Source organism: Trichosurus vulpecula, chromosome 1 (assembly GCF_011100635.1).
Source record: "Trichosurus vulpecula isolate mTriVul1 chromosome 1, mTriVul1.pri, whole genome shotgun sequence".
In the NCBI taxonomy this organism is placed as follows: Eukaryota; Metazoa; Chordata; class Mammalia; order Diprotodontia; family Phalangeridae; genus Trichosurus; species Trichosurus vulpecula.
In genome coordinates this window covers 253243430-253310805 of record NC_050573.1, presented here as the reverse complement: position 1 = coordinate 253310805, position 67376 = coordinate 253243430, and the positions used below count along the sequence as shown (strand labels likewise).

Genomic DNA, 67376 nt, shown 5'->3' with positions numbered 1-67376 from the left:
AAAAAACCAGGTCAAACAAAAGATCATGAATTTGGAGATTGAAAGAAACTTTAAGGTCTTTAGGTCCAACTCCCTTCTTTTATAGATAAGGAAGTTTTAACTTACTTGATGTAACATACTAAGTAGCAGATATAGGATTTGAACACATATTCTCCGACTCCAACTCTAGAACTCTTTCTGTCCCACTATTGTACCTCTTAATACATAGAGAATCAATGTTAGTCTGGAATTTAGCATTTGTAATTCCTCCTTATATGACCATCCTTAACCTTACCATCCTCTTTCTGTTCTCAGTGGAAATGGAAAGCAGTTGGTCACTATCTGCATAACAATAACTAGGTACAATTTGTCTAGGCAAAATCACATAGTGTGGCAAAAACTACCTATGGAGTCAGGGGAACTGGGTTTCCCACCATGCTATTTAGCTCTGTGACCCTGTGCATGTTTTGTAACCTACTGGGCCTTTGCTTACTCATCTTTAAAAATGAAAAGATAGAACTAGAGCAGGGATTCTTAACCAGGGGTTCATAGATATGAAAGGTATCTGTGGACAGATTTCAAGGAATCTATGAACTTAGATGGGGAAAATAGACATTATTTCAATACAATTGCTTTCCTTTTTAATCCTATATATTTTGTCTTATGTATTTAAAACCATTATTCTGAAAAATGGTTCAAAGCTTTCACTGGACTCCTAAAGGGGTCCACGACACCAAAAAGGTTACGAATCTTTGGACTAGAGAGTCTCCGAGGTTCCTTCCAGCTCTAAATTCTATGATCCATTCATTATCAGAAGAGTGTGATTCTGAATAAAACAATCTGTTCTGAGTTCCTATCCAATGCTGCCATCATGTGGTCACCATGGAGAGGAGCACAATTATAAACAACATTTAATGAAATAAATAGTTACTTTTTATTTCAAAGCGGTGGTAAATGTTTGTGTCTCAGGGTCACCTTGTTGTTACTTTTTCCTCCAAGGAAGGTCAGTGTTTGTTTTCCAGGTCTTTTTGGTTTTGCTTTCTTCTTTGTTTCTCAACTTTCAATAGTACAGGGCTGTTTGTGTTACACATTATAGAAGAAAAAAAATCTACTGAGAGCCCTGAAACTGTTTCAAAAGAGATCATGGGCTATATCAACCTTTAATATTTCTATGGAGAAGTCATTTCACATTGCCTTAGATTTTTTAAAGTTTTCATTGTGAACTTAATCATCAACAAACACAAACCTTTTAATAAACAAAAAATGACTTTAATAAGAAACTGTAAATTTCTATCATGCTCACTTTGTTTTTAAAGAAGAATATCTATTCCAGCAAGAAGAGATACAAAGAGAAATTCCACTTAAAATAACTGCAAAATGTATAAAAATACTTTGGAGTCTACACAGGAACTATATGAATATCACTACAAAACATCTTTTAAAAATAGCTCTAATGAAGTATTTTTCTCTCTCCTTTCTGGTCACGTAGTCAACTAGCATATTTATTATGATTTGTGGTCGTCATCATCATCATTATCATCATATCTATCTATCTATCTATCTATCTATCTATCCATCCATCCATCTATCTTTCTATCTGTCCTATCTGCCTATCTATTCGTCCACCCATTTATCCATCTATCCACCCATCTATCAGCCCATCTCTTATTTAACAAGGTAGTAACAAAATTGTACTTTTCTTAGTCATTCCTCCTTAAGCGTAACCAATGAGGAAATTCTAAAAAAAGAGTTCTGAAAAATGTTTACATTGTCCACGTTACTAGCAAAGCATATTTGGAAAAACATGTGTCTTCTCACTGATTCTAGAAAGTAATGCTCTGGCCTTTCTCTTTCTGCTATCGCTTAGCTAATGTTTCTTTATTTACAGTTTCAAATTTATTAATAAGCACGCATATCTGCTCAGGGCAGTTCAGTGAGGAAACAGATATTCCTATATTGCAGATGAGTTGTACAGCAAAAGATCATGGTAAGCTTATGATCACCTGTTTCCTATTAAGAAAGCAACTGCATATTGTTTCATTGGCATGGCAAAGCGCAAGCATCATCATAATAAAATATTTCTATAATGATAAATACCCATATGATTAAAATTTAGAATTCATATGTTGGGAAAAAATCAAACTGTGATACCTGAGCAGCCAGCTATTGCTAAAAAAACCCTGCCCCCAGCCCCTAACTAAAAAAACCCCAGTTTGCATAAGAAAAATAGACTTAGTTCCTGCCATTTGGCATTCAGCAGGTGTCCTTGGCCTCGGTGACCGTTCTGGGAAGTGTGGACCGGTTGGCCAGGGAAGGGGCCTGATGCTCTAACAACCTCTTTATGTTTCCTGAGTGGGCTGAGAGATGTCTCTGCCTTGTGTCAACAAACCCAGCTGGAGCATCCCTTGGTCTGCCCACGGCCTTGAAGGATGAAGGCCTCAGCCCCAGACATTCTCTTGAATTCCTTATTCTTATCTTATGTTGTGGGATGTAAATGGCAAATTGGACAGAGAGATCCTGGGTTGTAATTCAGTTGACACTTTGTCAGCTGTCTGATATGCTGCACTTGCAATCTATTCAGGAGGTTCCTCTTCATGTATCATGATCATAAAAGTGAAATAACAGAGGCTTGCCAAGCCTGCTAAAAATAACATATGTAAGTTTCAAGAGATAATTAACCATTGCTCCTTGATCTATTGTATAAATTTGACTTCTCCACTCCAACTTTTAAACAAGTAGTGAACATGACATTAAAATTTGAGACCTATTATTGGGCCCTTCCATTAGAATCTGTATTCCTATATGTTATACAAAGTATGGATGAATATATTGCTTATTCTTATATCTATTATTAGGTGATTGACTACATATATATTACTAGGTGAATATATTAAAATAATTACTAATAATCATTACCCCTTATAAAATCATAATGAACTAATACTGATCAGATTCAGTGGTTCCCAAAGTGGCCAATACTGCCTCATGGGGAGGGGTGCTGGAATGATCCAGAGGGCTGTAATAGCACCAGGTACAATGGAGAGGGAGAGGGGAGAGGTGAGAGTGAATGAGTGAACCTTAGTCTCATCAGATTCGGCTTAAGGAGGGAATAACATAAACAGTCAATTGGGTATGGAAATCTATCTTACCATACTGGAAAGTAGGTGGGAAGGGCATAAGAAAGGGGGGGAGGATGATGAAAAGGAGGGAAAATGGAGGGAAGGGGTAATCAGAAGCAAGCACTTTTGAGGAGGGACAGGGTCAAAGGAGAGAACAGAATAAATGGGGATGGGATAGGAGGGAGGGAAATATAGTTAATCGTTCACAACATGCCTATTATGGAAGTGTTTTGCATAACTACACATGTATAACCTGTATCAAACTGCTTGCCTTCTCAATGAAGGTGGGTGAGGAGGGAGGAAGACTGAGAATTTGGAACTCAAACTTTTAAAAGCATGTTAAATATTGTTTTTACATGCAACTGGGAAATGTGATATACAGGTAAAGGGGTATAGAAATCTCTCTTGCCCTACAGAAAAACAGAATGGAAGGGTATAAGAGAAGGGTTGGTGATAGAAGGGAGGACAGATTTGGGAAAGGGGTATTCAGAATGCATGCTGTATTGGGATGGGGGTTGGGGAAAGAGGGGCAGAAAATTAGGAACTCAAAATCTTGTGGAAGTGAATGTTGAAAATTAAAAATTAGTAAATTAATAAAAGTAAAAAAAAATGGGGACAATTGACTTTGGGAGGGTGATGTTTGATTTGCATGTGAACTGGATTTTAGTGAGGCAAGGCTGTGAGAAGTCATCAGCTTCACTCTCCCCTCCAGAGTCTCAGAGTCCAGTGGCAAGACATAGATCAGGATGATGGGCAACAGACCCCATCTCCTCCCGAAGTTTAGCCACAAAAGAAAAGAAGAGATAGCCAGGATGGATGAGACAAGTGAGTGGTTTTTGAGGAAGAGTGTTTCTAGGAAGTAAGGAAGGAGCCAGTATACAGAGTTTGAAGATAAATGAGAGAGAGCAATGTGCTGAACTAGAATGGGATCACTTGTGCACGTGGAGAATTTTGCCTTTGTAAGTAAAAGCATTTAGATGAAACAGAAGGCATCTGAGTGGTGTGAGATGAGGAGCAGTAGTGAAAAGGGAGCTATCCATGAAAGACGTCAATTGTTTTCAGTAAAATGTGAGTCAAAGTTCTTAGCTAGAAGGGTGGGGGAGGGGGAGCCAAGGGGGGTTTGAAGAGGGGTTAAAAGTTTTGGAAGAGCCACTGTGGAGAGGGGGATAGTGAGTTGATATGGGAGTTATAAAAGGATTGCCTTGCTTAAGCCTCAGTTGAGCTTATATACCATAAATTTGTAGGGAACCTAATCAGCACAGTTTCATCATTTTCTCCAGCTTCATTCAGTAGCAGCACGTAGCATACAAGAAAGAGAAGAGTGGGAATGATCCAAGGCTGAAGTATGGAAGGGCAAGAGTTACAACAGGATGAGGAGGTAAGGGACTCAGGAGAAGAAGTTTATAGTGTAGACTCGAAGCAGTTCACCAAGAGGTCAAGGTAGGGAAAAGGCAGAGTACAGCTAGTAGAGGGGTGATTGTTTGGGAAAGAACTGAGGGGCTGAGAGCCTGGGGGTCATGACGTGGATGAAGAACAGGGTTTGTGGTTGCAGGGCAGAAGGACACATGAAATGATAGTAGATTATGATCAGATAAGGGAATTTCAGAGCTCATCAACATAGAAGTGGTACATCTCTGGATGTGGCAAGATTAAGGATATGGTCATTTTTTTTTGGTTGCCTTAAATGGGGTAGAAGAGTAACTAATTGGTCATGGGGAATGAATAAGTTGAAGAACTAGGAGTTTAGGGTGTAGGAACTATCAACAGATATGTTGAAGACCCCTAGTATGAAGGTAGGAGTTGAGGAGAGACTGAGAGGCAAGCACTGAACTCATGAAGTAAAGAAGGGCAGTGACCTGGAGGTCTGCAGACAATACCTGCCAGAAATGATTAGGTGGTAGATATGGACTGAGTGAACCTTAAAGGAGGAGAGATGCCCACTCCAGCAATGCCACTCTAGCGATATTGGAAGCAGCTAGACTACAGGTTCTGCGCATAGGTATGGGGCTGTACTTAGGCTCTCTGTCCCCTTCTGCACCTTTTCTTCTTTCTGCTGGTAGAATCAGCAAAGGATTAGGAGATTATAACCTGACTATTGTGATCATGTGAAGATTAGGATGCAATCTAGACTCCTGCTCCAAATGTGACTCTCTTTCCATTATAATGTGGTGCTTTCTAAATTTAGAGCAAACTTTACAAAAGAATAAGATAGATAATCCATGTATCAAGTGAAAACTCTTTCCTTTATTTTGGTCTGGAGCTATGATTTTATCTGTTGAGGGAATGACTGACATGGAAACTTTGCTAATGCAATTACCTTCGAGAGTGGCTTGGGGCAATGAGAGGTTAAAGGACTTGTCCAGGGTCACAGAGCTGGTGTGCATGTCCAAGACAGGACTTTGTGAGCCCAAGGCTGGACTCCTGGCCACTATATCTTGCTGCCTCTTAGATATTTTATTGTTGCATAGTAATCTCTTATCTTAGAGGCACAGCTCTAGCAGAAGGGTACTAACCCTCTCAGTTTCAGGTTCACTGTTGGGACAAAATGGGGCACTTGTGAGTCACTGATTAAAAACATTTGCCCTAACACAGCAAGGATATGTAAAAAGGACACAGTGGCACTGGGCTCCTCTGGAAATTTATCTGGTCAATGAGTTGCCAGGATATGGTGACTCATGTGAGCTCAGGCACCCACCAGGTCTGAGAGGTGCTGACTACACATGACTGGGACCTTTTGTGTCCCAAGACCAGTGAAGCTGGGCCAATCAGAATTTGTGGAAGAGAGGAGGCTTGATCTGGAAGTTGGGAAAGTTGCCTTAAGAAACTGCTGGTCCTATCACATTTACAAAGGAAAGACAGAGACCTGAAATGAAACGTGAATAGGCCAGACCACGGGCAAGCAGATGCATCAAGAGATGGATTAGACCAGAGCTGTCACTGTAAGATAAGGTGTTCTGGTCTTAGGGTCACCACAGAAGGAAGGAAAGTGGGAGAGGTCATCAATGATTCCTAGGAGAGGCATACCCAGCTCGACTAATTTCACCTCCCTCTCTCTAAGTCAGTGGATCATAGGCATATTCACAAGAGGGTAGCTTCCTGAGCAGCCAAAGGTCATGATGTTTGTGGGACTATTTTCTCCCAGGTAACTGTGGAGAGTTTCCTTTCTCTGATATTATAGGTAGAAAGATTCTACGTATAATCTAGAAGTACTAACCACAGAATGCCGGGGCACCAATCCTTAGTACTGTCCTGTACTAAGCATGTGGTTGACTTGGGCTCTGTCCTGTGCAGCCTGGCCTCTGTGCCTTTTGGTTCACATGCATTGGCTGGCTAACAAATCCCTACTCTGAAGGCCAAAGAAAATGAGATTATTTCTTACGAGTCTCAGTTTACTCCAGAAAAGAAAAGCAACAAAGGTATTTAAGGTACAATATAAATCAGGAGTGGGGCAAGTAGTTTATTCCTATTCACAAAAAGGAATGCTAAGTATAGACAAATCATAATATTCTTTAACAATGTGATTAGAACAGGCTACAGTAAATTATCCTGACATGCGCAACAGGCTGGGAGGGTAATATTTGAATTATATCAAAGCATTAGGCAGTTTTTGTCTTTGTTGTTCAGTCATTTCAGTTGTGTCCAACTCTTTGTAAACCCACTTGGGGTTTTCTTGGCAGAGATACTGGAGTATTTCCTTCTCCAGCTCATTTTATGGATGAGAAACTCAGGCAAACAGGGTTAAGTTACTTGTTTAGGGTCACACAGCTAGTAAGTGAGACCAGATTTGAACTCAAAAAGATGAGTCTTTCTAACTTCAGAGTCAGCACTCTATCAACTGTGTCACCTAGCTGTCTTGTAAGGCAGTTTGCAATTCATTAAGCAGACACTTTACACTTCACCTTGGACATTGTCAGATCAAATGCCAGGCTTGGGTCAGACATCCTTCTGCATCTTCTCTGATGCAGAAATAGTCTCTTTGGACACCCAATTGCTGACTGGAACTCAGGAATTTCAGACCTTTCCAATCACCAGGTCCCAGCCAGTGCTTGACATATCCAGCTGGGGCAAAGAAGCAAAGTCAGGACAGAACAAATACACAAGAGTCAGAAGTGACCATGTGATCATAGATACATGGCAGCTGGATGGAAAAGAGGATGATCATCCCTTTCCCAACTTGATTCTCCCAATGCAACATTAAAGAGCCCTCAAGCTTCAAGGCTAGAATGGAAAAGAGAGTCAAGAAGGTTATTAGCTTGCTTTTTGTATATTTGATGAGGCATCATCTGTGCTGGCTCAGCAGGCATCTATCATTGCAAATTCCTCAGTGATTAATCATCCATGGCTGGATGCAATGCTTCCTCCAAGCTTCCATGTAGTCCCTAGAAACAAGAATACTTACTAAGCATGATACCTGGTGGAGGGTGGGGAAGACAAAGGGCTCCTGTTCTATGGAATTGATTAATGCTGGGGAGGTGACTAAAATAAATAGGAAGCAGAAGCATGGGGTATAAAAGTTGTCAGGAGTAGGAAAGAAGGAGTGCTAGGGAGGAAGAAAGAACATGACAGTTGTTCAGAGTGAAGTATCGTCCTCAATTCCTTAGTCTCTTTCACCACACATAGCCTATCTGTTGGTGACTGGTGATTGTGACATCTGTAGATTTTAGCTAGGACTTGATAGAAGCCAGGGAAAGCAGGATGGTAAGGTGAGGAGAGAGAATTCCAGGCATGGGAGAGACAGTAGAAATGCCCAGTGTGAGGAGATGGAGTGAAGAGTGCAAGGAACAGACAGGAACACACAGGATTGCAGAGGACATGGAGTGGGGTAAGGTATAAGAAGACTGGAAAGGCAGGAAGGGGTCAAGTTTGGAAGGTCTTTCAAAGCCAAACAGAGAATCGTATGTTTGATATTGAAGGTAATAGGGAGTCACTAGAATTTATTGAATTTGGTGACTTATATGTTCTAAAGCAGTGTTGTAAGAGACCTGAAGCAGGGAAATCCACCAGCAGGCATTTGCAAGAGACCATGTATGAGGTGATAAGAGTGTTACTCAGGTGCTAGCAGTGTCAGAGAGAAGAGGACATATATGAGAGATGTTAAAAAGGTAAAATTGAAAGGCCTTAGCAAGATATTGGATATAGGGGATTGGTCAGAAAGAATGAGGAGTTAAGAATGACCCCTAGGTTGCTAACTTGGATGGCTGGGAAGATAGTGATAACCTCAAATAGAAGAGGGAAATTAGGAAAAAGGAGGATTTGAGGGAGGAAATTAGGTCAGGTACCAGCATGTTGACCTTAAGATGTCTATGAGTCATTGGTTTTGAGATTTCTAATAGGTTGTTGGATATACAAGACTGGAAGTCAGGAGAGAGGTTAGGACTGGACAAATAGATAAGAGAATTATCAGCATAGAGGTGATCATTGAATCCATGTGAAATGATTAGATCACTGAGTAAAACAGAATAAATGGAGAAGAGAAAGCCGAGGACAGAACCCTGTGGGACACTCATGGTTAGTAGACATAGCCTGGATCAAGATCCAGTGAAGGTTACTGACAGGTCATATGTGAAGGTGCAGAACCAGGAATAGAAGTATCACAAAATCTAGAGAAAAGAGTGTATTAAACAAAAGAAGGTGGCAGCCAGAAGCTACACTGGAACAAGCACATCTTCCAGAGTTCAAATCTGGCCTCAGATATTTACTAGCTATGTGACCCTGGGAAAGTCACTTAATCGTGTTTGCCTCACTTTCTTCATCTGTAAACATGAGCTGGAGAAGAAAATGGCAAACCACTCCAGTATCTCTGCCAAGAAAAATTCAAAATGGGGTCACAAAAAGTTGGAAACAATTGACCAATAACAATAGGCAAAAGAAAAGACAGTAATTGTACCACAGGCTGCACAGAGACCAAGAAGGATGAAATTTGATAAAAGGCCTTTAGATTTGACAACAGAAGATTGCTAGTACTTTTGAAGAGACGAGTTTCATTTAAACAATGAGTTAACAAGTGAGTGTAGAGCATTAAGAAGGGTGAGAGGAAAGGAAAGAGGTACCTATTGTGAATGCTGTTCAAGTTTAGCCACAAAAGTGAGGAGAGATACGACAATAGTAGCAGACATAGATGGATCAATTTGTGTTTTTTTTTTCTTTTTTTAGAATGGAGGAAACATGTTTATGTTCATAGGCCAAAAGGAATCAGCAAGCAGATATTGAGAGACTGAAGATAGGTGAAAGAGTGGGGATGATAAAGGGAGAAATCTGCTGAAGGAGGCAGAATGAAAGAGGCCCACTGGTACATGTAGAGGGGTTTGCCTTGGCATGAAGAGCCACTTCTTTGTGTGAGAGAGGGGTGAGGGAGGAGATAGTGGCAGGAGGCATCTGAGTGATATTAGATGAAGAAGGGGGTCGAAGAGAGTTCTCTTAGCAATTTGAAAAAAGAGATGTCTCTCAAATTTTTAGTTAAATATGAGGCTAGGTTCTCAGCTGAGAGGGTTGGAGTGGGGTAACAATGGGAAGCTTGTGAATGGATGGAAAGGTTTGGAAGAGTCACTGTGGTGAGTGGGATAGTGAAATAATTAGTGAAGCTTTAAAGGACTGCTTTGCAGCAGTGAGAGTTCAATTTGAGACAATGTGACATAAACTTATAGTGGACCCAGTCAGCATGGCTTTGTGATTTTCTCCAGCTTCTGTCAGCTGCAAGTGTGTAGGAGCAAAGGCACAAGATAGTGGGAGTGATCCAAAGCTGAGGCTTTGCAAAGGCAAGTTATGTAGTAAGGTAAGGGAACAAGGGACTAAAGAGAAGAGGAAAGTGGAGAGCTGAACTGGGTTTCCAAGGGAAATAGGGAATAGAATAGGGAAGGGAAGAGTGCAGCTAGTGTAGGGATGATTACTCGGGAAAGAACTGAGAGGCTGATGGATGGAGGTAATGGTGAGAGTGTCATTCAACATCCTTTATAACCTGCCACTCCCTTTCTGATCTTTTTATGATTTATATCTTCCATCCCATGTATTCTGTGACCAGTGATACTGACTTCACTGTTCCTTGAACAAGACACTCTATATTACAACTCCAGGGATTTTCACTGCTGTCCTTCATGTCTGGAATTCTCTCTCTTTTCATGTTACCTTCCCAACTTTCCTAACTTCAAGTGTCAGCTAAAATCAAACCTCTTACGAAAACCTGTTCCTGCTCCCCCTTAATTCTAGTGACTTTCCTGTGCTGATTATCTCCAATTTGTCCCATATATCACTTGTTTGTATATAATGGTTATTATGCTGCCTCCCTCCTTAGACTGAGAGCAAGGATTGTCTTTTGCAATTCTTTGTATCCCTAGGGCTTAGCAGAGTGCCTGGCACATAGTAGGTGCTTAAAAAATATTTACTGATCGACTGATCACCATGAGCCATAAAACTTGACCCAAAGGGAGGGAATGCAGATAGTGAGTAATTGAGAGGTTTGGAGCTGACTGTCTATGAGTTTAAGCAAATCAAGGCCTGGGGAGCCTGGTGGGGGAACGTGGTCCTGAAGCCATTAGCCTGGAAATAGAAGACAAAGAAGTTTCGCCTCCCATACAACCCCACCACCAACTCCCACTACAACTTAGCAACCTGGACATGGCATCTGCCTCCCTGACCTCACTCAGGAACAATGGAGTGAAAGAATCTTGTGTACTAGATCAGGTTGACTCAGCTTAGTGATTAGGCACATGGTTGAGAAGAGGATACATAGAGAAAAGGAGAGAGGGATGAGGAAAGAGAAAGGGAAACAGAGAAGTATATAGAGCGAAAATAGAAAAGCGAGATACCAGAAGGAAGCAGAGAAGGAGAGAAGAGGGAGATGGCAGGGAGGAGAGGGGAAAAAAGGCTTAAGGAAAATGGCAGGAAAGGAGAGTGTGAAGAAGAGAGTGAAAGGTACCTCTCTTTGACTTCCCTCTACTGTCCTTTTCCCATCCCAGTCTGAGGCAAGTCCACAGTCTTCCTCACCTATCCCATGCCACCAAGCCTCCCACTGACCTTCTTGTGGTGATTCTTTCCATCCCTTTCACCCTTTTCCAGTTCCACATCAATTCTACCCCCACACCAAACTGAGAACCTGTCCCCTAGGCTCAACTTGGTCTTTCATCAGCTGCTTGTGACAATATTTACCTGTAATTAAGTCAAATGCAGTCCCCACCTGAAATTACTTTATTGTCTGCTCAGAAGACTCATGCGGTGCGATGACAAACATTCTAATGTAATTACTGACACAATCCTTAATGTTAGCAACAAAAATAGTATCCAGGAACTCTTGCCAAACGAAAGTGATTCCTTCTGATGAACATACCCTGTAAGGCAAAAGGGAATTATGAGCTGATGTTTAGGAGAAACAGTGCTGGGGCCATTTGTTTCTGGCCTTTTACAGTCCCTGGGCCCTGGGAACCCTATCCAACCCCTTTCCCTGGGCTCCAGTTATGTCTTATGCACTACATTCTATTTGAATTCATCCATACTTAGAAGGGTCCCAGTCCTCCATACTTTAGGCAAGTACATAGAAGGAAGTATGAGCGTTTGTGAGAGGACGGTGAGCTCAGGGCTCCACATGGACTAGGTTACACTTGAGGGTCAAGATTATATGAAGACCAGGAGATTTTGATCAGTTTTGCAAAGAGAGTAGGGAAAAATTCAGGGTCAGGGAACACTTACAAGGATACCTACACATGGACTGGGGGACTCAAGGAAGCAAAAACTATGCAGAGACTGGAACCCAATCTGAGTTTGGGGTAGTACATAGGCTGAGGGGTATACAGGTCTGAAATGTTCAGAGGTGGGGGTGGAGAGGCATATACAGACCAGGGCTACTCTGAGCTAGAAGGGGTCAGGACTGCACAACTACTTGTGGACCCTCAGGATCTGGGCTGCTTACGGACTGCCTAGCTAGAGCTTTATTATCATCCCATAACTCCATCACATTGCTATCGTACTTACCCCCTTCTTACCTATGCATCTATCAAGTACCCACAGGTAACAAAGGATCACTTCAACTTCAAATGCCAAAGTCACAGTCAGGATCCCATTGACCTCACACGGCCTGGAAAGTGACCTGATACAAGACACTGAAAGAAGTCCCTAGATGAAACAGTCTGCGAAGATGGCAGAGTACATCAGAAATTTCCAGGCTCACCGACAGAGAGACAGAACATCACCACAAAACGAAAGCAGAGCAACAAAAATAAAAGGGTAAAGCAGTTGCCTTCCTAAGACAACTTGAGAGGCCCTCAGGAAAGACAGGACCTCCAGAAGCTGAGATTTGGCCTGAGTGAAGTATAGACACCTCCAGGCCAACTCTGCTGAATCAACAAACAGAAGGTTCTTCCTTCAGGAAGCAGACTAGGCCTCAAGAAATTTCACCTCACTAAACTTTTATGTCACAAACTTTTATCTAACAAAAAGCTTGGGGATCAGATGGCTGGATGGGGAAAACTGAAAGATCCCTGCTATATATGGACATTGCCTAACACTGCAGAACAGACATGATCCTGGGCCAAGACTGTGGGCAAGGAGAAGCAAGCACATGCCAGTGAGTGAGGTATTGCAGATAGCAACAACATTTTGGGGATGTGACTGTGGCTTAGGGGAGGAGAGGAGTGCCTGAGGTTGAACCCCTGAACAGAATTCAGAAAATAACAGTAAGGAAGACCTTTGGTTGAGGGCATCATTACCCGGAAGTCAGGATTAAAACCTGATTACAATAATAAGCACTAAAAATGAACTAAAACAAAATAAAAATGAGTAAACAAAGGAAAAAGAGTCCCACTATAGATAGCTACTATGGTATAAAAGAAGATCTGGGTTCATATTCAGAGCAAGATAGTGAGGTTAAAAAAAAGCCACTCTACCCCAAAGAATTACATCAAATGGTCACAAGCCCCCAAAGAGTATGTGGACAAACTTAAAAAGACTTCAAAAATGAAATGAGAGGATGAGAAAAATTAGAAAAAAAAATACAAAAGCAATCCAAGAAAATTATAAAAAAAAAGAAAGTTAATCAATTGGAAAAAAAGGTCCAAAATCTTAAGGAAGAAAATAACTCCTTGAAAACTAGAATTGGACAAAGGGAATCAAATGACATTATAAGACACCAAGAAATACTAAAAAAGAAGAGAATTTGAAGCATCTCATTAGGAAAACAAATGATCTGGAGAATAGGTTGAGAAGATACAATATAAGAATTGCAGGACTAACAGAAAGTTATCAAAATAAAAATCTTGATACAATGTTACAAGAAATTCTTAAAGAAAATTGCCTGAAGTTCTAGAACAAGAAGGTAAAGTAGAAATAGAAAAAACATTTAACATTCACCACCTGAAAGATATTTCAGGAGAAAAAAATTAGCCAAGTTTCAAAACTCTTAGATTAAGGGGAAAACACTGCAAAGAACAAGAAAAAGTAATTTAAATTGTCTGGAGATACCATCAGGATTTCAAAAGATCTAGCAGTTTCTACACTAAAAGACCACAGAACATTGTATTTTTTTTTTATTTAAATTTATTTATTTAACATATTTGGTTTTCAGCACTAATTTTCACAACACTTTGAATTACAAATTTTCTCCCCATTTCTACCCTACCCCCCACTCCAAGATGGCATATATTCTGGTTGCCCTGTTCCCCAGTCAGCCCTCCCCTCTATCACCCCCCTCCCCTCTCATCCCCTTTTCCCTTCCTTTCTTGTAGGGCAAGATAAATTTCTACACCCCATTGCCTGTGTATTTTATTTTTTAGTTGCATGCAAAAACTTTTTTTTTGTTTGTTTTGGAACATCTGTTTTTAAAACTTTGAGTTGCAAATTCTCTCCCCTCTTCCCTTCCCACCCACCCTCCCTAAGAAGTCGAGCAATTCAAGCTAGGCCACACGTGTATCATTATGTATAACCCTTCCACAATACTCATGTTGTGAAAGGCTAACTACATTTTGCTCCTTCCCAACCCATTCCGCTTTATTGAATTTTCTCCCTTGACCCTGTCCCCTTTCCAAAGTGTTTGTTTTGATTACCTCCACCCCCATCTGCCTTCCCCTCCATCATCCCCCCCGCTTTTATTTTTATCTTCCTCCCTCTTCTTTCCTGTGGGGTAAGATACCCAACTGAGTATGTATGGTATTCCCTCCTCAGGCCAAATCTGATGAGAGCAAGATTCACTCATTCCTCCCTCACCTGCCCTCTCCCCTCCTCCCACAGAGCTGCTTCCTCTTGCCACCTTTACACGAGATAATCCACCCCATTCTCTCTCTCCCTATCTCCCTCTCTCAGTATGTTGCTCTCTCATCCCTTAATTTCATTTTATTTCTTTTAGATATCTTCCCTTCATCTTCAACTCACCCTGTGTCTACTCTCTCTTTTACATATATATATACACACATATATATATAAAAAAACACATATATATATATACATACATACACATACATACATATACACATAGATATATACATACATAAACATTCACTTATATATATACTTAAACATATATATATATATATGTATATATACATATTCCCTTCAACTACCCTAGTACTGAGGTCTCATGAATCATACACATCATCTTTCCATATAGGAATGTAAACAAAACAGTTCAACTTTAGTAAGTCCCTTGCAATTTCTGTTTCTTGATTACCTTTTCATGCTTCTCTTGATTCTTGTGTTTGAAAGTCAAATTCTCTATTCAGTTCTGGTCTTTTCACTGAGAAAGCTTGAAAGTCCTCTATTTTATTGAAAGTCCATATTTTGCCTTGGAACATGATACTCAGTTTTGCTGGGTAGGTGATTCTAGGTTTTAATCCTAGCTCCATTGACCACCGGAATATTGCATTCCAAGCCCTTCGATCTCTTAATGTAGAAGCTGCCAGATCTTGGGTTATTCTGATTGGGTTTCCACAATACTAAAATTGTTTCTTTCTGGCTGCTTGCAGTATTTTCTCCTTGATCTGGGAGCTCTGGAATTTGGCAACAATATTCCTAGGAGATTTCTTTTTGGGATCTATTTGAGGAGGCGATCGATGGATTCTTTCAATTTCTATTTTGCCCTGTGGCTCTAGAATATCAGGGCAGTTCTCCTTGATAATTTCTTGAAAGATGGTATCTAGGCTCTTTTTTTTGATCATGGCTTTCAGGTAGTCTGGATCTATTTTCCAGGTCAGTGGCTTTTCCAAGGAGATATTTCACATTGTCTTCCATTTTTTCATTCCTTTGGTTCTGTTTTATAATATCCTGATTTCTCATAAAGTCACTAGCTTCCACTTGCTCCAATCTAATTTTTAAAGTAGTATTTTCTTCAGTGGTCTTCTGGACCTCCTTTTCCATTTGGCTAATTCTGCCTTTCAAGGCATTCTTCTCCTCATTGGCTTTTTGGAGCTCTTTTGCCATTTGAGTTAGTCTGTTTTTTAAGTTGTTGTTTTCTTCAGTGTATTTTTCAGTATTTTTTTGGGTCTCCTTCAGCAAGTCATTGACTTGTTTTTCATGGTTTTCTCTCATCCTTCTCATTTCTGTTCCCAATTTTTCCTCTACTTCTCTAACTTGCTTTTCCAAATCCTTTTTGAGTTCTATGGCCTGGGGCCAGTTCATGTTTTTCTTGGAGGCTTTTGTTGTAGGCTCTATGACTTTGTTGTCCTCTTTAGGCTGTATGTTTTGGTCTTCTTTGTCAACAAAGAAAGAATCCAAAGTCTGAGACTGAATCTGGGTGTGCTTTCGCTGCCTGGCCATGATCCCAACCAACTAACTTGACCCTTGAGTTTTTCAGTGGGGTATGACTGCTTGTAGACTAACGAGTTCTATGTTCCACGTTTGGGGGGGAGGTGCCAGCTCTATCACACCAGCACTACTCCTTCCCCAAGAACCCCCAGCCCGGGCAGGGCTTAGATCTTCAGCACACCTTGCACTCCTGCTCTGATCTGCCACTTAATTCCTCCCACCAGGTGGGCCTGGGGCCAGAAGCAGCAGCAACTGTAGCTGCCCCACCTCCGCTGCCCCTGGGGCTGGAAGCCGAACCGCGAACTCCTTCCACTCCCGCAGCTTTTCCCACTAACCTTCTCCGCAGTCTTTGGTGTTTGTGGGTCGAGGGGTCTGGTAACTGCTGCGGCTCACATATTCAGGGCGCTAGGGCCCCATCTGCTGGACTCCAAGTTCGGTTGTTCCACACCGCTCAAGCTGGGCTCTGCTCCACTCTGTTCCCAGCTCCCAGCTCCGTGTGGGATAGACCTCACCCAGAGACCATCCAGGCTGTCCTGGGCTGGAGCCCTGCTTCCCTCTGCTGTTCTGTGGGTTCTGCCGTTCTAGAATTGGTTCAGAGTAATTTTTTATAGGTTTTTGGAGGGACTCGGTACGGAGCTCACTCCAGTCCCTGCTTACCAGCCGCCATCTTGGCTCAGCTCTCTCAGAACATTGTATTTTGAAAAGCAAAAGAGTTAAAGGTGTAACCATCAATTACATACCCAGCAAAATGGATTATAATCCAAAATGAAAAAAATATGGACATTTATGAAATGCAAGAAATTTAGGTATTTGTGACAAAAAGACCACAACTAAATGAAAAATTTGATATATAACATCCAGAAGAAATAAAAGGAAAATATTAAAGACTAATTATAAGGGACTCATTAAGATCAAACTGTTTAATATATTAAAATGTTACCATTATTCTTAAGACTATCATCATTACTAGAGCAGTTTGAAAGAAAGATTGGGGATGAGTTGTTAATAATGGGGTTATTCTGAAAAACAAAATTGGGAAGGAAAAGCTAAAAAAGCAATTATCTCATGCAAGTTTGTCATGAAAGGAAGGAGTGATTCAGAGGAAGGAGGTGGGGGTGTAGTGCTGGAATCTCATTCTCACTGGATATGGGTTAAACAGGAAATAACATATACATCTAAAAGGGTATAAAAGTCTTCTAAACTTAGGGAGAAATAAGAGGACCAGTGGATAAGATAAGGAAAAGACCTTTAGAAGTCTATGTAGATTAAGATTTAGGAATGTGGAGAGAGAGAGTAAGGGAAGAGCTCTTAGAAAAGTGGGTAGAATAAAAAGTGAGAGTAAAGGGAGAGGATAAGGTAACAGGGACAGAGTAAGAAGAGAGGCAGAGAAGAACAATACAAATTGGATGGAAAGAAATTCACAAAGAGTAATTGTAACTTTGAATATGAACAGGATGAACTCACCCTTAAAATGGAAACAGCAGAATGGATTAAAAATGAGAATCCAACAATACGTTGTTTACAAGAAACACATTTAAAAATGGCAGAATTAAAATGGAGGGAGTAGAATTTATTATGTTTCAGCTGAAGCAAAAAAGGCAGGGTAGAAATTACAATTTCAAAGTTATGGCTAAAATAGATTTAATTAAAAGAGATAAACAGTATAACTACATTTGGATAAAAGTTACCGTATACAGTGAAGCAATATCAATACTGAATCTATATAGCCCAAATACCATAATATTGAAACTTTTACAAGAAATGTTAAATGAAATAGAGGTGGAGATAGATATTAGTAATACAATAGTGGGGGACTAAAAGCTTTCCCTTTAAGAACTAGATAAATCTTGCAAGAAAACAAGAAACAAGTCAAGGAACTGAATAGAGAGAGAACTGACTGAAAGTAGAAAGAATACACCTTTTTTCTCAGTGGTTCATGGAACCACTTTAAAAGATTAACCACATATTTGGACATAAAAATTTAATAGTAAAATGCAGAAAAGCAGAAATATTTAATGTGTCCTTTTCAAGTCACAACGGAGAGTAGACAATCTAATCTTAAAGAATAAATGGGCTAAAGAACAAAGTATAGAAACAATCAATAATTGTATTAAAGAGATAACAATAATGAGACACCATATCAAAATCCATAGGATACAGCAAAAGCACAGATCAGAGGAAAATGTGCATCTATAAATGCTTACATCAAAAAAAAAAAAAGAGAAACAGCAAAACAACCAATTGTTTATGCAATTTAAAAAACTGGAGAGAGAACAAACTAAAAATCCCTAATTAAACACTAAATTAGAAATCCTAAAATTTAAGGTGAGATTAATAAAACTATGTGTAAAAACCACTGAATTAATAAAAATAGGAGCTGGTTTTATGAAGAAGAAACCAATAAAAAAGATAAACTATTTGTTAATTTGATGAAAAAAAAGAGGGAAGAAAACCAAATCACTAGAATTAAAATAGAATAGGATGAATATACCACTAACAAAGATGAAATTAAAGCAATTATAAGGAGGTTTTTTCTTTTATTTTTTGAGGAGGGAAGGCAGGGCAATTGGGGTTCAGTGACTTGCCCAAGGTTACACAGCTAGTAAGTGAGTCAAGTGTCTGAAGCTGGATTTGAACTCAGGTTCTTCCCACTCGAGGGCCAGTGCTCTACTCATTGTGCCACTTAGCTGCCCCATGAGGAGTTATTTTGGCCAATTTTTTGTCAATAAATTTAACAATTTAAATGAAATGGAAGCATATTTACCAAAAAAAAAATCGCCTAGATTAGCAGAAATAGGATATCACAAAAGACTTATTTTAGAAAGAGAAACTGAACAGGCCATAAATGAGCTTCCAAAGAAAAAAGCACCAAGACCAAGTGGATTTATAAGTGAATTCTATCAAACATTTAAAGGTCAATTAATTCCAATTTTAAATAAATTATTTGATATAATAGGCAAACAAGATCCAACCCTTTATGAAACAAATATGAAACTAATATCTGAACCAGGAAGAGTGAAAACAGAGAAAGAAAATTATAGATCAATTTCATTAATGAATATGGATGCAAAAATCCTAAATAAAATCCTAGGTAAAAGATTACAACAATATATTATAAAGATTATCCATTATGATCAAATGAGTTTTATACCAGGAATGCAGGGATGGGTTGCCATAAGGAAAATTATTAACATAATTGATTACATCAATAATAATTTTTTAAGTCATGATTATATCAATAGATGCAGAAAAAGCTTTTGATAAAGAATAATTCATTTGTTTTTAAAATGCTTCAAAGTATGGATTTTTCCTTAAAATGATAAAAAACATTTATGTAAAACCATCAACAAGCATTATTTGTAATGGAGATAAGCTAGATGCCTTCCCAGTAAGATCAGATGTGAAACAAAGATGCCCACTGTCACCAATATAATTCAACATTGTATTGGAAATCCTAGCAATGGTAATAAAAGCAGAATAAGAAACAGAAGGAATTAGAATAGGGAATGACGTAATAAAGCTATTTCTTTTGGCACACGATATGATGTTATACTTGGAAAATCCCAAAAACTCAACTAAAAATTTAGTTAAAACAATGAATAATTTTAGCAAAGTAGCAGGATATTAATCCACATAAATCATCAGCATTCCTACATAGCCCAAAAAACTCTGCAAGAAGAGATAGTAAGACACACTGTAGATATTATAAAATACCTCAGTATACACCTGTCAGAACAAGCCCAGGAACTATATCAATGAAATTATTTAAAAAAAAAACTTTATACAAATGAAACTTGATTTACATAATTGGAGAAATACTCATTGTTCATGGGTAGGCATGGCCAATAAAATAAAAATTACAATTTTACCTAAGCTAATTCATACATTCAATGCCAACCCAACTAAACTGCCAAAAATATTTTAGTGTATGAGAAAAAATAATAACAAAATTCATTCGGAAGAACAAAAAGTCAAGAATATCAAAGGAACAAATAGAAAATGTAAAGGAAGCTAGTATATCTAAAACTATAGATTTTAAACTATATTATAAGGCTGTAATTATTAAACTATATGTTACTGGCTAAGAAATAGAAAGGGAGACCAATTGAACAGAGCAGACATGTAATTGACAGCAGCAAATATAGTAACCTTGTATTTGATAAGCATAAAGAATTAAGATTTTGGGATAAAAATTCATTATTTGGTAAAAATTATTGAGAGAACTGGAAAGCAGTATGGCAAAAATTGACCACAAACTAATATCTTACACCATTTGCCAAGATGAGGTCAAAATAGATACATGACTTTGGTATAAAGGGAGATGTTACAAAAACAATTTGAAGAACATGGAATATATTGCCTGTCAGACTTATGGATAAATGAACAATTAATGAATAAACAAGAGACAGACAGCAGAGTGAGGTGTAAAATGGATAATTTGGATTACATTGCATTAAAAAAGTTTTGGACAAATAAAACAAATATAGCCAAGATCAGAGGGAAAGGAGAAAATTGGGGGAGGGTGTGGGTTTATAGACAGTTTCTCAGATAAAGGTCTCATATCTCAAATATATAAAGAACTTTGCCAAATCTATAAGAATATGAGTCATTCCCCAATTGACAAATGGTCAAAGGATATAAACAGGCAGTTTTCAGATGAAGCAATCAAAACAATTTTTTAGTCAATTGGAGAATGGCTATATGATCATAATGGAATACTGTTGTACTTGGGGTGGCTATGGTTCTATGGAGCCCCAGGAACAACAAAGGCCTGAAGGAAAACAGGCCTGTGGAAGTGCTGGGAGTGGTTTCAGGGCCCCTGGGAGATAATCCCTTCTTCTGAGGGTTTAAGCTGATAAGCCTGGCCCAGGAGGACTGTGCTGCAGATTTGGCAGGAGGGGCTGGCGAGGAGAAAGAAAAGCAGATGGCAGCTGCCGAAATATTGATCCAGACAGAGAAGAACACTGCTTGCATGGGAACTTTGGAAAGCTGAAAGTGCCGAGCTGCCTTGGAGCTGACTTTGGTGAGAGGAGCGAAATGGTGGAGCATCACCTACATTCCAGCAGAAGCCAGGTGAGGCCAGCCAGAGTTGGAACCCAGGAGCTTGGATTTCAGCCCTGGGGCAAGATTGAAACTTTGCAGCAAGGCGCTAATTGTGCCTTTCTGCTGCCTCCCCCTTGGGCTGCTTGGGACAGAGGAGGGAGGCATAGATTTGTTTTGGTTGGGGTGAAGGAGGTGCCTTGGACCCCCAGGGACCCCACCCTGTTGGCTTTTCTCACCCAGTCACCCCTCAGGATTTGGAACCAGGGACTGGAACATAATGGGGAGAACAGACCCCAAAAGAACTTTGGACTCTTTATTTGAAATTGGGACTTTGGGTGCCAAGTGGAAGCCTGCAACTGCAGTTTGGGGAGAAGGAGACATCCCCAAGAGAACTCTATTTGTTTGTTTGTTTGCTTTAGGACTTTACTAACTAAAGCATGCCCGTGCCTCATGGTACTGGGAAAAAGCCTACAATGGCAGTGTGATGCTGAAGAAGCACTTTATTTGGACACTCTGTATTAGCTAGAGATTAACTTGCTTTGACCTAGGGTGGACATTTGAATTGTAAACAAATATTTGGGAATGTCACTGAATGATATGTTTTGCTTAGTTGTGAATGATGTATTTTAGTTTTCTGTGTAACTGGATCACAATGTATGTTCTAGGATCCATGGCTGATTAGATTAGGTATCCTGGAACATGGGGTGGAGTGTGCTGGTAAGCAAAATGCACTCTTAGCACTCAGTTCAACCAAGTGCCCTTGAAGAGTTTGGCTTTTGTTTCCTTTGATTAATTCAGTGTATTTCATTGAGTCTTACTAGGTGCTAAGCCCCAGGCTCAATCCCCTATTAGGTGCTAAGCCTATGTGGGTGTGAAGCTCCCAGGGTACTAAGGGGAGGTGCTAACTCAAGAGCCAATCATAGCAGCCTAAGTTCTGGTCATTCTGATGACATTTGATGATGTCTGAAACAGTATAAGAGAAGACAGAGCTATTTGCTCAGGGCTCTCACTCTTGGTGGCAAGCTGATGTGGAGACTCCAGGCAGCTGCAGTTAAGAGCCCTTCAGCTCATAACCCGGATGCTGGGACTTTGTTAAACTCTGGTAACTACGTATTGGGATTTGAATCAGACAAGGTCTGTCTGTCGATGTTTGTACTTTGTTTGTATTTTGCTCTGAAGTTCAGGGTGCTGGTTTTTTCCCCTGAACTAAGTGAGTGATATTTGTATGCTGCATTAAAATGAGCTTGTTAACCCCTTAGCATTGCTTTCCTTAGTAAAGCAGATCAAAAGAACCTCGGCTTTTGCAGCGTGCTGTCAGCATTCTTGTTGTTGGGCTTGTGTTGGTCTTTCGCCCCCACAACAGCTGCTAGCCGGATTGTTGAAACAGTTGTAAGAAACAATGGAGTAGCTGATTTTAGAAAAAAAACATGGAAAGACTTGAATGAAATAATGAGGAGTGAAATGAGCTGCACCAAGAAACTACTGTATATAGTAATAGCAATATTGTTTTAAGAACAACTTTGAGTGACTAAGTCACTTTGACTAATGTAAATACCCAAATTAACTACAAAGGACATATGAAGGAAGATGCTATCTGCACCCAGAGAAAGAACTGATAAATAATGTCTAATGGTGGACATCTCTAAGGCTGGTGGCGGGGGGGGGAGGGAAGAAAAAAAGGAAAAAAAAAGAATGTATATGATGACTTTATTTTATATTTAAAAGGAATTGCAAGCTGTTCCTAATAAATTTTCAGTTTTATGTGCAATCATCTTTTTAATCATACTATGTTATGGAAATACTTGTTTTCTTCTATAAATGAAAAATAAAATAAATGTTTTTTTTTAAAAGAGTCTCCCAGACAACAGAGGTTGGTTGTAACTTGGATTTCTCTGCATCTTCACCTATGTCCATGTCATGGAATAATGGAACACTCCTGTTTGAAGAAGGATGTAAATGAAATAGAATCTGGGCTCCCTATGATTTGTAGGACAACTTTTCATATGCTTCTAGACATCACAAACCCACTGGTAACTCCTATGTATATACAGAAACAGTAGAAGAAGAGTGTGTAAGAGCTCATGATGGGGTGGCAAGGAGCAACATGAAAAGGGAGAAGAAAAGGACAAAAGTCTAGACAGGGCTAAGAATTCAAGAGAGAGAGAGCCAAGGACCTCAGAAAGGTACAGCCAGACTATGAGACTCCAATTTAATTCTACTCAACAACTATTTGTTGAACATTTCTGTGCCAAGCTTTGGAGACACAGAGACAAAAATATAACTATCCTTGCCCTCAAGCAACATATTTTGCAGAAATAAGCTTGTGATTCTGTCAATTTCCAGTTGTCAATGTCATTCCTAAGTTGTTGTGCCAGAGAAAATCATGATACTTTAAATGTGGTTTAACCAAGGTAGTGAACTGTGAACCTCTGACCTAAGGGAATTTTGAGGAAGGGGAGAGGAAAAAATGGGAGTAGGGGTAGCAGAAGCAGAGAAGCTGAGCCTAGGAGGAAACAGGAAGTAGTGCCTTAAGATTACCAGCACCATGGTCCAAGAGGGGGGCTATGAGGGCACATCTTCCTTAAAGACAGTGGGGATCAATGCTATTTTCTTGATTACCAACCCTAGTTCCCAAGGTGGTACTTTTAAATTTCTAGCCTCTGTTTTAGGATCCCTGACCCCTCTTTTTTAAAGTTAATTTATTTATATTAAAATTTCAACATTTACTTCCATAAATTTTAAATTTTTCCTCCTCTCTCCCCACTCCTTCCCCAAGATGCCTGCAATCTGATATAGGCTCTACATCTACATTCCAATTAAAAATATTCTCATATTAGTTATGTTATGTTGAAGAATTATAACTAATGGGAGATTCCATGAGAAAGAAAAATAGTCTGCTTCACTCTGCATTCAGACTCCATAGTTCTTTCTCTGGATGTGGATGGCATTTTCCATCATGAGTCCTTTAGAATCGTTTTGGGCCCTTGCATTGCTGAGAAGGGATAAGTCTATCAAAATCAGTCATCACAGACAGTGGCTGTTACTGTGCTGTTACTGTGTACAATGTTCTCTTGGTTCTGCTCACTTCACTCAGCCCCAGTTCATATACATCTTTCCAGGTTTTTCTGAAATCTGCCTACTTGTTATTTCTTATAACACAATCATATTCCACTACATTCATATGCCACATTTTCTTCAGTCATTCCCCAGTTGATGGGCATCCTCTCAATTTCAAGGTCTTGGCCACCACAAAGAGAGCTGATATAAATATTTTTTGTGCATATGGGTCCTTTTCCCATTTTTATGATCTCTTTGGGATACAGCCCTAGAAGTGGTATTGCTGGGTCAAAGGGTATGCACATTTTTAAAGCCTTTTGGGCATAGCTCCAAATTGCTCTCCAGAATGGGTGGATCAGCTCACAGCTCCAACAACAACGAATTAGCGTTCCAACTTTCCCACATCTTCTCCAACATGTATTATTTCCTTGATCTGTCATGTTAGCCAATCTGACAGGTGTGATGTGGTACCTCAGAGTTATTTTGATTTGCATCTCTCTAATCAATAGTGATTTAGAGCATTTTTTCATATGACTATAGATATCTTTAATTTCTTCATCTGAAAACTGCTTGTTCATATCCTATGACCATTTATCAATTGGGGAATGACTTGTATCCTTGTAAATTTGACTCTGTTCTCCATATATTTTAGAAATGAGGCCTTTATCAGTGATATTAGTTGTAAAAAATTCTTTCCCAGTTTTCTGCTTCCCTCCTAATCTTGTTTGCATTGGCTTTGTTTGTACAAAAACTTTCCAATATAATGTAATCAAAATTATCTATTTTGCTTTTCATGATGTTATCTATCTCTTGTTTGGTCACAAATTGCTCCATTCTCCCAAATCTGACAGATAAACTATTACTTGTTCTCCTAATTTGTTTATGGTATTAGCCTTTATACCTAGATCCTGTACTCATTTGAACTTTATTTTGGTATACGATGTCAGACGTTGGTCTATGTCCAGTTCCTGCCATACTATGTTCCAGTTTTCCCAGCAGGTTTTTGTCAAATAGTGAGTTCTTATCCCAGAAGCTGGAGTCCGTGGGTTTATCAAGCAGTAGATTGCTATAATCATTGACTGCTGCGTCTTGTGTACCTAACCTATTCCACTGATCCACCTCTATTATGTAGCCAGTACCAAGTGGTTTTGATGATTGCTGCTTTGTAATACAATTTAAGATCTGCTATGGCTAGACCACCTTCCCTAGCATTTCTTTTCATTAATTCTCTTGATATTCTGGACCTTTTGTTCTTCCAGATGAATTTTGTTATTATTTTTTCAAGCTCTATAAAATAATTTTTTGGTAGTTTCATTGGTATAGAACTGAGTAAGTGTTTCAACAATCCAGCCAGCAGCTGCTGCGGGGGTGTAAAACCAACAACAACCAGCTCACAGAAGGCTGCAAGCCCAGATTCTTCTGATCTGCTTTACTAAGAAAAGCAACATTAAGGGGTTAACAAGCTTACTTTAATCCAGCATACAAATATCATTCACTCAATTCAGGGGAAAAAGCCTGAACTTCAGAGAAAACACAGACAAATTACAAACATCCACAGACAGACCTTGTCTGATTCAAATCCCAATTCATAGTTACCAGGGTTTAACCAAGTCGAAACATCCGGGCAAGCTGCAAGGCTCTTAACTACAGCTGCCTGGAGTCTCCACATCAGTGGGCCACCAAGACTGAGAGCCCTAAGCAAATAGCTCTGTCTTCCCTTTTTATGCACTCTTTAGCTGTCATCAAATGTCACCTGAGTGACCAGAACTTAAGCTCTTACTATTGGCCCTGGTCTTAGCACCTCCCTTCCTTGGCCCCACATGGAGCCCCACCTTAATTACCAATTCACACCCACATAGGCTGATGTAGTATCAATTGAGTTGGGACTTTCTTACTGTTTTAAAAGGATTAAGTGTCTTTGAGTCTTACTAGGTGCTAAGCCGAAGGCCCAAAAGCTGGGAATAGAAATGAGAAGCTTTCCTGACCTCTTCCCACAACCAGGTAAAAGTGGTTTCTCCCTCCTCAGATCTCTTGAAATTTGTTGCCTGGATCTCCCTTTGTTCTTATCTCACATTTGTATGCATGACTCACTCCCACTTTAATTGTCAGCTTCATGAAGGCAAGTGCAGAGTCTTACCTTTCTTAATTCTTTCTCCAGCCCAGACCATAAAGCAAAGTACACAGCAGTATGTTAAAAAGGCTCAGTGATTTAAAGTTTTTTTTTTTCAATTACTTTAAGGCATCATAACTAATCCTTATTCAGACTCCTATTTCTCCAACCTTATCCAGGGCAGCAATTGGGACTGAAAGGGGGGAATTAGTTGTATTTTATATGGCCCAGAAGAGGGCAGCTAGGTGGTACAATGTATAATGTGCTCAGGCTAAAGTCAAGAAGAGCTGAGTTCAAATCTGACCCCAGACACTAACTAGCAGGATAACCCTGGGCAGGTCACTTAACCCTGTTTGCCTTAGAAACCTGATCTGTAAAATGAGCTGAAGAAGGAAATGTCACACTCCTCCAGTGTCTTTGCCAAGAAAACTCCAAACAGGGTCATGAAGGGTCAGACATGATCATGGTGACTGAACAACAACCACCACAACATGACACATGATTTGCACATGGTAAATTCTTCACCACCATATGATGAAGGAATGGTGAAAGAAAGCCATGAATTAGGAACACGATGCAGGAAGGAAATTCATGGGGTTATGTGACTACAAAGGGAGTTGGGAGGAGCAGGGTGCTAAGGATGGGCATTTGGGGATGAGTGACCGTGAAGGGCATGGTCTGGGGACAAAGAGTACTACAGAACAAGTGATCAAGGACTAGGCAAAAGCGATGCTCCTAAGACTCAGGGTTGCCAAGTCTTGTCCCCTCATGGACCAATCATGCCTGATTAACCAGACAGGAAGCCCTTTCCCCAGTTTCCTCTGATAATTACCTTGTGAATGCAGAATATAACAAAAGAGACCTAAATATGACACGGAGAAAATGCTATAAATGAATATAAATGGTTCTGGTAGCACAGTCGGTGACTCAGGTTCTTCACCTAAAACACAATTACACATAAATATCAGAACCAGGGCTCTCATGAGAATCCATACAGCATCTTTTCTCCCCATCTCCCCTACCATGCTCCCATGCAGAGAACAAAGCCATAGATGTGGCCAAATTCTCAGCCCTTCCAGTCTTGGTTGCTCCCTGCCCCAACCTTTGTGCCCTATAGCAGACAATTTCTCCCTTCTACCAATAGCATTACCATGTTCATATCCCCTTTCTGCATTGCCAGATCAGACCATGCCAGCTGGAGCTAGCACCATTTGTTAGCTACAACATTAGGCTGCATTGATGCAGACACTATGGAGTGCAAGTGGGACAGGGGGTCAATTCTGTATACTTTTTGGATAGGTTTATATTGAGAAGATCTCAGAGATAAGAGGGAACTCACACACTTAAACCAGAATGTCCTCTACGACTCTCCCTACAAGTGGTCATCCAGTCTTTGTGTAAAGACTCACAGGAATGGGTAGCTTACTGCCTCCTACAGGGCCAATTTCACTTTGGTATTGCTCTGATTGTTAAGAAGTTTTTCTATATGTCAAGCCTAAATTTGCCCTTTTGCAACTCGTGTTCCAGAAGAAAGAGCTGCTGTGGACCTCTAGGTGGGATAGGGATTTGGGGCTGTTTTTCACTCAGAGCTACCTTGAAACTGAGAAGACTCGGCTGTGCTATTGCTTCTATCTCTGTAGGGTGCTTTCTTTCCTTCTTTTAAGTGAAGGAGTCTTGGAGATGCGAACTTCAAAAGACACTATCATGGTCTCTGGGGGCTAGAGCCTGTGCAAAGATTTACCAGAAGTCATACAGTAAAAAGTAAAGTCCCAAAGAACCAAAATGACCCAGGCCAGTTTTAAGACAGATGTGGACTCATCCATCCATAGACTATGTCATATTTGGAAGTCAATTTGGTGGGAACAATGCTATGTAGAACCTGCCTTAAGTTTGATTCTACTCCCCCCAGGGCCTGAGGTGGGACAGGGAAGACTGTATCCCAGGTATTGGGAGGAAATATTTCCATTTATGTTCTTGCAATATTTTAAAAAGCTAATTGATATTAATTGCTTAAATGGAACTGGGGCACTAATCACCAGCAATTAACAGTGGGGAGAGCATAATGGGATGAAGACCCAAGCTGAAAACATTAGAAAAAAATGCCTTCACTGTTCCTCAATGGTACCCTCATATCCTGAAGAGAGATGAAAGCAGACTCACTCTAGAAGACTAAAGTGAGAGAATAGCTACATATAAAATAATCATATTTATCGTGTGATCATAGATTTAGATATCAATTCCATCCTTCTAATTTTACAGATGAGGAAACTGAGGCGGATGACAAATCACTTATCTAGTAATATACAGTCAGTAAGTGCTTGAGGTAGGACTTGAAATAAGGTTTTTTTTTTTCTGATTCTGGATACAGTTCCCTAACCACTATACCCTGAATCTTGGTCCTTTATTAAAAATTAAAAACAAGAAGGGACTTTAGAGACCAACTAGTCCAGCTCCTTCATTTTACAAAAGAGGGACTGAGGCCTGTGGAAGTCAAATGACTAGTCTAAGGCCACTCACATACTAAACAGGAGAGTCAGGACTTGAATCTAAGTTCTTTGACAACATATCCAGTATCATGTTGCCATGTGAAATTGAAGTCATCCTAATGTGATTTGGATTCAAGCCAAGGGTGATTCTGTCACAACACAAAATGCCGTATCAAAACAGTCTTGAATTTCCTCACTGTGCTCCCACTCCCCACCCCTAACCCACTTTACCTTAGGGATATCCTATGCCCCAGGTCTCTGGGACCGGAGTTTATAGATTGTCCATCTTTCCCAAGCCCCAAAGGGTTCCTAGCCCATGTTAGTTTGAGAAGTACTATTCTTCATCATCCCCCATAGCTACCCATCAGGTAGTATTGTTCCAGTCTGTCTATATGTGCTTGATTGCTATGGCCTCGAGAAATAAAAGCCTAGGGAGGAGCATTTGTATAGAATATGTATGTGGAGGAAGGGGAGAAAGTAGTAGTACAAAAATGATGTTCTTCCTCCTACAACCTCCCTTCACAGTTCCTTCCCTTTGTAGCTTTCTTTTTTTTCTCCCAATTTCCTTCTCTCCCTTCTCAGTAATCTTCCTAAAGATAATGTTTGGATTTTCTCTCTTTATGTGCTCTCCAAATCTTAGCAATGGCTATCATGCTCCTTTTGTCCCATGTCCCAAGGCTGTTGAGTCTGAGGTCTTTGGAATGGAAACAATATGGAAATTCCCAGAGAAAAGTTGGCAAATAATCCAAGGGAATCCAGAGGAGGATGACCAGGATGGTGAATAGCTTTGAGATTATGCCATAAAACAAAACTGCTAAAGTTTAGTGATCTCATTCTTCCAGTTTGGTGATTATCATAGCCTGGAGAAGAGAATACTTAGCCAGGGCACGATAATTGTTTACAGGTTTGAAGAACTAGGATTTGGAAAATGAATTACACTTGTTCTGATTGTCCCTCTGGGACTAGCAGTAAGGGTGAAAGCTGCAGAGAGGATGATTTAAGTTTGATGTCAGAAAAAACTACTTAATGTTGAAATTTATTCAGAAGTGGAAAGGGCTGCCTCCCTCAGGGAAGTAACATGACTTTTCACTGGAAGTCTTTAAGTAAAGGCTGGAAGTTCTATTAAATTAAACAAGTATTCATTAATTATTTTCCATGGATAAGGCACCAGCTGAGGGGCCAAGAATACAAGCCAAATGAAAATAGGGACTTGCTGGGCATGTAGAGAGACATTTCTTGTTCACAGAGGTATTGGAGTAGATGGACTGGGAGGTCCCTTTCAAATAGGACATCCTGTGATTCCAGGAATCACAGAGCTAGGAAGGAAGTTTTCCCACCCCACACCCCACCCATATATGCACACAAACATGCCCAGTCCAGGGCCCAGTTCTTTACCTAAGACCTTCAGCTCCACGTCAGCTTGCTCTTGGTAAAAACCATCTGCGATGAGACATGTGTATTTTCCTGCATCCAAGAGTCTCACATCTCGTATCTTCAGGGTGACATTCCCACTTGTGATAGCATCTCTCATCAGCTCTGTCCTCCCTTGGTAATCAGGGGCCTGGTCTCCAAAATGATCCTCTCCATCTTGATAGAGATGTACCATCTGAGTGGATTGCAACCAGATCACTTCCATGTGCTGAGCACTCTGAGGTGGGGACAAGTAACATGGTAACTCTGCCTCTCCCCCAAGTGAGGCCTGAATGGGTCCTGCAGGTCCAATCACTCTGAACTCCCCTGTTCAATCAGGCAGAAAGAGGGGATAAGAGGTCAAAGAGGAGAACAGCAGAGGGAAAATACGGTCAAATTTCAGTATGTAAAAGGGACAAAAGAAAGGAACCTTGAAATAGGATGGGAAGGGAAGAAGTATGGTGGGAGATTTCAGAGAGAGGGAAGTAAAGAAGGAGGGGACAGATTATGAGGATAATGAAAAAGTCCTACCAGAGAGAGCATAGGGAAGTTAAGAAAATCCCAAGAAAGGACTAGAAGAATATCAGCGGTATGACTTGGGAGAACGTGGAGAGTAGGGCAGGACAGGATCTCTATAGACTCAACTGTCAGCCTTCAAAGCTCCTGTTCTAAGTCAGAAGAAACCAATTAAACAGAGGCAAATACTTACCTAAGGCCATTTTAGGCATCATGATGAGGAGGAAAAAGAAGGCTATGAGAGAAGTAGAGAGACAGGCTCCAAAAGGACGTAGAATTTCCATCACACCTGGGAGAGGACACAGGGAGGAGGAAGAGGGATTAGTGACTGTGGTAGGGAACTAAACATCAGAGGACAAATGATTATAATGGGGAAGTGGGTCAATATCTGAGACATTGACACAAGGGCTCAATGACTTTCCGTGACATAGGAGGACCAGTGTATAGAAGGGACACAGGAGGACTATGATTGTGATAAGAATGTGGGTATTGGCTGTGATAAGAACAAAGGGCACCAGTAGCTATGACAAGGACATGAAGGAGCTTTAATATAACAAAGATACCATACTGTGATTGTGACAAAGAGAGTGGTGGTGATATCTATGAAAGAGATAAAATGACCATATAAGTGGGGGTGATGATCACTCACCTTGAAATGATACCATTTTATGGAAGAAGGAGCCTGAGGAACCCTTAAGAATGCCCCTCCACTCCAACACGTATGCATTCCTTCTGCCCCATGCACAAAGAGGTCCATTCATGTCAAGAAACATTTTAGGGAGATAGAAACTCAAGAATAGTGGAGGTATCTAGGAAAGAAAAAAAATCAAGAAGGGAATTGTTCAGTCTGAGGCTCCCCCGGTTAACCACATAAGGGGGAAGGCTCCTGTGTCTCAGATCCCCCTTTAGAAGGACGGCAGGATGCTCTGCTGCTAGTTCTCTCTCATGATTGATCCACAGAGGGACTAAGGAGCAAAATGTGATATTGGCAATAATGGAAAGAATCTCCTCAGGAACTCATCCAAATCTCAGGCCACCTAGAACTGGCCCCATGGTATATCCCTACTTTCAGGATTCTAATAGCATCTCCCACTGCCTCTCTTTTCTGTGCATTTGGGGAAAGGTGACTCATGATTGGTTGAGAGATCTATGAGCCCTTTGATCCTTGTCTATGTATACAGTAGCTTGATTTCTAATTGAGGAAAGAAAGAAGAAATAGGCCAAGGAAAAGGAGAGCAAAGGTAAGAAAAAAGAAGGCACACATTTGAATAGTGACTAAGAGACCATCGAAGACACAAGTACAGGTGCAGGGGAGCAGCACATTACTCAGTTCCCAATATTTACACCCCTAAGAAACTGCCAAGAGTGGTCATGTTGACATTCTCTCATGGTTAACCTTAGATTTTATCTTACTTTTGGTTGCTTAACTCCTAGATATTGTGGATTTTATCACATAAATTAATTTGTATGGCTTCCTCAACTACTCTTTTATGAACTTGTTTTGATAAATGTGTTTCCTCTTATCTGTCAAAGTCTTCTGTAGTGTAAGAAAAGCAAACATCGATTTTGTATTTTATATTTGATTTCACTCTGTTCTGTCAGCTCATCTGCAATGAGTCAAGTTGACCTGCTAATCTCTGTTCTATTCTTTCCTCAAGGAAGTCTGTGGGGGCAGAGCTAAGATGGTGGAGTAAAAACAGCGACTTGCTTTAACTGTCCCCAAACCCCTCCAAATACCTGTAAAAATGACTGTAAACAAATTCTAGAGCAGCAGAATGCAGAAAATGACAAAGTGAAACAAATTTCAAGCCCAAGACAACCTGGAAGGTCAACAGGAAGGGTCTGTTGCACCAGGCTGGGAGAGGAGTGCAGTCTAATGTGAGCCACAAGGGCACAGAACAGTGCCTAGCAAACCTGGTGCAGACCTCAGGGAACTGTATCACTGGCAGTTGTGGTGGTTTCCAGACTTCTCAACCCATAAATGCCAAAGAAAACATAGAAGGTCAGAAAGAAAGGTCTGTCAAATCACAGTGAGAGAGGGGCACAGTTTGGCCCCAACCTCAGGGTGGTGGCATAAGCTAGAGCGGTGGAAGCAGAGGCTGCTTCTGGAGCTCTCAACTCACAGACAGAGGGGGGATCAAATGGCTGATCAGATGGGAATTACAGGGATCTCTTTGATGTTGCTAAGACAGGATTCTTTTGTGCTGCCCTTGCTTGGATCTGGGTCGCAGTCCTGGGTGGCAGTCCTGGGGCAAAGAGGAATGATGCTATGTCAGAGCTTGTGGCAGCAGTGGAGAAAAAATCCTCATCACAGTTCCAAGGCAGAAAAGAGTACTTGTGGTCACTGACAGACCAGAGCATAGGCCAGGAGAGGAGTAAATACCTCTCCTTTGATCATACTGCCTTGGAAGAACTGAAAATTTACAGGTCCCTAGAAGTATCTCTTAAAACAGCTACACAAAACTCCTGAAGCTTGGGACTCTACACCCTCCACACTGAAAGCACAGCGCCACCTTAACAAAAAGTTAAATAGTTAAGTAATTGGCTGGGAAAATGAGCAAACAGTGGGAAAATCTCAGACTACAGAATCTTATTTGGTGACAGAGAAGATCAAAATATACAACCACAAGAAGACAACAAAGTCAAAGTTCCTACATTCAAAACCTCCAAGAAAAAATATTAAATGGTCTCATCATGGAAGAGCTCAAAAAGGATTTGGAAAACTAAGTAAGAGAAGTAGAGGAAAAACTGGGAAGAGAAATGTGAATGACGCAAGAAAATCATGAAAAATGAGTCAACAGCTTGCTAAAGGAGACACACAAAACTACTGAAGAAAATAATACCTTAAAAATAGAGTAACCCAAATGGCAAAAGAGGTCCAAAAAAGGTTCAATGAGGAGAAGAATGCCTTAAAAAGCAGAACTGGCCAAATGGAAAAGGAAGTCCAAAAGCTCACTGAAGAAAATAATTCCTTAAAAATTAGAATGGAGCAAATGGAAGCTAATGACTCAATGAGAAATCAAGAAATTAAAAAACAAAACCAAAAGAATGAACAAAATAAAAGATAATGTCAAATATCTCCTTGGAAAAACAACTGACCTAGAAAATAGATCCAGGAGAGATAACTTAAAAATTATTGGACTACCTGAAAGCCATGATTAAAAAAAAAAAAAAAAAGGATCTTGGACATCATTTTTCAAGAAATTATCAAGGAAAACTGCCCTGATATTCTGGAATCAGAGGGTAAAATAGAAATTGAGGGAGTCCACCAATCATTTCCTGAAAGAGATGCCAAAAGGAAAACTCCTAGGAATATTGTAGCCAAATTCCCGAGCTCCCAGGTCAAGGAGAAAATATTGCAAGCAACCAGAAAGAAATAATTCAAGTATAGTGGAAACACAAACATGATAACACAAGATTTAGCAGCTTCCACATTAAGGGATTAGAGGGCTTAGTATACGATATTCCAGAGGTGAAAGGAGTTAGGATTAAAACAAATTATGTATGTGTGTGTGTGATATTTAATATATGATATATATGTATATATGTACACATATATAAGTATATATATATATATGCAGAACACAGGGTGAGTTGAATATGAAGAGATGATATTTAAAAAATAAAATTAAAGGGTGAGAGAGGAATGTACTGGGAGAAGCAGAAAGGGAGAGGTAGAATGGGGTAAATGATCCCACATAAAAGAGACAAAAAAAAGCTTTTATAGTGGAGGGGAAGAGGGGGTAGGTGAAAGGGAATGAATGAACCTTACTCTCATTGAATTTGGCTTAAGGAGGGAATAACATACACACTCAGTTGGGTATGGAAATTTATCTTACCCTAGTAAGGGGGAAGGGGATAAGAGAGGGGGAGATGATGGAAGGGCAGGTAGATTGGGGGAAGGGGTAATCAGAAGCAAACACTTTTAAGAGGGACAGGGCCAAAAGAGAGAATAGAACAAATGGGGAGCAGGAAAAGATGAAGGGAAATATAGTTCGTCTTTTACAACATGACTATTATTGAAGTGTTTTGCATGACTACACAGGTATGACCTATATTGAATTGCTTGCCTTCTCAGTGAGGGTGGGTGGAGAGGAAGGAAGGGAAAGAATGTGGAACTCAAACTTTTAAAAAGGAATGTTAAAAATTGTTTTTACATGCAACTGGGAAATAACAGATACAGGCAATGGGGTACAGAAATCTATCTTGCCCTATAGGAAAATATAAGGAAAGAGGATAAGAGAAGGCAAGGTTGTGATAGAAGGGAAGGCAGATTGGGGAAAGGAGTAATCATAATGCATGCTGTCTTGGGGTGGGGAGAGGGGAGAGATGGGGAGAAAATTTAGAACTCAAAATCTTGTGGAAGTGAATGTTGAGAAGTAAAAATAGATAAATTAATAAAAACCCACAATTTTTTTTTAAAAAAAGAAGTCAGCTGTACTTGAGGGATGCCAAGCACTGTCCTTGCTGCTAGGGATATGAAGAAAAAAACAGTATGCCTTCAAGGAACTTACATTCCAGTGATCCCAAGCTTCTCCCCTAAATAAAGGCCCAATTTTCTTTTAAAACAATAATATTACTTTCATGATATTGTTTGACAGCAAGTCATGAAATAAGTCTCTGAAGTTGAGTATTTCCCAAAGGTTAATGGAGAGGCACATGGGGGATGGGTAGGGATATGATCAGCACATTAAAAATGAGGAATCATGTAGAAGTGATATAAAAGATGTTATGTAAAAGAAGCATTTATGAATGAAAAGAAGGCAGACTGATCTTGTAGTGAGCACAAAATATAGCAGCGGTGTGGTGGTGTAGTGGTATGGTCCAAGTGGAGCCTCTGCTGGTTTAGGCAGGGTTATCACTGCTTTTTATTCATCCTCCCTATTTTTGTATGAGTGGAACTACTCCTACCCTAGGACAGGAGTCTCATTCTTATCCGCTTATCATCTCAGATCCTTCCAACTTATTAGGAGTATGTTTTCTTTCTCAGTAACCAGGGAAAACAATGGGAAGGAATGGTGAAAGTCCCATTTCTAGTTAGTTGCTGGGCAAACCTCTGCACTACTTCTGACCCATTAATTCATTATCAAGAGTAATTTAGGCACATCTCCTTTCTATATATTGGGAAGCTGTAAAAATGGATCAGAAACAGCTAGGTGGATAGAACTTGTACTTAGAGTCAGGAAGACTTGAAAGCCAATTTGGCCCCAGGCACTCCCTAGATGTATAAACCTGGGCAAGTTACCTAACTTCAGTCTGCCTCAGTCTCCTCATCTGCATAATGGGGATAATAATAGTATCTCCTTTCTAGGGTTGTTGTGAGGAGAAAATGAGATATTTGTAAAGTGTTCTGCAAACCTAAAGACATTATATAAATGTTAGAAATAATGATGATGATGATGGTGATGAAGATGAGATCAATTCATTTCATTTTCAGCTTAGAAGCAGCAGCCAGCTCATCAATGGGGGGGAGAAAAGAAAAGAAAAAGTAGTCTTATTGATCTACTTGTATTTTTCTTTCTCGTGGCTTTCCCCTTTTGTTCTGATTCTTCTTTCACAACATGACTAATGTGCAGATATGTTTAGTATGACTGTACGTGTACAGCCTATATCAGATTGCTTGCCATTTGGGGGAGGGGAGCAGGAAGGGAAGGACAAAAAAATCTGGAACTCAAAATCTTATAAAAGTGAATGTTGAAAACTATCTTTACATGTAATTAGAAAAAATAAAATACTATAGGAAAAAAAGAAATATACTAACCAAAGCTTTTGGACTAATCTGAAATGGAAATGATTATTAATCTTTCTCTATTTTAGAATTTAAAGAGAGAGCCTCTCCTTCTCCCTCTGAACAGCCCAGGAAGGTCTCTTCCATTGAGGATAAGAGTGATAACTGAAAAAGGGCAAGGAACCATTGACTGAGCCACCTATGAGAAATATCCTTTCTCCCAATGTCACAAAGGAATTAAGCTACTGATCCATCTAAGAAACTTGTGACCGGTTGGAAAGAATCCTTAATGGTAATGGTCAGAGAGATTAGATGATTTAAGGAAAATTATCCTCCAAAATTAAATGACTATTGTTCTGGGATTGATGAAGCAAAATGTTAACTTTTACCTTACTCTCAGTTGTGTAACTAAGATTTATCATATTGTGAAATTCCCTTGTTCAAGAATCCTAAGAGTGTTACTTGAAATGTTTTGTTAGAGACACATGCAAGGGCATGAGAGGACCTCTGTCAATTTGGATATTTCTCTAAGCAGAATAATGTTTGGACTAGAATAGTGATAAATTAATAAAAAATTATTTTGTCAAGACTGCCTAAAATGCAGAGTACTGTATTCATTTGTTTTCAACAAGGGAAAAATAGAACGTTAAGGGCCTTGATTGAAATGGCTTTTATTTTTGTTTTTGCTTCACCAATACCTAGCACTGTGCCTTGAATATAGTAAGTACTAAATAAATATGTTTAGCTGAAAAAAAAATTAATGGTTGTTAACTGACTAATGATGAATAGATCTGACCATAGCACATTTCTGTTTAAAAACTTTTCATGGTACCTACTGTGTAAAATACAAAGCTCTTTGCCTGGCATTCAGGGTCCTCCACAGTCTAGCACCACCCTCCCATTCAAGTCTTACTTCACACTTACACACACTGTGCTATTGGCTATTCCCCAATCTTCATGCCATCTCTCACCTCTGGGCACTTGTCCAGGCAGTGCCCCTAGACCTTGAACATTCTCCCTTCATCTGCTATAATAACCCTTCTCTTTCTACAAGAACCATTTCAGTACCTGTTGCAGAGGTGGGGCTGACCCATGCGATCCCAGAAAACCAGTCATGTAAGCTGGGGAGTGGCAGGCTGCTACGTATGTCCGAGGGAAACTGAGGAACGTGGCAGGAGAAAAGGGCCTCTTCTGCCAGTTCGAAGCCTAGCTGCAGGGACCCACAAACCGAAAGCGATAGCAAAGACTAGTGGCAAAGGAAACTGCGGAAACGCCCTAGAAACTCGGAAAGTCCCTGGTCCCGCCCTTCTTAAGCACGCCCACTCTCCTCTCCTCCAATCTAGTCACGGCCCCTCCGCCAGATGCGTTCCCTCTCCCCAACGCCTCCCCACAAGATTTTGCCTCTGCCTCCTTTTCTTTTAGCCCCGCCCCCTCCTGTTTTTTGGGTCCTCTGGACTCAGACTTTAGCACAACCCGTCCTCTCCCTTCTAGAGGGGATGCTTCCCTGTGCATTGTCCACGACAAGGCGGGCGATGCACTGGGCAGCGGCAACAGCCAGAGGACCAGAGACAGCGAAGCCTCCGCAGGCTATGAACGCCAGTGGATTAGGTGGACTCCGAGTTGGGGTCTGAAGGTGTGATTCTGATCTGACTTCTGTTGTGGGGACAGCTCGTGCCCATTCAAAGGAAGCCCAGCGAGGGGCCTGTCCACAGTTGAGCCTCGGCACCCCAGTCTGCCCAGACTGGTCAAGAGAAGATCCTCCTCTTCCTCTGGCCCCTTAGTTCCACATCAGTCCCTCCCTCTCCCCTTCCCGTTCCCTCCCTCCTTCCCTCTTCATTCTCCTCACTCCCTTATCCATCCAACTTCCTCTTCTTCCTTTCCTCTCTGTCCTTCTATCCCTGCCCTTGAAAATTTAAAAAAAATGAAGTGAATATTTCTGAATCCCCCTCCCCCAAAAATTGCCCCAAAAAAGAGATGTGAGAAGGCACATCCTCCATTTCTTTGTAGAGGTGGGAGGTCCACAGTCATGGAACAGTGTATACATTTTCAGGCTGTTTTTGATAAATTGATCACTTTTCATATTTTCTTCCTCTTCCCATATTTTTCTTCAATAGATATTCTTTGTTATATGGTATGTCTCTCTGTGAGAGGGAGGGATACTGAGAGAAATTAAGATATTGTATAAAAAAGATAATTTCTAAGTTATTTTTAAAATTTTAGAAATTATTAAAAATCTTTTCCTCTCATATTCTCATTCCCAAAGAAAGGCAAGAACTTTGCTAACAACTGTTCTTAGAGTTCCAAACCTCTGTGGTGGGCAGAGGGAGTTTTGCTATTGATTTGGAACACTTGAAGATAAAGTATATTAAGTCTTTCATTTCTACAGGTATTTTCTATGTAATTCTTTCCAATTAGTATTATTGAGTAGCATGGCTTACTGAAAAAGTACTGGCATTCTTAAACCAGACACATCAGAGTAAAAAAAAGAATAAAAAGATGAGGAGAGGTTAAAGGGATTCCCTTCTTTCTTTTCCTGTTGTCACCACCAGATTATATATGTAACTCCTGTCCCAAAGCCTATTGGTATGAGACTCTCTCCTCATTGATGGAGATGAATATCCTGGTCTATGTGGGTGGCAGGGTGGAGGTGGTGAAAGCAGGAGAGTTCCAGTCTTCTTCAAGACTTCAAACTTTGAGTCTCTTCATATGATTCTGACTTTGGAATGGGCCAACTCCAAGTTGCTGAATGAAAAGACCTTGGGAATACATAAATGGAGCTGGCATTCTGCATCATGTCCCTATCTCCACCTTGCTACACGGGAGACTTTGGAGAGTTTCCCTTTAGGTGAGATCCAAGATTTTCTCTTGGTTGAGCTGTTATCTTGCTCCCAATGACACAGTTCCTTAGCTATAAAAAATGTGCACCCCCTTTGACTCAACAATACCATTACTAGGTCTGAGTACCCCAAAGAGATCAAAGAAAATGAAAAGGGCCTACACAGGCACAAATATTTATAGCAGATCTTTTTGTGGTAGCAAAGAATGGGACATTGAAAAGATGGCTATCAATTGGAGAATGGCTAAACAAGTTGTAGTATATGATTTGTGAAGGAAAACTATTCTGCTATAAGACATGATGAGCCTGCTGGTTTGAGAAAAATCTCAGAAGAATCATATAGACTCATGCAAAATGAAGAGAGCAGAACCAGCGGAATATTATACACAGTAACAGCAATATTGTGAGGATAATTGATTGTGAACAACTTAGCTATTCTGATTAATATAATGTTCCAAGATAATTCTGAAGGACTTATGATGAAAAGTGCTATCACCAAGAACTGATGGACTCTGAATGCAGATGGAAACAGTTTTTTTAACCTTATTTTTGTTGTTTTTGGTCTGTGTTTTCTTTTGTAACACGGCTAATAGGGAAATACGTTTTACATGACTTCACATGTGTAGTCTATATAAAACTGCTTGCTTTCTCAAGAAGGAGGGAGGGGAAGGAGGGAGAGAATTTGGAAATCAGAATTTTTTAAAATGAATGATAAATTTTTCTACAGGTAATTGAGAAATATTTAGTGAAATAAATAACATATATGGGGCGGGGGGAAGAGTTCCTTCACTCTATATTGTCGAAATATATCATCCTATGTATACCTTCTCTGATTTCTGCTTTGCTACTAATTTGGATACACACTTTTTCTTTGCAGTTTCCTAGGTATGTTCATTGTGGAACTGGTATTTGGTGGAAAGAGGACAAGCCTTGGATATAAAGCTTGAGTTCCCATTCGCTCCAATTATAATGAGACAGCAACCAAAAGTTAGATTAAACCCAGTTTATCACCTAGACTAAAAATATTTAAGGAAGCAAATAGATAAACTTCTAGTGTGATTATCCCTCTATTTGACCCCAGCCTCCTCCTCCTTTCTCCCCTGCTGGGAGTGAAAGTCTCCTTTGGAGAACAGCAGGGGGAGAAGAGACTAGAGATGTCTATTCTGCCTCCCTGATTCAAGTAGCCAAACAGCCCTTGCCTCGGGGCGGGGGGCAGAGAGAAGAACCTCTATGTTTGAGGTCTTTCCTACACATACAGGCTTCTCTCCATATATAGTATTAGAATTAATCATCTTATGAATATTTCATAGAATTCAGTTATAAATCCAAAAGATCCAGTAGTTCCTTCCTGACCTTTAGAATTTCATGGGTGGCTTGTTCAATTTATTTTTCAGCATTATTTAAATGATCTATACTTCTGTTCATCTGTGTAGTTATATTTTTTGTAATTATTCACTGATTTCATCAAACGTATTAGTTTTGTTGGCATATAATTGGGCAAGCTAGTCTAATAATTTCCTTTGTTTCCTCTGCAATTGTAAATTATCCATCTTAAATTTTGATAGGAACAACATGGCTCTCATTCTCTAAATCTGACCAGCTAACTGTTTCTCTTTTATTGGCTTTAAAAAAATAAGTCCTAAATTTATGTATACACTCCATGTGGTTTTTATTACAATTTTGTTAATATCTTTAGATAATTACTATTCAAGACCCCAGGCAGAGTCTGTTCCATTGGGATCAAGGGTAAAAGGAGAAAGCAAATTGTATCCTCTTTTGTCTACTCTAAATTTATATGGCCATCAGTGCTAGGCACAAGGATGACAGGCCTCAGAAATTTTGTCTTGTAAGTCAACTGCCTCTGTTCTTTCATCCTTCCCACGGTTTCTTACTACCTCAGATTAACCCCTGTCTACTGAAATACCATTCCTACTTTCGTCTTCTTGGTTCCCTGATGTTGATGACTCAAAGGAAACAAACTTGCAGTGAGGGGCAAGCTTCCATTATTTGGTAAGAAGTGAGCTTGATCTTGTCCCAATTAACAGGTTTTATCCATTGGTCACCTAAAGAGGAGGTTAGAATTATTAATTCTTCAGTCTTTTATCTTTAATAAAAATATAAATTTTTTGTCTTTTTTAAAATTTATTTCAATTTTCAATGTTTGTTTACTCAAGATTTTGAGTTACAAATTTTCTCCTCTCTATCCACTCCCTACCCCAAGATGGCATGGATTCTGATTGCCCCTTTCCCCACTCTGCTGTCCCCTCTATCACTCCACTCTACCCGCCCCATCCCCTTCCCTTTTACTTTCTTGTAGGGCCAGATAGATTTCTATACCCCATTGCCTGTATATCATATTTCCCAGTTGCATGTAAAAACAATTTTTAAACATTTATTTTTAGAACTATGAGTTCCAGATTCTCTCCCTTCTTCTCTCCCCACCCACCCTCTTTGAGAAGGCAAGCAATTCAATATAGGTTATACGTGTATCGTTAGGCAAAACACTTCCACAATAGTCATGTTGTGAAAGAGTAACTGTTTCCTTCCATCCTATCCCATCCCCCTTTATTCAGTTCTCTCCTTTGACCCTGTCCCTTTTCAAAAGTGTTTGCTTTTGACTACCCCTTTCCCAATCTGCCCTCCTTTCTATCATCCCCCCTTATCTCCTTCCCCCTACTTTTCTGTAGGAGAAGATACTCAATTGAGTGTGTATGTTACTCCCTCCTTAAGCCAAGTATGATAAGAGCAAAGTTCAATCATTCTCTTTCACCTACCCCCTCTTCCCTTCCATTATAACAACTTTTCTTGCCATTTTTATGTGAGATATTTTGCCCCATTCTATCTCTCCCTTTCTCCTTCTCCCAATATATTCCTCTCTCACCCCTTAATTTCTTTTTTTAGATATCATCCCTTCATATTCAACTCATCCTGTGCCCTCTGGATAGATCTATAGATAGATAGAGATAGAGATATAGAGATATATGAATATTCCCTTCAACTACCCTAGTACTGAGAAAGGTCTCATGAGTTACAAATATCATCTTTCCATGTAGGAATGTAAACAGTTCAATTTTAGTAAGTCCCTTATGATTTCTCTTTTCTGTTTACTTTTTCATGTTTCTCTTGATTCTTGTATTTTAAAGTCAAATTTTCTATTCAGCTCTGGTCTTTTTATCAAAAATGTTTGAAAATCCTTTATTTTGTTGAAAATCCATATTTTGCCCTGGAATATTATATTCAGTTTTGCTGGGTAGGTGATTCTTCGTTTGAACCCCAACTCCCTTGACTTCTGGAATATCGTATTCCAAGCCCTTCAATCCGTTAGGGCAGAAGCTGCTAGATCTTGTGTTATCTTGATTGTGTTTCCAAAATACTCAAATTGTTTCTTTCTGGCTGCTTGCAATATTTTCTCCTTGATCTCTGAACTCTGGAATTTGGCCACAATATTCGTTTTCCTTTTGGGATCTTTTTCAGGAGGAGATTAGTGGATTCTTTCAATTTCTATTTTACCCTCTGGTTCTAGAATATCAGGGCAGTTTTCCTTGGTAATTTCTTGAAAGATGATGTCTAGGTTCTTTTTTGATCATGGGTTTCAGGTAGTCCAGTAATTCTTAAGTTATCTCTCCTGGATCTATTTTCTAGCTCAGTGGTTTTTCCAATGAGTTACTTCCTCATAGTCTTCCATTTTTTTTCATTCTCTTGGTTCTGTTTTGTAACTTCTTGATTTCTCACAAAGTCCCTAACTTCTACTTGCTCCATCCTAATTTTTAAAGCATTATTTTCTTCAGTGATCTCTTGGCCCTTCTTTTCCATTTGCCTAATTCTGTCTTTTCAGGCATTCTTCTCCTCATTGGCTTTTTGGACCTTTTTTTGCCATTTGGGCTAGTTTATTTTTAAGGTGTTATTTTCTTCAGTATTTTTTGAGTCTCCTTCACCGAGTGGTGACTCATTTTTCATGATTTCCTTGCATCACTCCCATTCCTCTTTCCAATTTCCCATCTATTTCTCTTACTTGATTTTCCAAGTCGTTTTTGAGTTCTTCCATGACCTGAGACCAATTTATATTTTTCTTGGAGGTCTTTTATGTAGAATCTTTGACTTTGTTGACTTCTTCTGGCTGTATATTTTGATCTTCTTTGCCACCAAAGTAAGATTCTATAGTCTGAGTCCTTTTATGCTATCTCCTCATTTTCCCAGCCAATTACTGGACTTTTGAGCTCTTTGTCAGGGTGTGACTGTTTCTGGAATGGAGAGTGGTCTGTTCCAAGCTTCAGGGATTTTGTGCTGCTGTTTTCAGAGCTACTTCTAGGTGCCTGTAAATTTTCAGTTCTTCTGAGGTGGTATGATCCAATAAGAGGTGTTTACTCCTCTCCTGGCCTGTGCTCTGGTCTGTGAGTGATCTCAAGCACTCCTTTCTGCCATGCACCTACCAAGAGCACTCCCTTTTCACAGCCACCACAAGCTCTGCCACACCAGTGCTCCTCCTCCCCCAAGGATGGCCAACCAGCACAGCGACCCAGATCCAAGCAGGGCAAAGCAAGAGACTCCTGCCTTAGTGCCAGCAAAGAGATTCTTATACTCCAGCTCTGATCAGCTGTTTGATTTCCCCCATTGTCTGTAGGCCTGGAGCTCCAGAAGCAGCAGCAGCAGTAGCAGCAGCTGCTGGTGCTGCTGCTGCTACCACTGCCACCACTGCAGCTCAGTGATTTAGGACCTTGAGGCCTGCTCCACCTGCTCTGCTCTGGCCTGGTCTGGCTTGGTAGGGCCCACTCTGGGCTGTGCTATATTCCAAGAATGGTTCAATAGACCCTTCCCAAGGACCATCCAGAATGTCTTGGGCTGGAGACTTGTCTCACTTTTGTCATTTCGTGGGTGCTGTAGCTCTGGAATTTGTTTAGAGTCATTTTTACAGGTGTTTGGAGGGATTTGGGAGAGACTTCAAGCAAGTCCTTGTTTTTGCTCTGCCTTCAATATAATTCTTTATTGAAACAACACTTAAATGCACATTGAACCAAAGCACTCAATATGTAACCTAAAATTCCATTAGGTTTTGGCTGTCATAGTTCATGGTTGACTCATATTAAATGTTCAGTTATTGAAAACTCCCAAATATTTTCTTCATGAACTGTTGTTTACTCTACTTCACCTATTATATCCATGGAACTTTAATTTCTTTGGGTACAAATGAAAACTTTCCATTTTTCTTTATTAAATTACAATATATTAAATTTGACATTTTAAATTGTTTATACTTATTTTGTTAAATATTTTCCAACTACAATATTTTCCAAATTTTTTAAAAGTTAAGTTGTAAATTCTCTCCTTCCCTCTCACCCCTCCTGTCTCCTTAAGAATGCAAAACTTTGATATAGATTATACATGTGAAGTTGTGCAAAAGGTAAATTGCAAAAGAAAATACAACCAAAGTAAAACAATAAAAATAGAGTTTAAAAAGTATGCTTCAATCTGCTTTCAGAGTTCATTACTCCTTTCTGATGAACTCTGAATGTAGATTCAAGGTAGATAGAAGTGGGTGACATTTTTCCTCATGTGTCCTTTAGAATTGTTTTGGATCATTGTGTTAATCAGAGTAGCTAAGTCTTTCAAAGTTGATCATCTGTTACTGTGTACTCATGTTCTCCTGGTTCTGCTCATTTTACTTTCCATGAGTTCATACAAGTCTTCCTAGGTTTTTCTGAAACCATCTTGCTCATCATTTCTTAGAGCATAATAATATTTCATCACAATCATATGGCACAACTTGCCTAGTCATTCTGCAATTGATGGATGTCCCTTCAATTTCTAATTCTTTGACATCACAAAAAGAGTTGCTATAAATTTTTTTTTGTAACTAGATCTTTCTCCTTTTATTTGATCTCTTTGGTATATAGACCTAGTAGTGGTATTGCTGGATAAAAGGGTATACACAATTTTATAGCCTTTCGAATATAGTTAAAAATTGTTTTCCAGAGTGGTTGGACTAGTTCACGACTTCAACAATAATGCATCGGTGTCATCATTTTTCCATATCCCCTCCAGCATTTATCATGTTCCTTTTCTGTCATCTTAGACAATCTAATGAATATAGATTTAAGCTTTTCTTCTAGACCTTCAATATCTTTTTGGGTTTTGACCATCATCTAATATGCTAATATTTGTTTATTATTTATCTCTAAGTTTACAGCTGTTCCTTTTCTTTCCTTTACTCCTTTGTATAGTTATCCCAGTCAGTAAGGGTCAAATCTCCCCTTTTCCAACTCATATTAGTAAATGGAAGCATCATCTAACCTTTCATTTATAGTTGAGGAATTAAAGCTCAAAAAAGTTATGTGGCTTGTGCATAGTCACAAACATAGTCAAGCTGAGACATGTCACACTTTGCAAATTTCAAAGATAAGTTCTAGCTGCTACCAACAGCACCACAACCATCATCATCATCATCATCATCATCATCATCATCATCATCAGTATTATTACCTGACATATTAGCTGACATAGTTTTAATCTATCTTTCCCTGTCCTTTGTTGAATGTAATTTTTATTGCATTATGATCCCAAAAGGATATATTTAATGTTTCTTCCTTTCTGCATTTGATTTCCTTTCATTTCCCACTCAGTTTTATCCAAAGCTAACTTTTCTAATATTCTATTTAACTCCTCAGTTTCTTTCTTGCTAATATTTTGGCTGAATTTATTGAGTTCTGAGAGAGTAAAGTTAAGGTCCCTAAGCAGTATAGTTTTGCTATCTATTTAATCCTATAACTCACTTAACATCTCCTTTAAGAATTTGAATCCTGTACCACTTGGTTCATATATGTTTAATATTAATATTTGTTCATTGTCTATGGCACCTTTTGTATTGGCAATTAACGAGGGCTTTTAGCACTTATTCAACCAAGTGCCTTTGAACAATTTGCCTTTGTTTCCTTGATTAAATTAGGAGTGCTTGATGACCTCCTTGCCCCAAGGGAAAGCCTAGTTTACCTGGGTTTGAGTGACATGTTTGTGACATCAGAGGCTTTTAGACCACATGAGTTTAAGTCTCATTTTTGCAATACTTTTAGGTCATGGTTGAGTCACATGTGTGACTCACCTTGGACCCTGAAAAAGATATATAAACCCAGAGGTTGGCACTCTCCCTGATGGCTCTCACTCGTGGGAGAAGTGTTGATGTGGAGACTCTGGGCAACTGTAGTTAAGAGCCCTCCAGCTTGTGAACTCAGATGTTGATGCCTTCTGTGGTAACTATGAATTGTATTTGGTCTGTTTATAATGTATTTTTGTAATTTATTTGTATTTGCTCTGAAGTTCAGGGTGCTGGCTTTTCCCCCTGAACTAAGTGAATGACATTTGTATGTTGGATTGAAATAAGATTGTTAACCCCTTGACATGGCTTTCCTTAGTAAAGCAGATCAAAAGAGCCCATGCTGGCAGCGTTCTTGCTGTTGGGCTTGTGTTGGACTTTCATCCCCATGGCAGCTGCTAGCCAAATTGCTGCAACACCTTTTAACAAGATATAGTTTCCTTCCTTATTTCTTTTAATTAGGTCTATATTTACTTCTACTTTATCTGAGATCAGGACTGCTCTTCCTGTTTTTTTTAACCTCAGTTGAAGCAGAACAGACTCTACTCCTGCTCCTTACCTTTACTCTGTATGTGTCTCTCTGCTTCTAGAGTGTCTCTTATAAACAATATGTAGGACTTTGGTTTTTGATCCACTCTGCTATCAACTTCCATTTTATGGGAGAGTTAATCTCATTAATAATCACTGTTATGATTACTACCTGTGTATTTCCCTCCGTTCTACTAATATTAGCAAAAATTAATGAACTACAAATAACTTTTTAAAACCACTTATTAACCAATGGTTAAGGTAAGGAAGAAAAATAAGAATGTTTCAATATATTCTATTCATGGCTTTTGTTTTTGTATCCCATCTCAAGATCATCAGTGCGCTCTTTCCTTTATAACAAAGAATAAAAATAAAAAAGCATAAAGTATAGTGAGTACATCTTATATACAATACTCCATCCTCATAGTCCCTTACCACTTTATTGTGAGGAAGAAGGGTTATTCCATTATCTGTTCCTTAGATGAAAAAATTCAACTTCCTATTCATAGTCTTTTCGAATTTGATGCTTTAAACATTCTCTATATTATTTTCTTGGTTCTGCTTATTTTGATCATCATCAATTCATACAAGCCTTTCCCATGTTTCTCTGTACTCATATTTGCCATTTATTGCACAATATTATTCTATTACATTAACATGCCATAGTTTTTCAGCCATTCCTCTGCAATAGATCACCTAAATAAAAAGAAATGGATAATAACTTATACACAAATCCACAGGATCATACAAAGTGATTCTGAGGGACAAATTTATATCATTTGATGTCTACATTCATAAGAAAAGGAGAAAATAAATTAACTGAGGTCATGAGAAAAGGAACGAAGCAATATTCCAAAGGAAAAGAGAGAGATATTATTAAAGGATAAACTAAACAGGATAGAAAATGCAAGAACATTTGAATTTCTTTAAACCCAGCAGCTGACTATATTAAAAAAATCAACAAAGGCTCCTAGCATTAGTAAATTTAATATGAAAAAAGAAGAAAAGGAATGGAAGGGAAGGGAAAGGAAAGGAAGGGAAGGGAAGGGAAGGGAAGGAAAATACAAAAGGAAAAGGAGGTGTCAAAGCAAATGGAAGGTAGGATAGTATGATGGAAAGTATGCTAAGTTTGGAGTCAACAGACCTAAGTTCAAATTCCGGGTCTAACACTACTACCTGTGCCAAATTTGTGACTTTTCTAGGTCTGTTTCTTCATCTGTAAAATGGTGAGGTTGGATTAGATAACCTCTAAGATCTTCTTGTAGCTTCAACTCTCTGATCTTATAAAATAAAACAAAAAATCTAGAATATTATTAGGAAATCCTATACGTACTGATAGGCTAACAAATCAGAGAATTTAAAGGAAATAGAGGATTATGTAAAAAAATATAAGCTACCAAATTTGAAACAAGAGAAAATGAATAATTTGAATAGATCAATCTTAGTGAAAGAAATAAGAAAGGTTACCAAAGTATTGCTACCAAAAAAAAAAAAAACAACCGGTCCAGTTGGTGTCACAGTAGAATTTTTTCAAATTGCCCAAGAACCAAATAATGCCTTGATGCACATATTGCTTATAATTATAGAGAAAGACGAAATATCATGGTTTATAAGGAAAATGTTTAAAGCATGCAAAAATAATGTGAAAAAGAAAATAGACCAATTTCATGGTTTTGCTACCTCCAGTCTCTCTCCTGTCCAGTTGTACTCCCAACCAGCTGCCAAAATAATCTTTGTCAAGCATAGGACTTACCAATTCACTCTTTTGTTCAAGAAGCTTCAGTGGCTCCCTATTGCCTTTAGAATAGAAATTCTACATCATTGAATTTAAATCCCTCCACTATCAGCTCCAGACTGCCTTTCTTTCTAAACCTAATATAAATATATATATTCCAGTTTATGCAGTTTGTTTCAGACAATTTGGTCTATTTGCTGTTCCTCTAGCACAACAATCTTCTATCTCAGCACCTTTGCACAGACTCAGAATGTACTCTACCCTTACTTCCCCCTCTTAGAATTCCTATCTCCCTTTAAATTCATGTCAAGGGCCATCTCCCATATGAGACCTTCTCATTATCCTTAAGCTGCTAGTGTTCCCCTCAAAATTATTCTGTATTGATTTTGCATGTAATTTTGTATAAAATAGCAAAATTCTGTATAAAACAGCAAAACAAATTCAAGCAGCTGGCAGACTAGAGGAAAGAGTGGTCTAGCCAAGCCCCAAAGAAGGACTTTCTTGGGGGAGGAGAGAGAGCCTCTGTCACTTCTCTAACTCCCATGACTACAGGATAATTTTTTTAATTTTAGAGTTACATTTCTCATTGAAGTCCCAGCAGTGTCCCTTGGCAGCAGAAGCTAACATCAATATTTGCATCCACAGCCCAGGATAAAACAGACACACCAATGAAAGGTAGTTTCAGGTCTATAAGGAGCTCAAAAGAAAGTCGTCTTCAGGTCACCTGGCCCAGACAAACTATACACTCAGGTACTGAAAGAACTGGAAGATGTGGTTACTGAGCTATTGAAACTGATATTTGAAAATCCATGGAAAAAGAATTACCATGCTACCAGAGAAGAACAAAGGCTGTCCAGATTTTTTAAAGGGGAAAGAATACAACCAGCAAGTACAGATTAGATTAATATCCTGCATTTACAGGGCATTTTAAGGTTTGCAAAGCACTTTACAAAAATTATCTCATTTTATTCTCACAACCCTGGGAGGCAAGTGTTATTACGATCCCCATTTTACAGATGAGGAAACTGAGGCAGACAAAAGGTAAGTGACTAGCCCAAGGACACACAGTAATTGTCTGAGGCTGGATTTGTACATACACACATACATATGTATATATATATATGTATGTATATATATGTATATTTATATAGATACACACATACTTGAATATACATATATACATACATATATACTATGCCAGTATATTGTGTGTTACTACATTTGAGCATATATGAACATACACATGAACATGTGTGTATATATACACATATGTTTACAAACAGAAGTTAAGTGACTTTCACAAGGACTCATACTCTCATGCTTGATTGGAACATATACCAAACACACACACACACACATACACACATATACATATATAAACACATACATATAGACAGATAGATAGATAAATATAGCCATTGTTGTATATACTAAAAGCATAATTCTAATTATTGGGGCTATTCAACACTAGACAATTAAAGAAATTATTAATAAATATCTAAAAGAGAGAAATGGTAATCGCAAAGAGCTAGCATGATTTCACTAAATCAAGTTTATTTCTTCTTTTAAAGGGGTTACTGAACTAGTGCTATTAATAGCTAGCACTTACGGAGTTTTTTAAGGTTTGTAAAGCACTTTGTACGTATTATCTTATTTGAACCTGACTACAATCCTGTGAAGTAGGGACCATTATTATTCCTATTTTATAGATGACAAAACTGAGGCTGAAAGGTTACATGAATTGCCCAGGTTCACATAACTAGTGCCTGTCTGAGGAATGGTTCAAACTCAGTTCTTCATGACTCCAAGTCAAATCTATCCACTATACCACAGACTTGCCTTAATAACTAGTAGATTGGTAAATACTGCCACTATAGATACTTAGATTTTAGCAAAGCATTTGATAAAATATTTCAAAGTAGTTATTGAAAAGATGCATAGGAGCATATTAGATTATAATACCAAATCCGAAAAGATCTTGACAGGCTAGATCATTGTGCTCAGTCTGAGGTGATGAAATTCTAAGTCTAAGGTGATGAAAGATATATAGTGGTATACTATAGTGGTATACATAATGTTTGAGGTTTAACAAATTAACTCACAAAGATGAGGAAAACATGGTTAAATGGAAGTTTGAAAAAAAAGATCTAGAGTTTTAGTGGATTGTAAGCCCAATATGGATCATTGCTATGATATGTCTTCTAAAAAGCTAATGTAATCTTGGGTTGAATTAAGAAAGGCTTTGCTTCCACAAATAAGAAAGCAGCACTCCACCCTAAAGGCAGCTAGGTAGTACAGAGGATAGAATGTCAGCCCTGGAGTCAGGATGATCTGAGTTCAAATCAGGCCTCAGACACTTACTAGCTATGTGAACTTAACCTTGCCTCAGTTCCTCATCTTTAAAATGAGCTGAATCAAGTGTCTTTCCCAAGAAAACCTCAAAGGGGATCACAAAGACTTGGACAGGACAAATTGACAAAACAAAATTAAACTCCACATTAACGAGGCCATTTCTGGAGTACTGTGTTGGAATCTGGGAACAAAAGAAAGAAGACATTGATAAGCTGAAGATCATCCCGAAGAAGGCAACCAGGACGATGAAATGTCCAAATCATATAAGGAGCTGGTGACGATCATTGTCACCATATTCCTGATGAGTTATCATGTGGAAGTAGAGTTAGACCTCTTTTATTTGGCACTTGAGAGCAGAAATGGGGACAATGTGGTAGTAGTTGCAAAAGAAGCAAATTGAAACTTCATGTCAGAAAAAAAGTTGCTTATCATTTGGAGCCATCCAGTGGTGGAATGGTCTGCCGGGGAGGGTGTTAAAATCTCTGTCAACAGTGATCTTCAACCAAGGGATCTATGACCACTTGCCTTGTATTTCAAATTTGGGGATCCTTTTAAGGAAAGAATTGGGCTACATGACTGCCAAAGACATTTGGAGCTCTAAAATTGTGATAGCTAGGATGCTGAGATGAATATACTACGAAAGGTAAAGGAGAAAAATTCAAACCTGCTTGAATTTAAAAATTCAGCTTCACAAATATAAGATGGTCATGCTATGACTGTAAATCAGTCCATTCACTTCAATTTTATTAATCTCTCCTTTGGTTTTCAGGATTTTCTTTTTGGTGTTTTAATTGTGGGGGCTTTAATTTGTTTTTTCTTCAGTTTTTTTATTTGCATGCCCAATTCATTCATGTGTTCTTTCTCTATTTTATTGATGTAAGCAATTAGAAATACAAATTTTCCCCTCTGTATCGTAATTGACAAAAAATATGGAGGCTTTAGTGAACTGGAACCATAGTAAGAGTCAACAATGCAAAGTGTCAGCCTAAAAAATTATTACAATATTATGCTACAATGAGAGCAGAGTGACCAAAAAAGAGACAATTGTCCAGCTGGGCAAACCTCACCTGAAATATGTTCACCATATTTTACCAGGATATGGACAAGCTGGAATCTCCCCAGAAGATAGTGAAGGGCTTCAAATTCATACTGTTTCTGAGAATTAAATTATTGAGGATATTTAACATGGAGGAGAGGTAATTTTGGATTAAAATGAAAGCACCTTGACATTACAGCCTTTCCTTTTTCTGTTTTGTTTGCTTTGTATCACCAGTGCCTAAGCAAGTCATTTAAAATCTCAAAACTCCAGAGGAAGATGGTGGAATAAGGCAGTAAATTATGTGGCTCTCCCAAATTCCCTTCCAAATAATTTAAATATTTAAATAATACTTTAGGAACCTATGCCCCACAAATGGGGGTGTGGAGATTGATTGAGGGAAGATTGGGAAAACCCTCTTCTGTCACTGGACAGGGGGCCCATGTGCATGGAGCAGATGAGGTCCCAGGCTGTGGCTATGGCCAAGGAGGAACCAGCACCCACTGGTTTGTGAGCTAGCAGAGAGGCAGGGTCCTGCTCATGGATGGAGAGGACTGGTTGTGGTGATTCACAGGAGAGCAGGGTCTCTGTTTCCAGTTCTAAAGCAGAGGGGTAAACTAAAGCTTGCAGCCCTGGGAAAACAGAGTCTGGTGGTGCATTTCTGGGACATCAGAAAGTGAGACCATTTGTAATGGCAGCAATGGGAAGGTGGTGGAAGGAGCCCTGGTTACAGCTCAGGGGTGGAGAGGAATACCTGAAGTCACTCATAAAAAAAAGAATAAACTAGGAGAGCAGTGATTGCATCTGACTTTGGATCGTAGTACTTCAGAAGAATCAAAAAGTCAAAGACTTCCAGATAGAGCTCTGAAAACAACCACACAAAAAACCTAAAGCTGAGACATTATCCTCCACAACAGGTAGCAGAGCCCAACCCTACCAAAAAGTTAACAGTCAAGAAATAGGCCATTAATAAAATGAGTAAATAACAAGAAAACGATAGACAGTTACTACGATGACAGAGATCAGGGTTCAAACTCAAAAGAAGACAATGAAGTCAAAATAGCTACTTGTAAAGCTTCTAAGGAAAAAGTAAAATTGTGATAAGCATAAAAAAGTTCTTGGAAGAGCTTTAAGAGGACTTTAAAAATCAAATAAGAGAGGTAAAGGGAAAATTAGGAAAACTAATAAGAGTAATGCAACAAAGTTCTGAATAACTGGAAAAAGAGGTCCAAATGCTTATCGAAGAAAATAACTCCTTAAAAATTAGAGTTGGCCAAGGGGAAGCTAAGGACTACATAAGATATCAAGAAATAATAAAACTAAATTAAAGGAATGAAAAAATAGACAAGAACGTGAAATATCTCATTGGATAAACAACTGACTTAGAAAACAGATCTACTAGAGATAATACAAGAATTGTTGGACTACCTGAAAGTCATGATCAAGAAAAGAGTCTAGATGTAACACTCAAGAAATTAAGAGAAAATGCCCTGAAGTTTTAGAACTAGAAGGTAAAATAGAAATTGAAAAAATTCACTGACTACTGCCTGAAAGAGATCCAAAATTGAAAACTCACAGGAATATTATACCTAAGTTTCAAAGACCCCAGGTCAAGGAGAAAATATTACAAGTAACTATAAAGAAACAATTCAAATACTATGGAACTACAATAAGGCTAACATAATATTTAGCAGCTTAGACTTTATCAGACCACAAGGCATGAAAAATGGTATTCCAAAAAGCAAAGAAGCTGAGTTTGGAACCAAGATTAATCCACTAAGCACAGCAAAGTGTACTTCTCCAAAGGGAAAAATGGAAATTTAATGAATTAAACGACTTTCAGGCATTCTTGAGGAAAAGACCAGAACCAAACAGAAAATCTGAATTTTGAATATAAGCATCAAGATAAACATAAGAAGGTAAATGTGAGAGACTAATTATAATTATTAATTATATTATTAATTATAATTATAGTGAGATTAAACTGTTACTGTAACCCTTAAAAATATTATCATCATTAGAGTCATTAGAAAAAATTCACATAGAGAAGGAGTTGGGTTTGAGTTGATTTTCCTGGAATGATCATACAAAATGAAATTAGATAGACAAAGATAAAATGGAGCAAATTATCTCATACAAAAGAGGCATGAATGAAAGAACTTTTACAGTGGAGATGAGAATGGTGTGGAGGGTGGGCCACATGGTAATGTTTTCTCATCAGAACTGAGTTAAAGAAGGAGGAACAAATACATATAGTTGGGTTTTAAATAGAGAAATAGAAGAGCAAGTGGATAAGATGATGGAGGGACTCTTAGAAGGGTGTGAGGATTGAGGAGGCAGTGATCAGAAGTAAATTAAACTTCTGAAGAAGGACAAGGTAAAAAAGAGAGAGAAGGATAAACAGTAGAGAAAAATGGGATGGGGCAAAATACAAAATTAGAAATTGTAATGTTGATAGGGAATGGGATGAACTCACTCTAAAATGGAAATGAATAGCAGAATGGATTAAAAACCAGGACCTGGCAGTATGTTGTTTACAAGAAAAACATTTGAAAGTGAGAGACACACGTAGAGTAAACATAGAGGGCTAAAGAGGAATTTATTATGCTTCATCTGATGTAAAAAAAAAACAGAGGTAGCAATCATGGTCACAGATAAAGTTAAAGAGATTAATTAAAAGAGATAAACAGGAAAACTATATTATGTTAAAAGATACCTTAGGATCATGAAGTCATATTAGAACTAAATGTATATTCACCAAATGCTATAGCATCCAAATTTAAAAAGGAAAAGGGAAATGAGTTATAGGTGGAAATAGATAGCAAATAATAGTGGGGGGGGGGGTCTTCAACTTTCTCCTCTCAGAACTAGATAAATCCAACCAAAAATAAATAATACATAAAGGAGAAGAATAGAATCATAGATAAGCTAGATAGGATAGACATCTGGAGAGAACTGAATGGGAATAGAAAGGAATATAGCTTTTTTCCTCAATGGTATGTGGTGCTATTACAAAAAAATGACCATATATTATGGCATAACAACCTTATAGTCAAATGTAGTAATATCTAATGCATCCTTTTCCAATCACAATGCAATAAAATTACATTTAACAAAGTGTCATGTAAACACTGATTAAAGATTAATTAGAAACTAAATAACCTAATCTTAAAGAATGAACAGGTCAAAGGACAAATCATAGAAAAAATAAATAATTTTACTGAAGAGAATAATAACAATGGCAGAACATACCAAAACTTATAGATGCGGCAAAAGTGAGTATCAGGGGAAAAAATCATATCTTTAAATGCTTATATCAAAAAAAAATAGTGAAAGGGCAGATCAATGAATTTGTTATATCATTTAAAAAATAGAAAAAATCAAATTAAAAATCTTCAATTAAACAACAAACTGGAAATTCTGAAAATTAATTATCAGATTAGTAAATTGAATGTAAGAAAGCCATTGAATTAGTAAGTAAAACTACAGGCCGTTTTATGAAAAAAATAAAATAGATAAATCAATGACTAACATGATTTTTCAAAACATAATTAAAAAAGTCATATCACTATAAAAATTAAAACAGTGATTATACCACTAATGAAGATGAAATTAAAGTCATTATTAGGAGTTATTTTACCCAATTCTATGTCAATACATTTAACCATTTGAGTGAAATGAGAGAATAGTTACAAAAATATAAGCTGCCCTGATTAACATAAGAGGAAATAGAATATTTAAATAAGTTTTTAGAAAAAGAAATTGAACAGGCTGTAAATGAGCTTCTTAAGAATAAAGCACCAGGACTAGAAAGATTTACAAGTGAATTTTTCCAATATTAAATAAATGATTTGCAATAGAGGACCAAGAAGGAGTTCCACCAAGCTCTTTTCAGAGCTGCTCATCCACCTTTCACCTACCTCTCCCGTGACTCCAAAAAGCTATAGCATGCACAACAGTTACACCCCAGTAAAACTGTCTCACGAGACAGGCTAAACCAGTCAGTATGAGAGTAACTGACAGGCCTCACACCTATCTGCAAGTTAGAGGTTAGTTCAAACTTGGTCAAGGACTGAGTCGTGCACAATAATAATCTTTTTGTAAGTGCTCAAAGATGGGTGCAAGCTAACAGATGGCCACCAGTGGATATGGCTTGAAAGGCAAGATGATTAAAAGCTTCACAGGTTGGACAAGAAATGGTCAAAGAAGTTGCCACTAGGGTGGTGTCTGGAGTAACTTTTGCTTAGTAAATCTGTTATCCCTTGTGTGCCACAATGACCCCTCTGGGGAGGAGTGGCTTACCTATGCCCATCACCCAGACCCAAAAGAAATGGCTAGCACTGTACTGCTCTTTCCACTTCTTCACCTCAAGTTCATACACCATGAATAGTTGGTTCAAAATAATAACATTAAAATGTACAATTACATGAGTTTCTATATGATACCAAATGGACACCCACTTATTTTTTGTCTTTTAAATTTATTTATTTTTAGTTTACAACATTCAGTTCCACAAATTTTTGAGTTTCAAATTTTCTCCTCCTTCCTCTCCCCCTCCCTCCGCACCCAACATGTGGGTTTATTTTATATCCTGAAACTTTGCTAAAGTTATTTATTATTTCAAGTAGTTTTTTACTTGATTCACTAGGGTTCTCTAAGTATCTCATCATATCATCTGCGAAGAGTGATAACTTAGTTTCTTTTTTGCTTACTCTAATTCCTTCAATTTCTTTTTCTTCTCTTATTGCTAAAGCTAATATTTCTAGTACCATACTGAATAATAGGGGTGATAATGGATATTGTTGTTTCACCTCTGATCTTATTGGAAATGCATCTAGCTTATCCTCATTACATATAATGCTTGCTGATGGTTTTAGGTAGCTGCTACTTATCATTTTAAGGAAGGCTCCATTTATTCCGACATTCTCTAGTGTTTTTAATAGGAATGGGTGTTGTATTTTGTCAAAAGTTTTTTCTGCATCTATTGAGATTATCACATGGTTTTTTACTAGTTTTGTTGTTAATATGATCAATAATGCTGATAGTTTTCCTAATATTGAGCAAGCCTTGCATTCCTGGAATAAGTCCTACCTTGTCATAGTGTATTTTTCTCAAGATAAGTTGCTGTAATCATTTTGCTAATATTTTATTTAAATTTTTTTCCTCAATATTCATTAGGGCAATTGGTCTATAGTTTTCTTTCTCTATTTTGATTCTTCCTAGTTTAGGTATCAGTACTATATTTATGTCATAAAAAGAATTTGGTAGGCTCCTTCTTCGCCTATTTTCCCAAATAATCTATAAAGTACTGGAATTAATTGTTGTTTAAATGTTTGATAGAATTCTCTTGTAAATCCTTCTGGCTCTGGAGATTTTTTCCTAGGGAGTTCATTCATGGCTTTTTCCTTTGTTTTGTTTTCACTCACCATCTTGGCTCCCTGATGGCTTTTTTAATTTCTCTTTCTTGAGATGCGATTATTTAAGCATTTTACTTCTTCTTCTGTTAATATGGGCAATTTATATTTTTGTAAATTTTCATCCATTTCCCTAAGATTATCAAATTCTTGGGCATACAATTGGACAAAATAATACCTGATAATTATTTTAATTTCCCCTTCATTGGAGGTGAATTCACCATCTTCATTTTTGATACTGTTAATTTGGTTTTCTTCTTTCCTTTTTTAATCAAATTGACCAAAGGTTTATCAATTATATTGTTTTTTTTTCATGAAATCAGCTCTTAGTTTTATTTATTAGTTCAATACTTGTCTTAATTTCAATTTTATTAATCTCGCCTTTGGTTTTCAATATTTCTAATTTGGTATTTAATTGGGGGTTTTCAATTTCTTCTTTTTCTAGCTTTTTCAGTTGCATGCCCAATTCACTGATCACCTCTTTCTCTATTTTATTCATGTAAGCATTCAGAGGTATAAAACTTCCCCTAAGAACTGCTTTTTCTGCATCCCATAAGTTTTGGTATGTTGTCTCATTATTGTCATTCTCTTGAATGAAATTACCGTTTCTATGATTCATTGTTTGACCCACTCATTCCTTAGGGTTAAATTATTTTGTTTCCAATTAATTTTTAGTCTATATTTCCATGGCCCTTTAATACATATAATTTTTATTGTATAATGATATGAAAAGGATGCATTTAATATTTCTGCCTTTCTTCATTGGTTTGTGAGGTTTTTATGCCCTAGTACATGGTCATTTTTTGTGTATGTGCCATGCACCATTGAGAAAAACGTAAATTCCTTTCTATCCCCATTAAGTTTTCTCCAGAGGTCTATCATATCTACCTTTTCTAAAATTCTATCACCTCCTTACTTTCTTTCATGTTTATTTTGAGGTTCATTTATCAAGTTCAGAGAGGGGGAGGTTGGGGTCCCCCACTAGTATAGTTTTGCTATTTCTTTCTGTAACTCCCTTAACTTCTCCTCTAAGAATTTGGATGCTATACCACTTGGTGCAACTATGTTTAGTAATGATATTACTTCATTGTCTATGGTGCCTTTTAGCGGAATATATTTTCCTTCCTTACCTCTTTTAATTAGATCTATCTTTCCTTTTGCTTTGTCTACTCCTGCTCTTTTTTTTTTTTACTTTAGGTGAAACATAATATGTTCTACTCCAGTCTTTTCCCTTTACCCTGCATATATCCCCCTGCTTCAAATGGGTTTCTTGTAAACAATATATTGTAGGATTGTGGTTTTTAATCTATTCTGTTATCTAACTCTTTTATGGCAGAGTTCATCCCATTCACATTCGCAGTTATGATTACTATCTGTGTATTTCTCTCTATCTTATTTCCCACCCATTTTGCTCTTACTTCTCCATTTTCCCTTCTCCTCCTCACAAGAGTTTTGCTTTTGACCACTACCTCCCTCAGTCTTCCCTCCCTTCTCTCAGCCCCCCTCCCTTTTCTTTCCCTTTTACCTTACTACTTCTTCCCTCCCTTCCAAACCACCCCCCCTTCCCTTTCCCCTTTTCCCTCCTACTGTCTATAGGGCAAGTTAGATTTCTATACTTAATAGAATATGATATTCCCTCCTTCAATCAAATTCTATGAGTAAAGCTGAAACAATGCTCATCCCCCTCCCTTGTTTCCCTCTACTATAATATGTTTTTGTGCCTTTGTGTATGATTTAATTTACCCTTTTCCACCTTCTCCTTTCCTCTTCTCCCATTACAAACCCTTTGCACCCCTTAGTTAAGCTTTTTATCATCACACCAGTTAATTTATACCAGTTAATTTATATCTATGTATATCCCTTTTAAATGTCATAATAAATACACAATCCTCAAGATTAACAAGTATCATCCTCCCATATAGGAATGTAAACAGTTTGGCCTTATTGAATAATAAGGTTTTTATTTTTTCCTGTTTGCCTTTTTATGCCTCTCTTGTGTCTTCTATTTTAAGATAAAATTTTCCATTGAGCACTGGTCTTTTCATCAGGAAGGTCTGGAAATCCTTTATTTCACTGAATGTCCATCTCCTTGCCTGAAAGCTTATGCTCAGTTTTGTTGGGTAGTTGATCCTTGTTTGTAGTCCAAGCTCCTTTGCCTTATGGAAGATCATATTCCAATCCCTCCAGTCTTTTAATGTAGAAGCTGCAAGATCCTATGTGACTGTAATTCCTCAAAATTAGAATTGGGTTTTTTTTTGGCTGCTTGCAGTATTTTCTCCTTGACCTGATAAGTTTAGTTTAGGATCTCTTTCAGCAGGTAATCAGTGGATTCTTTCAATGACTATTTTACCCCCTGGTTCTAGGACTTCAGGAAAATTTTCCTGGATGATTTCTTGGAAGATAGTGTTCCAGCTCTTTTTTCATCATGGCTTTCCAGTAGACCAATAATTCTACCTCTCTAATTTGGCTTTTAAATTCCTTCTTGAACTCTTTCAAGAATTTTTTTGGGGGCTTGCGACCTATTCACATTCCCATTTGAGGTTTCAGATGTAGGTATAGTGTCAATGCTATCCTCTTCTGAATTCATATTTTGATCTTCCCTGTCCCCATAGTAAGATTTTATGATCTTTACTTTTCTAGTTTGCTTCTTATTTGTGGTGGTTGCTTTTTCCTGGCTTTTAAAGTGGATCTCTGCTTCTGAGACACAGGGGGCTCTGTCCCATGCTTCTTGTTCTGGGAGATAGGGTCCTGCTTACTGCCTTTGTGTGCTGTAGCCTCTGGTTCTGTCACCTAGAAGCTATATAATGTTGCTGCTCACCTGGTGCTGAGCTAGAGTTGGCTGGTGTATGCCAAGTCCAGGTCTTTCTGAGTTTCTCCTGGGTTACATTGAAGCTCGCAGGGTGAGGTGTGGGGGAAGTGTGGTTTGGCCACTGGAGGTCACCTCCTTCCCTAGGGCTGGATAGGCTCAGCTGCTGGTGGATGCCTGTGCTAGTGTCTGACAATTACCCTGGCTGTGCAGAGGCATGCTTGGAGTCCTGGTGTTGGCACTTGCCAGCTCCACCCTCCATTGCCTCAGGATCTCCTGCTGGTCTGCTGAGGTGGGGCTTGCTGGACCTTCACATTGAACTCCCTAGCCTCCTGAGCTAAAAGACTGCTATACCGCTACGTTCCACTGTTCTACAATTTTTCCTGGAGTAATAGTCTCTAGGTTTTTTGAGGTCAATGAGGAGGGGGTGAGAGCACTTATGGTTTATTTTGACATCATGACTCCTAGAAGTTCAAGTACATGACTTTCATACATTTAGTCTTTGGGCTGATATCCCCAGGAGGGGCTATTGCTGCTGCTGCAGGCCCTGAACTTCTCACCCAGTTCTGAGAGACCCCTGTCCTGTGCTAAGAGTTTGGGGAATCACTACTGCTGGTGGTGATTCATTTTGCCTGGGCCCCCTTCAGCCCTGTCATTGCTGAGTCTACATTGATGTAGCCTCTGGACTCTGAGATCTCCCAGCCCAGTGCAACAGATCCTTTCTGTTAACCTTCCAGGCCTGTCTTGGGCTGGAAATATACCACATTCTGTCTCCTAGTGAATTCCACCACCTCAAAATTTATTCAAATTTACTTCTTAAATGTCCTCAAAGGAATTTGTGGGAGAGCTCTGGTGAGGTGCTGCTTTCACTCTGCCATCTTTTCTTTGCCCCCATGACACTCACTTGTTACTGAAAAGTTTCTTTTTTCCACTTTGGGTGAGAGACATCCTAGTTCCTCAAATGGCAGTGCTGCCAAATTTCACAGTACTCTATCAGTAGGGCTCAACCCAAGGAAACTCACAATCAAAGATGTCTAAGAGGATTTTACCATGTTTTTCTCCCAACAGTAATTTATAATTATTATTATTTTCTGGGTTTTTTTTTAAAATATACTCTAATGCTCATGTAATAGATGTATTTATAATATAACAGTATTCAGATTGACAAGATGAAGAAATTTGCTTTAAACAGATTCTCTTAGCCTTCTTGTACTTAAAACATCACTAATTAGGTGAAAACTTATTAATTCATAGAAAGTCATTTACCTTATTACCCCTGGTATTTTAATGCTAGTCATAGTGCCTACTACATGCCAGGCCTTTTCCATATCTTTAAAGTTACTTAAGCCTGTTTTTAGCACTGCTTTAAAATGTTTAGTCTATAATTTCCCAATTTTGTTAACATTCCATGCCAGTGAGAAAAAGTACCTATAAATGGGATTGTGTTTTGCTTTAATTGTATTCCTAAAAGGTCTGACCACTACAGTGCTCATGCTTTACACAAGCCAGGCACTATGTTAAGCCCTTCACAACTCTTTGTTTCTCCCAACAACCCTGGGAGACAGGTGTAAACTTCCCTTTGTACATACAAGGACTGATTAGATTCTCTAATTTACTACAATAACAATATTTTCAACCCAGTCAATTTTGATTTATAATGAGTGTTGGCAATGACTGAACTTCATGTTGTACAAGGTTCCATTATTTTTAGTTGGTTCATAGTGAAAAACATTCATGGTGACATTCCCAGCTTCCCATTACTGCTCCTTTGTTTCTTTGAGTTATCCAAAGAGCCAAACCAATTCCTTTAAATTTTCTAAATTGCTACTCATTTAGCATGACTATTTAAGCCAGAGTAAAGAAATATTCCTTTCTCTATTAATCAGTTAATTAACATGCATTCTATGAAATTTATTTCATAATCTTACATTGATTGGGGAAGGAAGACATTGTCAAAGAGGGCAGCACCTTTAAAAAAACACCTAAATCTTTTTCTGTTTCAGTGGGATTAAGAGCGTCTCTGAGATTTTTTCAAAATTCCAAAACCCTTTGCTTTCAAACCCTCCATTTAAGCTACATCAGCATAAACAGACTCCAACTTGCTTTACCTTTGCCTTTGACTCATCCTTCTTATCTCTTTATGCAACATTATTCTTTCTTCTTCTTGCTTAATTCTTCTAGTAAACTGCTTCTTAGTTCTTTAGAGGGTACAAATACACATGTCATACCAATTTCTTTAAGGGCTTTTGGGCAATTAGAATTAGTTACCATCACATAGCTTTTTCTAAGTGATAGGCAAATAGACTCCCAAAACAACTCACTCAGCATAGGTTCCTTATTGTAAGGTGTTACAGATTGCAGTAAGCAGGATGACTTTAGAGAAGAAATCACCTCTCTCCTCAAAGTTAACCTGTTTTCTGGCAAAAGGTATTCATCCAGCTATTTTGGCAATGCCTAAGGGGATCAACCAAAGCCCAACTATAGCAAAACGATGTAATAGGAATTGCACTACTATCTGATAGAGATTGTCCTTTTCTGAAGGTCTCAAGGTATAACTTTTTCTCTATTTCCTTTCAAAACACTCAAAATTAAGTCCATTTATTTTGTTTTTTTAAAATAATTTGCAAGTTCTTTTTCCTCTCAAAATTTCTGTGTTTTATTTCTTTATAGACTATTTTAATTTTGTCTTTTCTAATCTGTGTACCCTCTATTAGGTGCGCATGCATTTAATTTACTTCTATATCTATTTCTTATACTTACTAAAGCCTTATTATACAATTTGACCTTATTTTCACTAAACAATTGATTTCAATGCAAGTCTTACTGTGTTTCTAGTTTATCTAAACAATTGATTTAAACTTCAGTAATATCATTAAATTTCATTTACCTTCAGTTGCTTTTTGATTTCAAAACAAGTTTCCTTTTTCTGGGAGCACTTTGGGATTCACCTTCAATCAGGCATCTCAATCAGGACTTGCTTGGTGCCCTCAGGTTGGTTGTTTAAAAGCAGTAAACAACAGAAAGGTAAATGAACTCCAGTTCTACCCACTTTGATTCTTTTCTGAAGATGGCCTAAAATTTCCTTATTCTGTCTTCCAATAATAAAAATTCTTTCCTGTAATAAACTGAACCCAACAGTTCTTAAGTATATTTTTATTTTACACTAAAGTTAAAGCTAATTTCACAGATTGATATCCCAAAACTTTGGACTTTGTGAATGGCTAGCTAAAACTTGTTCAGGTTGAGCAAATGTGTTTCCTTTTCAAATCCTGAATTGTGAAATTATCTAAGCTCACAACTTTTAATCAAATTTCTCCTATATTATTCCCAAGTTTTTTTGTTATTTTAACACTTCCCTGAATTCCTATTTCATTGAATCTCTCTCTCAAACATATATCATGACCCAATAAGACAGTTCTTAAAACGCAAACTTCATCTTTAAATCAATCCCCAGTTATTTTAAAGGTCACTTTAAGGAATAACTAGTTGTTATTTTGTTTTTTGTGTTTTAATTAAACTACAGAGTTTGCTAGTACCCCATAAACTCATCGAAATACTTTATAAAGATATCCAGATTATAATTCAATTTTTTTATTTTTGAAAGAAGAAACAGAAAGAAAAAAATAGAGAGATCAGAGATTTTCCCTCAATCCACATTCAGACTCCACAGTTCTTTCTCTGGATGTAGATAGCTCTTTCCATTACACGAGTCCTTTGGAGCTGTCTTTAAATCTTGTATTGCTGAGAAGAGCCAAGCCTATCAAACTTAGTCATCACAGAATCAATGTCTGTGGTTGTGTACGATGTTCCCTGGTTCTGCTCCTCTCACTCAGAATCATATCACGTAATTCTTTCCGGGTTGTAATGAAGTCTGTATCTTCCCCATTTCTTATAGCACAGTAGTATTCCATTATATTTATGCACCACAACTTGTTTAGCCATTCCCCAATTGATGGCCATCCCCTTGATTTCCAATTCTTTGTTACCACAAAAAGAGCTATTACAAATATTTTTGTAGATACAGGTCCCTTTTCTCCTTGTGTGATCTCTTTGGGATACAGCCCTAGAGGTGGTATGGCTGAGTCAAAGGGTATGCATATTTTTATAGCCCTTTGGGCATAGCTCCAAATTGCTCTCCAGAATGGCTGGATCTGTTCACAACTCCACCAACAATGTAATAATGTTCCAATTTTTCCACATCCTCTCCAGCATTTATCATTTTCCAGTTTTGTCATGTTAGTCAATCTGACAGGAGAGATGTGGCATCTAAGAGTTGTTATGATTTGCGTTTCTCTAATCAATAGTGATCTAGAGGATTTTTTCATATGCCTAGAGATATCTTTAATTTCTTCCTCTGAAAACTGCCTGTTCATGTCCATTGACCATTTCTCAATTGGGGAATGACTTGTATTCCTATAAATTTGGCTCAGTTCCCTGTACATTTTAGATATGAGGCTTTTATCAGAGACATTAGCTGTAAAGATTTTCTCCCAGTGTTTGTTGCATTGACTTTGTACAAAAACTTTTCAATTTAACATAATCAAAATTATCTATTTTGGATTTTGTAATGCTCTGTATCTCTTGTTGGGTCATGAATTCTTCCGTTTCCCAGAAATTTGACAGGTAAACTATTCCTTGCTCTCCCAAACTGCTTATAGTATCAGCCTTTATTCCTAAATCATGAACTCATTTTGACTTTATTTTGGTATATAGTATAGAAGATATTGGTCTATGCCCAGGTTCTCCCATACCATTTTCCAATTTTCCCAGCAGTGAAATAGTGAATTCTTAGCCCAGAACCTGCATTCTTTGGGTTTATCAAAGAGTAGATTGCTATAGTCATTGACTACTGCATCTTATGTACCTAACCTATTCCACTAATCCACCACTCTGTTTCTTAGCCAGTACCAAGTAGTTTTGATGACTGCTTCTTTATAGTACAGTTTAATATCTGGCATGGCTAGGCCACCTTCCCTAGCATTTCTTTTCATTAATTCCCTAGATATTCTGGACCTTTTGTTCTTCCAGATGAATTTTGTTCTTATTTTATCTAGCTCTGTAAAATAATTTTTTGGTAGTTCGATTGGTATGGCACTGAATAAGTAAATTAATTAAGGAAAAATTTTCATTTTTAAAGTATTAGCTCAGCCTAAGCACAAGCAACTGATGCTTTTCCTTTTATTTAGATCTGACTTTATTTGTGTGAAAAGAGTTTTGTAATTATGTTCATATAATTCCTGGGTTTGTTTTGGTGGGTAGATTCCCAAATATTTTATAATGGAATTTCTCTTTTTATTTCTTGCTGTTGGGGGGGGCGGAGCCAAGATGGCCACGTGAAGGCAGTGTCTTACCGGAGCTCTCTCACAAGGTCTGTCAGATTCCCATAAAAAAGTGAATTTGAGCAGATTTGAGAGAGTCAGAAACCGGGAGCAGTCTGCGTGGGGCCAGTTTCCGAGCCAGGAGAGTCTGAAAGGCTGAAGACAGGATCCTGTAGGCTCGGAGAGTGCTCGGTGCAGAGCTGCTCCAGACCAAAGCGGAAGCGGCTGGCCGGGAAATCCACGTGGGAGATGGGCTGGGAGAAAGCTGGGCGCCGGAAACCAGCGGAGATCCCCAGGACTCCCAACACAGGACGGCAGTCTGTGGAAGCAACGAGAGGCAGTGCAACGCCACCGGCCATGAAAACACCCACTCCTGACGCTTGCAAAACCCAGGAACTCGGCTTCTTGAACTTCCGGAAGACTCAATGGCCAGATAAAAGGCTCTAATCCCTCCCCCCCTCACCCAGAGAATTCCTCAGGGAAAAAAAAAAGAGAACTGAAACAGAGGAGAAAGTAGTGGGGCCTCACAGGACAAATACTAGAAGCTCATTAGTCCCAGAGGGGCAGAGTCGGCAGGGGTCAACGCCAACAGCCCAGACGTAACCTTGCTCCCCCAGGGGAAGTGCCAGACATCAGCTCAAACAACAAAGAGCTGAGACCATTGCTGAAAAGCAAGTGCTGGAGAGCACCCACAGGGAGTGAGACGCCAGGGAGCCAGACCCCTCCCCCACACCTCAGGAAACTGAAGGTTATAATTCTAGACTCACAACCCCCAGAATAAGAAAGCTGGGACAGAAAGTCCTGAGGCCCACAGATAGAAATTCGTTGTAAAGCCAGCAAAAGGCAAACTAACATGAAGAAGGACACAAAAAAACCGAGGACAATAGATTCTTTTTATGGAGACAGGCAGGATCAAAATACAAATATGCAAGAGGAAAGTAACAATACTATAGATACATCAGATACCTCAAAAGGTAATGTGAACTGGTCTCCAGCCCAAAAAGCACTGCTGGAAGAGCTAAAGGAGGATTTTAAAAACCAAATTAGGGAGCCAAAAGAAAATATGGAAAAAATGGAAAAAAGGGAGAAAAAATCCACTGATGAAATCAAGTGCCTAAAGAATAAAATTGGTGAAATGGCTACGGAGATTCAGTATCTAGAGAGAGAAAAGGACACCCTGAAAGGCAAAATCAACCAATTGGAAAAGGAGACTCAAAAGCAAAATGTAAACACTAACTCATTAAAAATTAGACTTGAGCAAGTGGAAGCTAATGAATCTATGAGGCACCAAGAAGTAATAAAACAAAACGTAAAGAATGAAAAAATATTTCTTGCTGTTGGATTTGTTAGTAATATATAGGAATGCTGAGAATTTATGTGGGCTTATTTAATGTCCTGCAACTTTGCTAAAGTTTTTTTTAATTATTTCGGGTAGGTTTTTACTTGATTCTCTAGGAATCTCTAAGTATATCATAATGTCATCTGCAAAGAGTGAAAACTTAGTTTCTTCTTTGCCTATTCTAATTCCTTCAATTTATTTTTCTTCTCTTATTGCTAAAGCTGACATTTCTAGTACCAAATTGAATAATAGGGGTGATAATGGACATCCTTGTTTCACCCCTGATCTTATTGGGAATGCATCTAGCTTATCCCCATTACAAGTAATGCTTGCTGATGGTTATAGGTAGATGTTCCTTATCATTTTAAGGAAGACGCCATTTATTCCTATGTTTTCTAGTATTTTTTTAAAATAGGAATGGATGTTACATTTTATCAAAAGTTTTTTCTGCATCTATTGAGATAATCATATATTTTCTGCTAGTTTTGTTGTTGATATGATCAATTATACTGATGGTTTTCCTAATATTGAACCAGCCTTGCATTCATGGAATAAATACTACCTGTTCATAGCATATTATTCTCCGGATAAGTTGCTACAATCTTTTAATTACTATTTTATTTAAAAATTTTGCCTCAGTATTCATTAGGGCAATTGGTCTATAGTTTTCTTTCTCTGTTTTGACTCTTCCTGGTTTGGGTATTAGTACTATATTTGTGTCATAAAAAGAATATTGCAAGATTCTTTCTTTGCTTATTTT

At 38.5% G+C, this 67376-nt stretch overlaps 1 protein-coding gene across 2 annotated transcripts; it reads right to left on the bottom strand.

The window, feature by feature from the left end:
* Positions 1-6883: 6883 nt before the first annotated feature.
* Positions 6884-37361, bottom strand: LOC118830882 (myelin-oligodendrocyte glycoprotein-like). 2 transcript variants are annotated; one of them, XM_036737956.1, is made up of 8 exons: positions 37237-37361; positions 31090-31249; positions 30634-30729; positions 29910-30251; positions 26861-26968; positions 12071-12187; positions 11241-11419; positions 6884-7477 (listed from the first exon to the last, which is right to left on the bottom strand). In XM_036737956.1, exons 1-7 carry the CDS (start codon positions 37282-37284, stop codon positions 11280-11282), a joined length of 1011 nt encoding a protein of 336 aa, XP_036593851.1. In that variant the 5' UTR covers positions 37285-37361; the 3' UTR covers positions 6884-7477; positions 11241-11279. The 2 variants fall into 2 exon arrangements, with proteins under 2 accessions (XP_036593851.1, XP_036593857.1); XM_036737962.1 differs by having other exon boundaries at positions 11269-11419.
* Between the last annotated feature and the right edge of the window lie 30015 nt (positions 37362-67376).

Excerpts from the sequence above, each read along its gene's own strand:
- LOC118830882 (XM_036737956.1), bottom strand. The coding sequence starts at position 37,284 with ATGACTGGTTTTCTGGGATCGCATGGGTCAGCCCCACCTCTGCAACAG. Across the intron at positions 31,250-37,236 it reads CAGCCCCACCTCTGCAACAG|ATACCTCCACTATTCTTGAG; the intron begins GTACTGAAATGG and ends TTTCTTTCCTAG. Across the intron at positions 26,969-29,909 it reads CGTGGAGCTGAAGGTCTTAG|GTGAAGAACCTGAGTCACCG; the intron begins GTAAAGAACTGG and ends ATTGTGTTTTAG.